Below are 71,190 nucleotides of genomic sequence, written 5' to 3'. Positions count from 1 at the left end.
AGCAACTTCATCATTTCATTTGTTATTTTTCATAATAGGCGAGCTTCTCCTACCCCTTCCTTTTCTTTCCTTTCTTCAAACTAAGAAAATGAGATAAGGGATGTGTAAAGGAACATTTCTACAATGACAGCGTTAAACAAAACATGGGAATGCCACGATCCAGTCTAAACCCAGCGATGTGTTTTCTTGGACAATGCCAAGTCCAGGAAAGGTACACAGCACAGAGCCAGTAGGAACAGGTGTGGAATTATTCAACATCTCTGGCAAAAAGCAGTGGGGATTAACAGAGATTTCTTTAATGAGATTAATTCTGAAATGCAAAGAGCAGTTTGGCATGTCCCCAAAGATACAAGGCATTTGTATCTATATAAGATTAAAGGAGCCTTTACACAAAGCAATTTTATTTTTCAACATCAGAGAGGATTCTTGGAGGGGCTGCTTGAAGCAGACACACTGTAACAAATGTAGGGAGTGCCAAAGCTTCTTTTATATAAAAGACAGCTTGCTCAGTCAGGGATTGTATCTGTAGCTTTCACTACCCAGGATATACAGAGCATTGTTTTCCAATTACAGGATTATGGAGAAAGGGAGACCAGGGGTTAGGAATCAGGTTGACAAACATCCCAGACAGGTGGTTACCCAATGATAACCTTGGATTTCCTGGGATGGGAGCTCAGTGCTTCCTGAGGCCGATTGTTGGACAGTTCTTATAAATATTATAAATAATGGCAACGATGCTGGTAATAACGATAAGAGAGATCACAGACACCGTTTCTACATGCGAGGCACTGTATTTAGCACATAACAAATTACACAGACTTCTGCTAAATCTCCCTCCCTTGGGCTTTCAACCAGCCTTTCCGGGTCTGCTCTCTGGAGCTGCTCACAACAGATTTGCTCCACAGCGAGCTACAAATATTTGAAGGTAACTTTTATATTCTGTACTCTGTGTGTGTGTGTGTGTGTGTGTGTGTGTGTGTGTGCGCACTTTGTTTTGGTTTGCTAAACTTAAGTTTATGTGGATCCATTTGAAATTCCATCTTGCTGGCTTTGCCTCACCCTTTCAGGCTGCTCAAATTTTGTGAATCTGATTCTATCATTCAGCGTATTAACCAGGCCTTAGCAAGTGTGCTACTGAAAATGATAAGCTTCCAAGTCTCCCTCCTATCTCCTTTCCCTTTCTTCTTTTCCTCTTTCTTGCCACAGTTATTGACTTTCTGTGTGCCAAATACCGTCAGGCCCTGGGACCACACGACTGCGCAAGGCACATGCATAGACCTCAAGAAGATGTTGCTTAAGCAGGGAGATGGGAAAAAAATTAAAATACAGTATAGTATGATTATGTCATGAATTAAAATGCAGGAGGAGAATGTCAATATAAGCTGGAGGAACATCTGTAAGGGGAGAAAATAGGGAACTAGGAGAAGGCCGGCATTATATCTGGCTTCTAAGGGGTGAGGCTGTGAGGCACAAAGGCAGTCCCCGCTTAATTGAATGCCAGCCAAAGGATGCTCTAGGGCCAGGAGGGCAGTGGGAAGGCTTTAGCCACCATAAAGACATGGAAAGAGAATTCTGTGTAGGGAGGGAGAAGGTAAGGAGGGCTCATTTATGAAAGGGGCTATGCTATTACTGCTCAGTGATATAACCATTTCTCCTCTCTCCCTCCCCTGGCGGGCCTCCCTAAAAAATCAAGTTTAGCTGAGCACCTGGGTGGCTCAGTTGGTTAAGTGTCTGACTTCAGCTCAGGTCGTGATCTCATGGCTTGTGGGTTCGAGCCCCTGGTTGGGCTCTGTGCTGACAGTGTGGAGCCTTCTTCGGATCCTCTGTCTCCCTCTCTCTCTGCCCCTCTTCAGCTAAGCTCATTTTCCCTTTCTCTCATTCTCTCTCAAATATAAACATTAAAAAATAAAATAAATGAAGTTTAGTTGTCTTGGCTAGCCAGTTGACATTGTCACATGGTGGACTGGAAAAGGAAGGAGCATTCTAGATTTCAATGAGAGACTGGTGGAGGGGGAACAATATGAGAGAGAAAGGGGGTCATTTGTGACATGCAAATACCCACTTTATCACTAGAAAGGCTGGTAAGACCAAGAGCAAAGAGACTTTTTGGTATGATTGCTCATGGGGTTTGTCCAAGCATAATGACTCCGGCAGTTAGATTGCCCTCACTAGACAGACTGGAATCCTCAGGAATCCGGGCAGAATGGCTGGTCTGCTCATGTTGCAGAGCCCTGGATGGTGCTGGGAGCCTACAGGTTCCCAAGTGTGAGGAATTTTGTAGGACAGAGAACAGGTGACCTTGGTAGACCATTAGCCCACGTTGGCCCCCTGGCTTGTTCAAAGACAGATCCCTCTGAGGCAGTGAGCCCCTCCTGAGGAAAGGAGTATCAGCAGCCAAGAGGCTACGAAGTCCTGGGAATTAGTGGTTTCTGGGCCGTTGTTAGGTGCTGACCCTCTCAGTGCTTTCCAGAATTCCTGCAACTCTGTAGACAGTTGGTTGCACAGGTGGATTTGGTTAGGCCTGATGAGCTCCACCTGTTGTCAATTCAGAAAATGATGACCCAGATGAGGCGTGCTGAAAGTGTTTATTTCCTTCGGGAGCGGCTGTAAAAAGGGTGAGGAGTGGGCCCCAGGGCCCTGAGCGCCTGGCTAGAGCTGCACACACGTAGCTGAGCTCGAAAAGCATGGCTCAAAGCTGTGAACCAACATAAAGCTGAAGTCTGTCACAAACACCAATGGAAACAGGACTGGGGGTCGTCGATGGATTTGGAGCTGAGAAGTAAGCTCGGGACCTAAGCATCCCTTTCTTCGACAAGGTGAAGGCATCCGTCAAAAAGGGCATGAATATTAGAAGTTTGGAGGGATTAGATATCAAAAATTAAACAAACTCTTTGTTATTAAGCCAGCACTTCCTATTTTTGGTGGGGCGGGAAGAACACAGGCATGTGTTTGTGGACTAAGAGATGTTGGGCAACACTAACCTGAAAAGGCCCGGTAAACCCCTAAGATCCCAAGAGAAGACTAGCAAATGCTAGGCTGAGGACGTGTGGCTGCCAAGGCCCTACTTAACAGTGTTTTCCAGAGCAGCTCCACCAGCAGGGAAGGGAAGCCCGGGCTTCAGCCATCTTAGGGTCCAAGAGAAGCCTTGAATTTTGGTGGACCGTTGTATGTGTTCCTTCCAATAAGAGACTGGAGAGAAATTTGGTTTTAGGACAGTCCAGCTTATTCAACACACACCTGTAGGGCTCATGTATTTCCTGTCAACCCTTGATGCGCCTAGAAGGAGGCCCCGTTAACAGTGTTACTTTACTGAACATTAAGGGTCACCTAGGGAGAAGGCCAGGCCTTTGGCCAGCGGTGGATTACCTCTTGTCAGAGTGGGCGCTGCAAGCGTGGGGGAGCTAGGACTGAGGGCTCTGTCCACTGGCCCGTGTTTCTGTCTCCTCTTGTTTTTCTACCTCAGTGTATTCATAGTCCTGCTTCGTTTTCTGGAGAACGCGGTGCCCGTTTCCGCCAGCTCTTCCAGAGTGGGATTTCTGTTTTGGGGTCCCAGATGGGTCTTGAATTTCCTAAAGCAATTTAAAGTCTGTTCATTCTTGGGGCGCCTGGGTGGCTTAGTCGGTTAAGCGTCCGACTTTCGCTTAGGTCATGATCTCGCGGTTCGTGGGGTCGAGCCCCGCGTCGGGCTCTGTGCTGACTGCCAGCTCGGAGCCTGGAGCCTGTTTCACAGTCTGTGTCTCCCTCTCTCTCTGACCCTCCCCTGCTCACGCTGTCTCTCTCTCTCTCTCTCTCTCCCAGAAGTAAATAAAACATTAAAAAAAAAAAAAAAAAGCCTGTTCATTCTTTAAAACCCGAGTCAATGTCAAGATGTGCTTCTAGAGGAACGTCTCCCCGGAGCTCTCTTGTGTCCTTTCCTTCCCACACGCACCATTTCCATTTGTTTGCGTGTCTGCCTCGGCCACTGGGTCGCTAGCCTCACACAACTCCTGGCACACGGCGGGACTTACACAGAAGTCTGTGCACTGAGTAGATGGTCCATAGGAAGAAAAGGCTCACAGGACTGGCTGCACATCTTGCTTCCGGTTTGGGATTTTCATGGAACTTTCCCTCCTGCCACGGAGACGCTACCAAGAGGTGGGCTCTGGGTGGGCTCAGACAGGATATCTCTGTTGAAGAGAATGGAATGGGTCGCAGAAGCTTGGGGGTGGCTGGGGGCGCTGCCAGCAGAAGCTGGGAGCTCCAGCTGTGCAAGGGGAGAAGCCTCAATCTGTGAAGGACCCGGGGTACTCCATGGTGCCTTGCAAATGCAGGTCATTTCTGTTGCTGCAGCCATTGTCCTCAGGAGCTGTGTATATAAGCCCTCTCTGCACTGGAAGGGTTCGTGGCTGAAGGCCCCGCCTTCCCTCTCGGGATCATCTGCTGGCCTGCTTTGGTGAGTTCCGAGGAGGATCTGGGTCCACATTAAAAACTGCCAGGGGACAAACACTGAAGTCGAAAAGTTCTTTTGACCCCCTCACCCCTAACCCAATCAGTGCCATTTTTAGCAGCGTAGACACCCCAGTGTACTCATTAAAACGTCATTTCCTAAGGCCCTTTTTATAAATAGAATTTCAAATGTATTCAGGTTTGAGCTTTCAAGGAGGGTGACCTTGAGCAGGGATCCGGCACAGAACACCTGTGGAAGGAACATCAGCCAATGGACACGCCTCACCACCTCCCTGAAGGTTAAGAACACCGTTTCTCCCCCGTTTGAGAGGTGGCGGAAGGGAACACAAGGACACCGCGTGATTGGCTTTGGGTCACAGGAACTGGTTTGTAGGCAAGGCTGGAATTTTCCATCTGGGGAATTCTTTTTCTGCTTATTTGGCTGGGCTATGCAGGCCCACGGGGAAGAAGTCACAGCGTCCACACCCACAGTTTTTCCTTCAATGCAGAGCCAGAGGCTCTCTGGAGTGGAAAGGACCCACTCCTCCTTTATTTGTAGGAGGATCATGAGCCAACACCGGCCTTCATAGAGGTTAGAGGAGCAAAGCAGGGAACAGAAAGGCTAACCGGGGGAGGGGCAGAGAACAGGGAGAGAAACCAAGAAGGCTGCTTGTTGATGCTTCTTTGTTTCCCAGACCCTCCACACTGTTCCCCACTCCCTCCTGCCCAGGAGGGACGGAGGAGGGAGTCTGGGCTGCTACAGCAGCACTAGGCGGCTAATGTGGGAAGTCTTACCAGAGTCAGACAGCGGCGCCCATCCAGCGATAAGACCCCGGCGCCCCGTGTTTGTGTGAGTGCTAGGTTACCATGGGAACAGCGCCCGAGTTCTCAGCACCTCCTGAGAGTTCCCAGCCTGTGTGCCCCCTCCGCTGCCCTTTCCCAGCCTCTCTGCTCCAGGGGAAGTGCTTGGGCCAAGTGGCAGTGGCTGCCCAGAAAGTTTTCTTCATTATTTGGTCCTGGGCCCTCTGCGTCAGGTGTTCCCCAAAGGAAACAGATGGACTGCAGAGTGTGGGTGTTTGCAGCCGGGTAGTGCCTGCCCTACTGCTTGCTGCTCCTGGGTAGAGGAGGGCCGGCAAAGACTGGGTGGAGTTTTGTTTTGCTTTGTGCTTTATCTAATAGTATGTAATATTTATAGCTTTGTTTCTCTGATTACAAAATTGTACAGTGACATTAGCTTTCTGGAATCCTGGAGCCCAGGGCTGAGTTTGGTGGGTGGCTGCTAAGATGGTGGGGGGTAAGGGGGGTGGTCTGAATCCCCCAAAGCTGACAGCCTTTAATTCAAGTCTGCCAATGGGTGCCGAGTGGTTTGGGGGGGTTGGTGATGGAGAGGGGGCAGGGTGTATTCCCGGGAGTCTCCCTGCGTAAACTCACTCCTGCTGGGTCCCAGGACAAAGACACCCCCCCCCGCCCAAGCAGCCCAGAGGACAGCGGCCTCTTTGCTCTCTCTAGGGTACGATTGTGGGGAGGATTTAGGGAGCAGGAAGCTACCCTGAGGGGACACAGTCCCTGAGAGGAAGTCATTGAAGGTCACATGTCCCGGACACTTGAGTGAATTTGCTGGGAGTTGCCGAGTGGCCCAGGTGGGGCAAGGAGGCCAGGCTGCAATCTATTTCTGGTCTGTTGTCACACACAGTTCAGAAGAATAGGTCCTGGATCTTTGAAATGTCAATAATTTTCTGTGATTTCTTTTCCCATTCTAAGTAAAGATTCACGTTTGCATCTACTTTTATATTTATAATTTTATATTAAATTCTTTTTTTGGAGAGTGTTCATCACATTGTGTAAATTCCAGGCATCCATAAAACCTGAAGAATCATGAGTGCCCTGTGAATGTCAGGTGTGTCACTGGGTTTTTTCATATTGTCTCTCAGTGGCTTGTGTCAGGCTCTTGGGAAGGGGGTGAGAAGGAGAGAAAAGAGAATTCCAGGGTGAGGACATGGGACACAGAGAAACTTGGGGGTTTTCAGTGGTTCTGCCTCTGCTTGATGGTCCCATAGGAGATAAGCAAGAGCAAGGTGACCAAATACTTATTTACGCCTCTCTTCCTCCCTGGTGGAGAAAGTTGGAGAAAAGCAGAGGAGAGGCCAAGTCCTTACCAGTAGTATGGGGTGACAGCTGGGGCCTCGGTGAGGTGGGGAGGAGTGTAGGAGAAACAGGAAGACAGAGGTGCTACCGGGTGCCAAGAGCTCTTTGCATCTTTGGTTCCGAAGGATCTCTTGAAGCACAAAGGAGGCTAGGTTATTATGGCAATTTTTGGTGAGGAGGACTAGTCAAAGACTACTTCTTTTAAAAAAGTACATTTTTTAAAACATTTATTTATGTTTTAGAGATCGAGCATGAGTAGGGGAGGGGTAGAGAGAGAGGGAGACACAGAATTCAAAGGAGGCTCCAGGCTCTGAGCTATCATCACAGAGGCCCGACTTGGGGCCCGAACCTACGAACTGTGACATCATGACTTGAGCCAAAGTTGGACACTCAATGGACTGAGCCGCCCAGACGCCCTGGTCAAAGGCTACTTTTGAGCTATACCTCTCAGTTATTCTAAGGGCCATGGTCAAGGGCTGGCAAGGGGGAACTTTTGTAGCCCCTTACAATGTCCATCAATCTCACATGAATCTAAGTAAAAAGCATAATTGGTTTTCAAACACAGCTTCAAGACCATTTCCTAGGCCACTACTTCCAGTAGTCCATGGCCCCTCAGGCCCTGTACAATTTCAGTGTCCATTCCTCAGGCTGAGGACTGTAATCTTGGAAGGCGGTGTGGTCTGGCCTTCCACAAGATGGCGCTCAGAGGTTTTGTTTTAATTTTTAAATATTGATTGATTCATTACTTTGTCAGTATCTTATGAATGCCTACTGTGTGCTGGCATTGTTCTAGGAGGTGTTGGGGGTATAGACTGAACAAGAAAAATGAAGTCTCTGGCTTCAAGGAATTTTAAAAGGCTGTGATTTTTATACTTTGAGAGGTAAAACTCAGCTGTTAGAGAGGTTTCCCATTTATGTTGCCGATATGTTGTTTTGGAAGTTCTGCTACATTTCTGACAGTTGCACAGTTTTTTCCCTCCAGACCAGTATGGGCTGGAGGGATTATGGGCACTTTTATTATCTGGCTGGGGAGAGGATTAACTTCTATCTGTCTGCCTAGCCATTGTCTGACATCCACCCTTTTGGCAGGAAAACACTACATCTCAACTTGGACAGTTCCAAATTGTCGCCAAGCACCAGCTTACCATTCTGAGGTCTCAGTTTGGGATTTGGCTGCCCATTTGCATAAACCCACAGCTCCTTTTAAAGAAAAATTTGGGGGGGTACCTGGGTGGTTCAGTCAGTTGAGCGCACAAATCTTGGTTTTGGTTCAGGTCATGATCTCACAGTTCCTGGGATTGAGCCCTGAGTTGGGCTTGGGATTCTCTCTCTGCCCCTTCCCTGCTCATCATGCATACTCTCTCAAAATAAATAAATAAGTATTAAAAAAAAGAAAAATTTGGGTAGGTCTTTCAGGTGTTATAGTGACCTGGCTCCAAGTAAAAGCAAGACCACCTTTGATCTGGGTGAAAATTTATCAGACTATCTTGTTTTCTTCTTCCTTCCTTTTCTTTTCTTTTCTTTTCTTTTCTTTTCTTTTCTTTTCTTCTTTTCTTTTCTTTTTTCTTTTCTTTTCTTTCTTCTTTCTTTCTTTCTTTCTTTTCTTTCTCTCTCTCTCTCTCTCTCTCTCTCTCTTTCCCTCTCTCTCTCTCTTTCTTTCCTTCCTTCCTTTCATAGCAAAATGTTAACCCTGCCACCAAACTGTCTACTCTGGAGAATAAATACAAAGAGCTCACTCTTGCCAAAGCCAAATCTGAAACATTGTTGAGAGAGACAGAGGTCTCTGTAAACTGCTCATTCCTCCAGCTTCAGTAAGCTCTATCTTCATTCTAAGTTAGAATCCCAAGGGCAAGATTTTTTAGCACATTTGCTACACTAATTTGGTTGTTTCCAGAAATTCCTTCACTTGGCTACGATTGAAGAGTATGACCTTGATTTTAATCACAGACTGAAACAAAATGGTCATAAGACAAGCATTTCTGTCGTTTGGCAAAAAATAATTGTGAAGATAAAGCCCTTGCTCGTTTTTACCACCCATATCCCTTATGTAAGGATTCGTGAGAACCCCACACTCCTATCTGACCCCCTGCCCGACTTGACATTTCTACTCAGGTGTCCAGTAGATGTGTCTCATTTAACGTGGCCCAAATCAGACTCCCGATCTCTCCCCACTGTCTGCTCCTCCTTCACTCAGCTCAGTAAACAGCAACTCCTCTGCTCAGGCCAAGCACCTCAGAACCGTCTTGGCACCTCTCTCTCTCTACCCCCCCACCCCCATCTCCCTGTCTCTCTGTCTCTCTGTCTCTCTCCTCACATGTAACCAGTTATCACATTCTATTGTCTTTACCTGTAACACACACCCAGAATCTGGTCACTTCTCACTACCTTCTCTTGTCTGGAAAACTTCACAGACTCTTTCACTGGTCTCTGTGCTTCTGCATGTTGTCCCCCTACATCTATACTTGACGTAGCATCCAGAATGATCCTTCAGAATCTGTTAGGTCGTGACACTTTTCTGCTCAAAATCATCCCGTGGCTTTATTACTGGAAGGGAAAATTCAAGATATTGTCCGTTGCAGCCTCACTTTTCTCATTGGCTCTCAGTACTGTCTGACATACTCTATTTTATTTATCGTCTGTCTTGCTCCACTGGAATGGAAGCTCACTGAGGGCAGGACTTTTGTCTGTCTGCTCTGTTTTGTTTACTTCTGTATCTCCCCACTGGGAACACTGCCTGGGACAGGGTTAAGTATTCAGTAAATATTTCTTGAATGGATGATTAGATTCTATGAAAATTAGTGTTGGAAGAAAAAGTATCTTTTTTGTCCAAGTTGTATTTCCTTAGACAATATGATTGATATTATGCATCGTAATTTACTTTTTGGTTTACTCCTAGGAAGCTCAAGGTCAAACACAGAAGGAATTATGCTGGAGGCCAAGCCGGCTCCAGCAGGTCCAGGGGTCCCTGAAGGATGGACGGTGTCGGCGAGAGAGAGAGTGAGAGAGCCCCGAGATTCTTTCTGATCACCAGGCAGGCATCTCTGTCTTGTCAGTTTTGGTGTCTTTATTTATAGGTTAAATGATAACATGACACCAGAAAAAGGAATTTTTACAATGGATAACTCTTTGTGATAAGATGCTTTGGAAAGTGTACAGAAGCAGGTTTTACAGAAATATTCTTGCAGAACTATTCCAATTATAGTGAGGTTAAGTGAATCTTATAACTAGAGAATTAGGGTATTCTTAGTAAAAGACAGGATACATATTTGTTCTAAGTTAATAACGCTAAGGTTAGGTCATAGGTTAAGTGTATAGATGGGCTAAGAGTCATTCTGTCTGGCTCTCAAATGAATGTTTCTGAGTTGGTTAATAAGTTGTTTGTGGAAACCTATTTGATGCTGAATGTGTGAACACCATGGAGGCCCTAAATGTGTCAGCCTTTTGTTTGTGGGTAATGTTTTAGCTCCTCTTATCTATCCTCATCCCAGCCACCTATAAGGGAGGGTGTTTGCAGAAAGTAGACTTTGGGGAAGGGACTGCCATACATCACCAATTAGAAGAAGGTGTAAGTATTAACTTAAGTTCTGCCCTTATCTGTACCTTAACTCTAAATTAGGCTCTTTGTCTCGGGGCCAGGCTCAGTTGTAATTCTTGTGTTCTTAACCCCCTAAGTCTTGGATCTGCAAGGCCCTTAGGAAAAGCCTTTTGACAATCATCCGTAGAGCTTTCATCTAAAATCTCTCTTGTAAAGGCAGGAATATGCTTTTCCTTGTGAGGTATCTGTGTTCAGAATATTGGTCTGATATGGAATATTGTGAGGCCTGTTCAATACCAGCACAACATGAGCCAGTAGTAGCAGGAGATACCAGTTTTCATTTCTCATGGCGGTAGCTGTGCAAACACTGCCATTTCCTTGCTGTGACTGCCATCCATAGAGGCCGGTGCGGCTCCCGGCAGAATTACAATTACTATTTCCCCCCTGGTCTCTAACTCAGTAACATCTCCTTCCATATGCTTTCTCATTGTCTTCAATTTTAACTTTTATCTGAACAACCTTGTGTATATCTATGCTTTCAGCTAGTGTTCATGGAACTTCAGGCTTCCATGAGATATTTGCCATACAAATGCATTTTATACGTTCTTCACCCTTTTTGGAAGTAAGTAGGATATGAATAATAAATTATTCATGGTCTCTGGTATGACTGAAAAGTAATGAGCTAGAGAGAAATAAGTGATGATTAGGAGAGGAGAGGACAGGCTGGTTGGGGAAGACACACGACCCATGTACCCTGGCAGGGGCGAGTGTATCATCTCCCATCCACACCAGACCCTTATGTCAGTGAGGGGGCAGATATGAATAATTTTGCCGGGACAACGGGCATGAACTGGGACTGCCTGGACAAACTCAGACAAGTGTTTACTTTAGCAATGGTTAAAATTTATTAAATAGTAAATATTTAATTTAGGTTCAAGTTCAGAAAAGTAAGCGTAAGGAAAATGGATTCCTTTGCTGGGACCCACAAAAGCCACTGGAGTGTCACCAGCAGCAAATGAAGACATGTTCCTGGATGTTAGGAAAGAGTTAAATAAGCGGGTTGACTTTTGTTGTTACCGCTCAACACTGACTTTGGCAGAGCAGTTCGAAACCCTGGAAAGGAAGGTAAGGGGGACAACCCGGACAGTCCCAAAAAGAGTAACCTCCTGGAGCCCAGAGAAATCCTGCTGCTGTCTGCCTGCGACCGAAGCAGGATGGAGGTGAACGGACCTCTCTCGTGCCTGGTGGGGAGACCCCTGCCTTCTGTCTTCTCTTCATCCCCAAAGCTGGGATTCCTGTCCTCTCCAGCCACCAGCTTCCAAGATCACTTATTCAAAGGCCAATTCCTTAGGTTGGAATAAGAGATTTTGCAGATAACCTCTACTGCTTTCTAGCACCTGCCTGGCACTCTACCACGGAGCCAAGTGAAGGTAGGCTGCTCATTTGCTTTTCAACAGACCATGCTGGTGGTTTGTCTCTCGTTTGTTCGAATTGTTCCAGGTGACTGCAGACAGACTCAGGGAGAATTCAATTTGACATCTTTCCAGATATTACAGTTTGACAGAATACAATTGCCAAGGGCAATATGGTGGGCAATTTGGAAGACTTTTCTTCTGGTTGTGTTATATCCTGCCTGGGAAACTTGAAACCTCTTCATAAACTAGAGGGTGAAGAGGGGTGTTCTAAGCTCCTTTTTTCTAGCAGGACGACCAGCTTGCATTTAGGATACTCCCCTGTTGTGTGTGCCTGTGCAGAGAGCCAACAACCTGTATTCCTGGTAGACTGTGGGGACAAGGCCTCAGTCAGATACACCATTGTGGGGGTCATTGGTCCAGAGCCCCTCGAACAGGACATACAAATGTCAATATCAAGAACACTAGTTCTTGTAGACATACTCATGGGATGCCAAGCTTGGCCATCGCCCCAGCCTACCAGCCTTCTGTTGCCACCCTGGATGGGACATGCCCCTTCTTTTTAAAAATGTTTTATTCATTTTTTAAAAAAATTTACATACAAGTTAGTTAGCATATAGTGCAACAATGATTTCAGGAGAAGATTCCTTAATGCCCCTCACCCATTTAGCCCATCCCCTCCTCCCACACCCCCTCCAGTAACCCCCTGTTCTCCATATTTACGAGTCTTTTATGTTATGTCCTCCTCCCTGGTTTTATATTATTTTTGCTTCCCTTCCCTTATGTTCATCTGTTTTGTATCTTAAAGTCCTCATGTCAGTGGAGTCTTATGATATTTGTCTTTCTCTGACTGACTAATTTCACTTAGCCTAATACCCTTTAGTTCCATCCATGTAGTTGCAAATGGCAAGATTTCATTCTTTTTGATAGCCGAGTAATACTCCATTGTATATATATTCCACATCTTTATTCATTCATCCATTGGTGGACATTTAGGCTCTTTCCATACTTTGGCTATTGTTGATAGTGTTGCTATAAACATCGGGGTGCATGTGCCCCTTCAAAACAGAATACCTGTATCTCTTGGATAAATACCTAGTAGTGCAATTGCTGGGTCATAGGGTAGTTCTATTTTTAATTTTTTGAGGAACCTGCATACTGTGTTCCAGAGTGGCTGCATCAGTTTGCATCCCCACCAACAGTGCAAATGTTGCACTCTTTTTCTGCATCCTCACCAGCATCTGTTGTTGCCTAAGTTGTTATTGTTAGCCATTCTGACAGGTGTGAGGTGGTATCTCATAGTGGTTTTGATTTGTATTTCCCTGATGATGAGTGACTTTTGAGCACCATTTCATGTGTCTGTTGGCCATCTGGGTGTCTTCTTTGGAGAACTGTCTGTTCATGTCTTTAGCCCATTTCTTCACTGGATTATTTGTTTTTTTGGGTGTTAAGTTTAATAAGTTCTTTATAGATTTTGTATACCAACCCTTTATCTGATATGTTGTTTGCAAATATATTCTACCATTCTGTCAGTTACCTTTTAGTTTTGCTGATTGTTTCCTTCACTGTGCAGAAGCTTTATATTTTGATGAGGTCCCAGTAGTTCATTTTTGCTTTTGTTTCCCTTGCCTCCAGGGATGTGTTGAGTAAGAAGCTGCTGCGGCTGAGGTCAGAGGTTCTTGCTTGCTTTCTCCTCGAGGATTTTGATGGCTTCCTGTCTTACATTTAGGTCTTTCATCCATTTTGAGTTTATTTTTGTGTATGGTGTAAGAAAGTGGTCCAGGTTCATTTTTCTGCATGTCGTTGTCCAGTTTTCCCAGCATCACTTGCTGAAGAGACTCTCTTTATTCCATTGGATATTCTTTCTTGTTTTGTCAAAGATGAGTTGGCCATATGTTTGTGGATCCATTTCTGGGTTCTTTATTCTGTTCCATGGATCTGAGTGTCTGTTCTTGTGCCAGTACCATACTGTCTTGATGATTACAGCTTTGTAATACAGCTTGAAGTCTGGGATTGTGATGCCTCATGCTTTGGTTTTCTTTTTCAAGATTGCTTTGGGTATTTGGGGTCTTTTCTGGTTCCATATGAATTTTAGGATTGTTTGTTCTAGCTCTGTGAAGAATGCTGGTGTTATTTTGATAGGGATTGCATTGAATATGTAGATTGCTTTGGGTAGTATTGACATTTTAACAATATTTGTTCTTCCTATTCAGGAAGCATAGAATATTTTTCAATGTTTTTGTGTCCTCTTCAATTTATTTCATAGGCTTTCTATAGTTTTCAGTGTATAGATTTTTCACCCCTTTGGTTAGATTTATTCCTAAGTATTTTATAGTTTTAGGGGACCATGCCCCTTCTAAGATATAGATGATGTCGTGGTTCCCAAGGAAAATCCTGAGGTGCCCCACTGCTGCATGGCCGTTAGTAGTGAGATTTCCTTACAGTTCTTCCTTGATCTCTTTGGAAAAATCTCCCTGGAAACTGCCAGGAGAAGCCTCTTTTTGCTGCACCTGTTTGTCGCAGGACTTCTGGTTCTCTATAATGATTTGTGTGTGTGGGGGGGGGGTAGACTTTGTACCATCTGCATTATCAACACAACTGATGTAACTGCATCCAGGGATTGAGAGAAATTTTCAAAGATATCATTCCCTGGCAAAGCAGAGAAAACAAAATATTGTTGTTTAGGAATCAAGACGTATTTGTAATTTCAAGCAAAGCTTTGGTATAAGGAAGGACAATGTAAATATGTATTCTCACTTTTGATCCAGAGTCAAGATCTTTATTTAATTTTATTTTTAATTTATTATTTGTTTAGAGACAGAGAGAGAGAGAAAGTGAGCACACAAGCTGGGGAAGGGCAGAGGGGGACGGGGGGTGGGGGTGGGAGAGAGAGCGCATCCCAAGCAGGCTCTGCACTGTCAGCACGAAGTCCCATGTGGGGCTCGAACTCACAAACTATGAGATCATGACCGGAGCTGAAACGAAGTGTCAGATGCTGAACTGACTGAGCCATCCAGGTACCCCAAGGAGATCTTTAGATGTAAAGTTCATATCTTTATATGTTGTGCTATCCTTGGATATAAGGTCTGTTGAGACTAAACCAGAGCTCTGTCAAATTGAGGACAGGTCCATTGGTGGGTGTGAGCATGGATCTGAGGGTGGTCTTCTCAAGGAAGGGATAAATAGAAGGCCCAGTGGAACCCAGCTGCTCCATTTGTCTGTGTGCACACTTGTTTCACCTAGGTAAGTAGTAAGCCACAGGGTAAGATAAAGAATCTTTGAATTATTATCTCAAAATGTGAACAATTTTTATAACCTGTTCTAGTGGATGATGAACTCATCAAGGTGAGAAACTTGCCTGCTTTGAGAGAGCTGGGCTGCGATTGGGTGCTGTGTTCCGGTGATTTATAGTCCCTTTTAATGCAGTTGGGATTGGGAGCGAAGGTCAGAGTGGGTCTTTGAGCAGATGTATGAGAGTGGATTTTAGATATAAATTATGCAGCACTTGAAGTTCAACACAGATACAAATTGAGCAGCTCCTTCATGGTGTTTGGGGAGTTATGACTGATTTGTGGTCTGCTTATGAATGGGAGTAGGTCACCCTTCACTTATGAAAGTATTTTTCACATTAGGATGCCCATAATTAATTAGGGGTTCATGTGGTGAGGTCATGAATGGAAATGCTTGGTGTTTTGACCCCCTAAATCTGTGTTCTTGCCCACAAGGCCTCAATGATAGATTTCTTTCATGGTTCACAAAGGAATTATGAGATCTTGCCTCTCAGTAGAGCAGGAAACACTTTCATGGAGCCATTAAATTGAAGCTTGTTCACATCATGGCTAGGAAGCTGATTTTCCATAAGACAAATCATGTAGTATATTTTATTTCAGTCCAGGATTTAACTTTGAGACTCCTTGATGATGATTTTATTTTCTAAATATTTTGGATAGAACTGGTTTGCTTTTCCATCAGAGGGTAAAAAAGAATTCTAAATAACTCAGAGTCTCCCCGGTCCAGCTAATCAAATAAAGGAAAATATGAAGCTGTACAAAAGCCAGAAGTAATTTACCTCCCAGTCTGGCAAATCCATGTCCACCTTCTGACAGTAGCCTGCCTGCCCGAAGCTTTGCTTTGAGTCATTTCTGAAATACTCAAGGAAGCCCCAGGAGCCAAGCTTACTATTTTTGCATCAGGTATTTGATGGTAAACATATATACTCTGAGTGCTGGGCTCCTGAGAAAGCCAAGGCTTTATTTTCAAATTCCAGGAGCCGGCTCTCTGCATCTCATTAAGAAGAAACCACCACAGAGGACTGTATCAACACTCACTTTCTGCTCGAAGCCTGTGGGATCCAGTGCTGTCACATCTTAGAGAATTTTTATTTCTAGGTCTCTGAGTGACAGTGCCCACCCGTTCTGTTCATGTGTTCCTGAGCTTTGTACTTAAGTGTCCTACAGTGGACTTCTGTGCAGAAGGGCACCGTTACCTAGTAATATGGACTTTTGTGATGTTTGGAGTCTGTTAAGAAGGTCTGTAGGGTCAGTGTGATGTAAAGCTTTTAAAGAATTTATTTAAGTTTATTTATTTATTTTGAGAGAGACAGAGAGAGTGTGAGCTGGGGAGGGGCAGAGGGAGAGAGAGAGGGAGGGAGAGAGAAAGACAGACAGAGAGAGAGAGAGAGAGGGAGAGAATCCCAAGTAGGCTCTGCAGAGTTAGTGCAGAGCCCGACATGGGGCTCCAGCTCACGAAACTGTGAGATCGTGACCCGAGCTGAAATCAAGAGTCAGATGCTTTACCGACTGAGCCACCCAGGTGCTCCTAAAGCTTTTAAATCAAAATCATGTCTTTCATGGGTTGTCCATGTTGTTTCTGAGGAGATGTTGCAGGGCTTTTCCACTCCACATCAGAGGGTTTTCTCTTTTTCTCTCTACAGCCCACCTCTTTCCCTGCCTCTTTCCTTTTCTGGTCCCCTAGTTCTTCTTCACTGGCTTCACAGTTCTTGAGAGCACTTTATCCTATCTCTTCTGCACAGTAGGAATGGGTCACCTCATTCCACACGTTCCATTCTCAACTTTGCTGAACAGCTAAATGAATACCACTGTTTACCTCCAAATTTCTTGTTCAAGCCACAATCAGGTCTCCTGTTACTTTCAGCCAAAGGCGTTTCTGACTTAATCAGAAGGAAGGTACTTAATAATGATGGAGACCAGTTGTCAAAAGCCAATAGAAAATATTATTATGAATAATAAAACATAAAACAATTTATATTAAAATCAAGCCAGAACTGCACAGAGATGTCTTCCTCCTGCCATTATTATTCAACAATTTTCTTGAAGGCTCTAGGGAATGCGATAAGGCTAATTTAAAAACAAAACCAAACCAAAAACCAGAAAAAAACAACAAAAAGAACCAGAGGTGACTGGGTGGCTCAGTTGGTTGAACATCTCACTTGGCTCAGGTCATGGTCTCATGGTTTGTGAGTTCCAGGCCCACATTGGGCTGCACTCTCTGTGCAGAGCCCACATCGAGTCCTCTGTCCCTGTCTCTCTCTGCCCATCCCACACTGGTGCTCTCTATCTCAAAAATGAACATAAAAAAACAATCACCATGAGACAAAAACATTAAAGCTAATACAATAAAAGAAGTCCTGAAAGTTCAGCTGTGCAGAGTTGTATTTTTGTATTTTATATTGTGTATACGGTGGAGTTGGGTTTTTGTGACTTTAATAAGATCATTTGTACGGCCAGCTGGGATTCTGGGGGTTAAGCTATGCTTTCTAAATTAATTAGTTCCTGGTTGTAGTTTGGTGCTACTTGATAAAACTTAGATATTTCAACTTGAATATCTGTATATCTGTGGGCTGGACTTTCCAGGATATTGGCAGTGATCCTGAAATTTCTCAGATATTTGGTTCCTGCTTCCTTGGGTAAATTGGTCCAAGAGAATAATGGGGATATGGGTACACACTACTCACCTTCCCTCTGCATTCTGCCTCATCCCACGTAAAAAGTTGTCTTCTTTCCATCTGAGCTCAACTGTTGATTGTCTTAGAGCAGAATTTGCACTATGACTGTAATATTGTTATTTTTTTAATCAGTGTAAACAATAAGAACAAAGAGATAAAACTTTTTTGCATATGATATGACTATTTTCTCTGAAAATCTACTAGAACAGATAATTTGTTAAAGTGTTTGGATACCAACCAAATGTACAAAATCAATAACTCTTCTCCATTTTAGCAATACCCAGGTAAAGCCTAAAACCTAAAAAAAAGCCTAAAAACATCATTAACAGTAGTTATGAAATTTATAACATGCCAATGAAGAGACATAAGATATGAAATACAAGAAAAAATGTTACTTGAACAAATGAAAAATCATTCTATATTCTTGGAAGGGAAGACATGATTGTTCTAAAAATGTCAATTCCCCCTAATTAATATAAATGCAATGCAATTGCAGTTAGAAATCCAGCAGTGCTGTGTTAATCTGTTTGCTTAGTTTTTAATTGGATAATGTGATCTTAAGTTTTATTTGGAAGAATAGTTGTATCTGAGGTTGCTAAAAATTTTGAAAACAATAGTAAGATGATGTTTCCTTGGTCAGATTTCAGAACACTCTCTAAAGCCATTGTAATAAAACCAATGTGACACAAGTAAGGTGACAGAGAAAGTGGTGTGGAGTAGAGAATCCAGAATGAACTCTACCTTGTGGGAAGAGCTTGGTTTATTTAATCAAAGATATTCGCCCAACTCGTTCATCATCTGCAAGAAAATCAGGTTGGTTTCCCTAGCTCTTATTATAGTATAGAACAAAATTATGTATGGATTAAAATGTTAATATAAAAAGAAAACAGTAAAAATTACAAAAGAAATCTGAGAAAATGCCAATCCAGTCCAGGATTTGGAGAAACATTTGTAATTAAGACTGAAAACCCAGTATCTATAAAAGAAAAGAAACAAGGGGCACCTGGGTGGCTCAGTTGGTTAAGCATCTGACTTTGGCTCAGGTCATGATGTCACGGTTCATGAGAAGTTAAAAGCAAGGAGTGTGGAGCCAGATTCTTACTACCCGCATGACCCTGGGCAAGTCACTTACATTGTTTCTGTGTCTTTGTTAACAGGAAGCTAGTGACATGTTCCTAGGATTAGTGTGGTGATTCAATTCTATCTTCGGAGGAAATAGAATATTAGAGGCATGTCATAATCTAAGTATTTTTTTAAAAGCTTTTATTCATTTATTTTGAGAGAGACAGAGACACTGCAAGTGGGGAAGGGGCAGAGAAACAGGGAGAGAGAGAATCCAAGCAGGCTCCATGCTACCAGCTGCAGAGCCCTTATGCAGGGCTCGAACTCCTGAACCCTGAGACCATGACAATGAGCCAAAACCAAGAGTCAGAAACTTAACTGACTGAGCCACCCAGGTGCCCCATAATCCAAGTATTTAATAAATCACTTCATATATGTATTACGTCCCACCTCACATCTCTTGGGCTCCTTTTGGGCACTTAGAGTCAGATCAGTGCTAAGAGACACCTCCCAAGAGCTCATGAGCCACTGGTTTCAGTTTTTCTTGAAGTGTTTGGAAGACTATTCATTCAATGGAGGCATGCTTCCAATGTAGTAATTGGCTGCTTTGAAATCTGGGAAAAGGAGGGGCCAGTCCCTGAGGACAGGCCAGGGGACAGAAATGACCACGAGCGGTGTCTTGTTAGCAGAAAGCTACACCAGAGGGGCCTTCAATCACCCAGGCAGTTCTCTTTGTTAGTGAGACTTGTGCTTTCCACACGAAGGTGCTGCTGGTCCATAACATTTATTCCGCCATTATCCACTCATAGAGCCCCGATGACAGTCCTTCATTAGTCCCCCGAGAGGGCTCTTCTTTGGCTCTGACCGCATCGCAGAGAACAGAAACCGGGCTGCTGACTGGGGAGGGCAGACACGTAATCACTCAGCTTATATTTGCACCGAGCGCGGAAAAGTGACACGTCTGCAGTATGTGTTCTTACAGAGATGATGAGCCATCTCAAACCAGCAATTTGGCTAAAAAGGAGTCTACACGACTCCAAGCAAATTTGTCACTTTATGTTCCCCTCCTCTTCCCTAAGTGTTAATGCAAGTTTGTAGTTGAATTTCAGATAGTCTGAAATCACATTTCCTGGCATTCATTGATGCTACGCTGAAAGCAGAATGCTAACTACAGTATATTTTTCTTTCGCACCCAAATGAATCTTGGAACTACATACGTATGTATGCATATATATATATATATATATTTTTTTTTTCAATTCTTTGTGCTTTGGCTCTGTAGTCTCTTGACCCAGACACCATCTCCCATTTCATTTAGTTCTAGGAGTTTTTGTTTAGCCATTGCTACTGCAGCAACATTACTGTGAGCTGTACCCAGATTTTTAAAATAGCAGGCAATTGTACTTTTTCCTGAACCAAGTAAATGATGTGTGATTTTAGGATTTGTCCTGGCATTTTTTTTTTAGGGTCAGAAAAGACTTGGAAGAAAATATCCAAAACAGAGGGGCTTGAGAAACAAAATGTCAGAAGATCTATTTAAAAATATTGTCTGAAAATCCCTTTGGCTGCAGAGTTCAGATTAGGGGAGGGATCGGAGTTGTCCCGAGGAGGAATTTGCTTGTGAATTCTGATGGAGCTGAAAACGCTGTAGAGAGGCAGTAGATAAGAGAAAGGAGGGCAGTCACAGTCAGGGGGCAGGTGAGAAAGTTATGGACTCGCATCCTGGTGTCTCTTCGAGATAGATAATACAGGCTTCTAGTAGAAGTCATCTTAAAAGGGTCATAAAGAGCCTTGACAGCTTGATGGATATGATCATCTTTTTTTTTTTTTTTTTTTTTTCAGTGTAAAGAATGGGATCCTACAAAAGCATCTCCTCACTAGGAAAAGGATTATCTGTGTGTAGACTAACTGAATGTATCCGGGCCCCGTGCCACCTGCTGCCGGCTGTCTGCACAATATGCCTGTTTACGATGAGGTACTATTTGGTGTTTCGAGGCTTCTTTTAATGGCAGTGGTGGTGATGTGTTGTTCTGAGCCTTCTTGGAATCCTTCTGCATTTTGAGATCTCTTTTATAGCGGTTATTGGAGCCGGTGGGAAGTATGCCCCCTAGCAGAAGGAAAACTCAGTCTGTGCGCCAGCTCGTGTGCAGCTCCAGTAAAAGACGAGGTGGGTGTCCAAGCCGCGACTGTTCCTTGAAAAGCCTACAGCTGTTCCTCGCTGCTGTCAATAATGGTAATTATAGTTATAGAGCGCTGTCCCCTGAGAAGCTCAAAGCACTTTATAGACGCTGTGGCATTGATCCTCATAACATGAGTGTAACAGGGAGAAGGAGCAAGCATTGTTATCATTTTATAGATGGGGAAACTTAACCGAGACAGGCAGAAATGACTTTCTGTTCATGTGGGGCAGGTAATGCTGCAGAGGTTTCATGAATTCTGATGTGTGTGCTAATCGCCCTGCTAAATCACCGCCTCGGATCAGCCTTCCTTAATAAGGATGTCAACTCAGGCATATCGCAAAGATGTTGTTCCATAATGAAAAGTCATTTAAAGATAATTTAGTTCTTCTTTTATTTGTATTTTCGCCAAAAAAGCTACAGAGTAGCTTATTGTAGAAGTTATTTCCAACTAAGGATAAAAGAACAAAGGTCAGGGGTGCCTGGATGGCTTAGTCGGTTAAGCGTCCGACTTTCGCTTGGGTCATGATCTCGCGGTTCGTGGGTTCGAGCCCCGCATGGGGCTCTGTGCTGACTGCCAGCTCAGAGCCTGGAGCCTATTTCAGAGTCTGTATCTCCCTCTCTCTCTGACCTTCCCCTGCTCACACTGTCTCTCTCTGTCCTAGAAATAAACAAAAAATATTTAAAAAAACAACAACAAAGGTCAAATATCATGTCATGAACAGGGAGGAGTGGTGGAGCATGGGTAAGATATGGTGGTGGAAAATATGTACTAAAGCCAGTTACAGGAATTGATTTAGCTTTGAGATTCCTGGCAGTCAAGGCTAAAGGGAAAACTAGATGTCTTATCAAGATCTCTATCCATTAAAATAAAATATACTGTGAGGCGAGAGGAGTTTAGGTACGTGAGCTCAGGTAGACCAGTTAGCCTAGGAATAAAGGTTTAATTTTGCATCTTCTGAAGGAGCATCCTATGACCACGTCACAGAGAGACTGGTTGCTCGTCCCCAAACACCACACATGCGTGCACACACCCCACCCACTTAGTTTTACATTCTAGTACTTAAAAGTTGAAGGTGATGTTCGGTTAAAATTAGCACTGAGGGCAGACTTAAAAGGTGCAATGGGAATAGAAAGCTGTAAGTGGTTGCTTGGTGACTGACAGGTGGAAGACAGTGGAGGGGACATTTTTGCCTGGTATCAGCCTCAGTCTTCCTGCACTATGTGATGAACTGTAGATTATCCTTATACCAGCTATTTCCATCTCTTTCTCCTTGACTTGCAGTATTGCTTGTATGTTTATAATCTTCAACTGTGAATGACCCCTGGGGACCGTTATCTTAACATTTACCTCATGGGCAAGCTCTGATCTCCAAATGAATACCAAATTCCAAAAAGCATTCTTTGTTCACAATTGCTTCAAAACAATCAGGTCTCCAAGCTCCCTACAAATTGGGGGCTCTTTAAACAGTGTTTGAAAAACAGGCATCTGGGCAGGTTTTTTTCTTGCTTATGCTTTTTACTCTAAACTGAGAATAACCTCAAGGGCTATGCTTTTAGAGGATTAGCTTTTTCAGTTCTAGAAAATGGATGAGGACGTCACCAATTGTCCTAAACTTAGGCATTGCCCAAGACAAAACGTTGGCATGCCAAAAGTATTGAGGGATCCAGAACATTCTCTCAAATACCATCCTCATGAGCAATACCCAGTTCAGCTAAATCCTGCCCAACTATGTTCTCCTCTGTGGTGTGTGTGCATGTGCATGTGCGTGCGTGCGTGCGTGTGTGTGGGTGTGTGTTGAGGAAATTCTGACATCTACACATGAGGCAGGAAAGAAAAGATTAGCAAATGTTGCTTAGATAAATAGTGCCTCTCACACCACTTGCCGGCATTTTTAACCAGGGATAAAATACAACTTGATTTCAGTGTTATTGATATTATTTCTGGCTCTTGAAGACCTATGAAATGAAAACTAAGCTTTAAAAGCTTTGCCTTTAATTGCTGCTGAGTTAAGTGGTTTTTTTTTTTTTTCTTACACCTTCATGCTGACACATAATTTAGAAAATCAATCAGGGAGATGAGGAATAAAAATATGGGTCTAAAGTACTCCTGGCGAATTACAAAATGCTGTAATAAACTCCGAATGTCCCAGAGCACCACTGAGGGCCTGGGGCTCTTGTGGGGATTACTGGACAGCTGGGTGTCACACAGCAAGGGTGAGAGCAGAGGAGGGGGGGGGGGGGGGGGGGGGGGGGGGGGGGCGGCAGAGGAGGCCTCTGTCTGCTCTGAGAAAGGTGTTCCTTGTTAGTGAAAATCAATCTTGCATAACATCTCTTCAAACACTGAGACTGTCAAATTATGGGGGAAGGCTGTAAGTAGTTTTAGAAATTGAAGGTGATATTTATGCCTTACATAAATGGACACTGTCAGTAAATACGGCCCAACTTCAAATCCATCCCTCGGCAATATTATAAAGGATGTAAATGTGTCTTGGGTCTCCTGCTCTCTCTGTTCCCTTTTTCTCCTAAGTGGCTTCTTTTTTCATTTACCAGGCTCCCAGTTTTCTCCATTCAGGAGGACATGCCTGTAAACAATCACACCTTTAGTGTGCATTTAAGCCTCCATTTTCCCTCCTTAAGGGGTGATATTGCTCCCAAGAGAACAAAATTTTCTTGGGTGGTGAAAAAAAAATCTTATTCTCTTTTTGTATATAGCACGGATAAACAAACAATGCACAAACAGATACACAGAATCTATCTGGCGTATTAACAATTTCATAGGTGGGAGCAAGTGGGAAAAATATGTCTAAGAATCCAGCGTAGTGGTGGGTACAGTAGTGAAATGAGGTTGGGAAACACTTCTGTAGATCGAAGGGCTTTGGCCCAAGTTAAACTAAGTTGCCACTTCCCAGCAGGTCAATTCTTTGGCAAGACTCTCTGCCAGTTCCTCTTCTGAGGGTAAAGAGGCTGAAGAAATTTACTGTTCCAGTAAATTCCAGGTTGACTGACTAGTGCCTGGTCAGTGCCTGGTCCCAGTCAACCATGAGTTGGGGGTAGGGAGAAAATTTGAATTGATAGTGCAGTGAGTCATTCCAGCTTGGGACATGAGAATTTTCAGAATTATGCAAGAGGCATTAGGGAAAAAAGAAGAAGAAAAGGGACAAAGAGGAGGAAGAGTAGATGAAAGAGGAGAAGGAAGAAGGAGGAGGAGGAGCAGTGGCTGTGAGTTACTGTCCTTTTCTGTGCAGATTATTTATCCCCGCTTCTTGGCTTTTCTTGGTTGAACACATCTGACTGATAATCTTTGCGCTAGGCTGGAACACTGCCTTGGGAACTGAACCGTGGGGAGGTAAATGCTTGTTTCGTGTGATGTCTCCTGCAGGAGTTCAATCCTGTCCTTCCCACTGCTGAGCCAAATCCAGCTCTGTGATCCTTCAGAGAATGCAAAGCTTTCCTTCCCTACCTTTGGCAATTTCTGACTTCTTAGGTCTTTTATGGGTTCTTAGTCCTTTCTTTTGGTACCTGATCTTGTGTCTGACATCAGTCAGGGACATATTGGCTGTCAGTGTGTTTTGCTAAGTCTTGCAGATAAATAACCAGGCAGCCATCAGGGCATCGGAGCAGCATAGTGTTGTTACAAGGATTAAATTAGCACCAAACTTTAAGAAGTAAAGGAAGAAGCACACAGGAAATTTCTAACCTATAACTCTAATTCTCTACCTGGTAAATTGCTGAAACAATCAATAGCACTGACAGTCTGGAAGCCCCCTTGGGAAGTAAAGGTGATAAATGGGTTGTAGTCCCATAATGGAGAGAATGGGGTCTGCAAATGGAGGCCCTTCTCAAGGGGGACATTGGGGGGGGGGGGCTGCCATGGTAACCTCAGCAGTGTGCGCCTTGTGTCTCACAAGTAGGTCTGGAATGTATCAGGCTATTTGGTTGAAACAAGCAAAAGGAAGGGCTCACTGTGGGGTTGTCCAAGGGTTTTCTGGGGTGGGTCACATGATCACAAATCTATATGTTTTTGGGCCACATGAATTTTTCATTGATTACAATAGTGAGAGTTGGGAGAGTCCCTGAAGGGCAAATGAGTGTCAGACTTGATTCAGACATGAATCACATGCATTTAGGGCCTTATTCATATCTCCACTTGGGTCATTAATCCTTTAGCGTCCCAAGGTTAAGGTATGCTTTTAGTAATGCTGGATATTAAGGGCTCAAGTTTGCGTGATTGATTACATTGAATTTGCTTTATACCAACTAATTAATCCATGCCGGCTGGTATGACACCTGGCAGTGGTCAGTCATACAAGGATAATGGAAAGATGGTCAGGCCCTGTGGCCCATGCATTCATGTGGATCAAACGATTTGGAGAAAAAAATTTTTTTTTCTCAGAACCTCAAGTAGGATGCCTTAGAGACTGGTGGGTTGCAATTAGTCATCCTCAGATCTTATTTGGCTGCCTGTGCCTTTGAGGCATGAGTAAGAGCTGAGTAAGAACTGGGGATCCCTTTGGGCACATTGTCTAGAAGTGGGAGCGGTAGAACAGTCCCACTGTCAGCGCATTCAAGGCCAGGAAACCTGGCTTCAAACTTCAGCTCTGCAAGAGACTCTTGGAATGACCTTGAACAAGTCATCTGGGTCTCTTTGACCTGAGTTTCCCCTCTGTTATATGCAGATAATTCTACCACTCTTAAAAATGAGATTTTGTGTTCATATGTGAATGATCTTGACGTATCACAGATATTGAGGAGATGCTTAGTCTGATTTTTACAGAGGTGTGTGCTTGGTCCTGGCTGGGGAGTCAGTGCCTTGATCCTCAGGATGATACGCGACACTGAAGGACTCAGAGAGAAGATCCATGTCTATGTTCTCGACTTAAACTGACTTAAGGAATCTCGCCGCTGAATGAGGTATCCTATTTTGTTCCTTGTCTTTCTAATGACTGTGCCAAGATGGTCACAAGTAGTATGTGTCATTTCTGCCCCCATTCTTTTGAGTGGAACTCAGTCACACAACCTCAGCCTAGCTCATGGGGGCTTTGGAATGCCATCCCTGGATGGGCAGTCACATCCCAACAACATCTTTGCTCCATGCAGGGACAGGAGCACACACAAGTAGTAAATGTAGAAGGTCCTAGCACATGGAGGGGACGGGGCGTGAGATGATAGGAATTAAGAGGACAGGAAAAATGTTGGTTAATCTACCAAAAACACTTTCTTGCCACACTAAGAAAACAGCTGTCTGTCTCTAGCACCTGGCCTCTTACCCACTCTCGTAAATGAATGCTTTTATTTATTTATTTATTTTTTTAAAAATTTTTTTTTAATGTTTTATTTTTATTTCTAGGAGGGAGAGAGAGAGAGAGAGACAGACAGCGTGAGCAGGGGAGGGTCAGAGAGAGAGGGAGTCCCAGACTGAAACAGGCTCCAGGCTCTGAGCTGGCAGTCAGCACAGAGCCCGACGCGGGGCTCGAACCCACGAACCGCGAGATTATGACCTAAGCGAAAGTCGGACGCTTAACCGACTAAGCCACCCAGGCGCCCCGTAAATGAATGCTTTTAAAGTCAACTCTCTGAGAGTATCTAAAAATACCACTTGACAACCATTTTGATTTCCCATTCATTGTAACCATTTCACTGCAATTTGGGACACATCTACTGGGTAGAGTAGGACATACCTGGAGAAAAGTGAAATTTGACCCTGACAGGATTGCTAAGATAGGCTTATTTTTATTTGCGCTTATTGTGTTAGGAAATTGACAAGAGACATTTCAGAGCCTGAGTGCAGGGTTACGTGGCAGATTAATGAACCGTCAGGGAACAGGACCCAGGAGCCTAATCCCAACCGTGGCCCTCAGGACCCATTTACGACATGGATAAACTCAAGCTATGCTTTCGAGCTCCAATTTCTGCTGTCCATGAAGTTTCTTTGTTATTCTGGGGACAATAGTAAATAAAGGTCCCCCTGCCGGCCAGCCAAGCATCTTTTAATGGTGGGCGTGTTTATGGTAAAACTGCCTTATGGAAAACAACTTACCATTTAATTGTGCTGTGTGACTGGAAATGATGAACAATTTCCTCCATTTAATTCCCTAGGAAAATGAGCAGCTGCTAGACCCAGAACCTGCAGTATCAGGCAAGTGTAAGGTCTGGAATGGGGTGAACACAGTTTCTGCTGCCTTCAGCCCATGTGTTCCTAACATTCCGTATTCCTGGACATAATAGTTTTCTTCATGTCCTCCCTTATTAAGAGTTGAGTTAAAATGGAATTTTCCTTAATGATGGTAGGTGAAAGCAGTTTCACAGAATCAATTTCAATTTTAAGAGCACCTTGAGGATTACCGGGAGTTTGTAAGTTTTATTAAATTGAATTGTATTGTATTAATAGGCATTTCTGAAGCCAAGATTCTAGAGATCAGAATGTCAAATTTTTTCCCTCTTGGCTTCACTTCAATGATGATAATGGAAAAAATGATCTTTAGCTGAGACTTCTGAACGACATGCCTTGCCGTGCCAATCCCTTTAGCCACTCAAGCCTGCTACCGTTTAAAGTTGAGGGTCTGTCTGGATTTGTATGAAGACTTTTCAAGGATTCAAATCTTTCTTTTTAGAGCTATTACTTGTATTTTCTACTCAGGGGGTAAAAGGACAATAATGTTGAAGTGCACAAAATTTATCCTTAGGCTCAGCTATCCTCGGGATTAGTACTTGAGGAGAGAGAATAACACGATTCTCTCTTTTTGACTGATAAGTGCTGTCCTAGCTAGGACTTCGTAATAGGATAAAATGCTGTCCCTTTATGGAAGATTCTTAAGGTGATTTGCCCCTGTTGGTTTGGACTCCTGGTGAGACGGCTCTGTGTGACCTGCTTCGAAATCTTCAAGGTCATTTGCGTGTCTTATAAAGTTAGGGATTCCAAACTTAACTGTGCATTGGAATCACTTAAAGAACTTTCCAAAAAAAGAAAATATGGAGTATTTAGGCTACACCCTGGACATGTTAACTCTGAATTTTGGGAGGTGGCACTGGGGAATTCATGTATTTTAAAAACTGTGCCTCAGGTAGATTTTGATACAGTTGGTTCCTTCCATTTGGGAATTGTGCTGGATATGTTTTTTGCTCCTTACATGATGTCCTTGTCCTTCTCTTTGCTCTGAGATGCTGGGTCCTTCAGGAGCTCTCTTGTTCTCTGGCTTCTTGGACTTGATGATGGGAACCCTCACCAGGAGGTAAGAGGGAGGAAGGTGGTGCAGTCCGGCATATGTTCTGCTGATTCCACGTGCCTCCCGGCTGCCTGAGGCATCTCCTTGGGCTCGCTGTGGCCCTTATACTCAAGACATTGCTTTCTTCTCCTTCTTTTTATGGTGTAAAATTGGCATATAACATTATATGTTTCGGGTATACGATGCTAAAATTCGCTATCTGTATACACAGTGAAGGGACCACCACCAAGTCTGGTCACCATCCATCACCTTACAGTTGACCCCCTTCCCTGCTGGTAATTTGTAATCAATCTCTTGCTGCAAAGCAGTTGAAGCCAGAAGTCCATAATGAACTAGAGGAGTTTATGGTGACAATTAATCTGATTCTAACAAGTGAGAAACAAAGTATAAAAATGCCAGGATTTTTGCAGTATTTGTACCAAGATAGAGAATGACCATAAAAATCTCTTCTGCTGCTGAGAGTTGTGCAGTTGGCTCTTAAAGAGCTGAGTGTTCCTGGGGCACCTGGGTGGCTCCATTGGTTAAGCTTCCAACTTCAGCTCAGGTCATGATCTCGCTGCTCGTGGGTTTGAGTCCCGTGTCGGGCTCTGTGCTGACAGCTCAGAGCCTGGAGCCCACTTCGGATTCTGTGTCTCTGTTTCTTTCTGCCCCTCCCCCCACTCATGCTCTATTTCTCTCTTTCAAAAATAAAGAATAAACATGTTTTTTTAAAGAGCCAAATGTTCTAAATTTGCTGATCGTTTCTTGGGGTGGCAAATGACTATTAACAGTGTGCTGGCTAGGAGCCATTTTTTATTAAATTTTTTTTAAAGTTTACTTATTTTGAGAAAGAGAGAGAGTGAGAGAGTGAGTGAGCACCAGTAGGGGAGGGGCAGAGAGAGAGGGAGAGAGAGAATCCCAACCAGGCTCCTCACTCTCAGTGCAGAGCCCTCATGAGGGGGTCAAACTGAAACTGTGAGATCATGACCTAACCTGGAATCAAGAGTGGGATGCTTAACTGCTTGAGCTACCCAGGTGCCCCTCTTGTTACTTCTTGAAAAAATATTTTAATTTATTTGGCACTCTTCAGAAATCACATGCTATCTGTTAGCATTCCATTATCATTAAGGAGCAACTGATGGGTAATTAATTGAAGGGATTACACACTTACCTAATTAGATAATTTTTCAATTTTGGTTAGAGTGGAATGTACAGAATCACATAAATCACTATTAGAGTTGAGCTAATAAACAAAACCTTTAGTTTTGCCCCCAGTTGGTCAGAAGGGGCCTCTTCATTTGGAAGTGTTCACTCCCATGGCTTCTGATGGCCTGCAATGACAAGGCCAATTATCATCTCTGATTGGGGCCAGAGACCACACAGTCACCTATTTTTTTTTAATTGTTGAAGTATAATTGACATACAGTGCTATATTAGTCTCAGATATGACGTTTGTCAACCTAAAGGAGAATTTCTTAGAGACTAGAAGTCTTCTCCATAGGACGTCTTTTAATTGATCCTCCCTCTTGGGTCAAGTGAACAAATAGATTAGTGTTAGGAAACAGTTGAACCTTGTTGGGGGGGGCCTTCTAGCAACTTCTGGATTCAGAAGAGAAGTTTGTAAGGATGGCACTCAGCTCTAAGACCTGCAAGTTTCGACATTACTTATGAGGACCAGTCCTACACACAGTCTCCTTTCTGACTTTAAGAAGGGTTTACTTATCCTGGTTATCTTTGGAACTTGGGAGTGCCAACTGTCCTATTTTCCAGCACATTCTACCTCTATTGGTTTCCTCAATATTGCCACACAGGTGAGTGATTCTTCTGTCAATAACAGCCATTCGGCTCAAACAGCTGCCCCTGATAGCTGCCATTTTATTTTTTCACTTCCTTCCCTCTTAGATTTTTCCACCTGTTGACTTTTATTTGTTGCCCAATAGATTCACTAGCAGCCTTTCTTGGACTGCCTAGCTGCTACCTTCTACTTCCTCAGAAGGTGAGGTCCCCCAGCTGTCCCTAAAGAGCTTGGCCCAAACCCTTGCTATACTCAGTCTGCTCCTTTAGCACCAAAGTAGACTACCCTCTGTCCTGTGTAGCAAAAATAACACATGGTCCCATCATGTCATGCAATTTTGAGATGACAGGCATCATGATAATTTGCTACATTCATCCAACTTTCCATCCTCTTCTTCAAAAATGGAGAGAGAAGGTCAGAATGTCCTCTGCCGTGCCCACCTTTGACTCCTGGACCAACAGCTGCAGTTTCTGTGACTCTCCGGGGAAGGGCCAGGGGCCCTGGGCTCACTGACGGACCCTCCTGCTTGCTCAATTTTTTCTGCGATTCATCATCAGACAGTTGCACATAAGGGAAGTCTGGAGAGTCTCAGATGCATGCTTGCCCTTTCCTTTGTCTCTGCTCTGTCTGTTTAGATTAGAAACCCATGAGGCATGTCTACCTCCATGCTCTCTGCAGCGCCCACCAATTGCAGACGCTCCTGGAATGTGGATGATTGATGACGGTGTTAATCTGAGTAATAACAGACATTTTGGGTTTAATTGCAGGGAAGCTTCTCAGCACTGGGCTGTGGCTGCATGAGTTCTGCAGAGGAGGAAGGAGCCCAGCTAATGGGCAACTAGGATGGTCCTGTTCGAAAGGCTCCTCCCTTAAAAACAGAAACGAATTAACCAATCAGGCAAATACAAAGCCTTCACATAAGCTGTGTTATCAATACTTTTTAACAGCAGCACCAGTGTGTTTCAGCTGCTTCAGATTTTAAGCCAAAGGGAGTGAGGTGATTTTGTAGGAGGGCTCTAAGGCAGTGACTATTTTCTGAGAACTTGCTAAGTGTCAGCTTCTTTATATATGTTATGTAAAATTACACATAATTTCCTCATTTTGGAGACAAGAAAAAAACTGAGCTCCTGAGAGGTGGGGTGACTTGTCCGAATCACATTCTGTATAGACTGAATGTTTCAGTCCCTCAAAAATTCAGATGTTGAAGCCCTAATTCCCAATGTGATATTATTTGGAGCTTTGGTCTTTGGGAGGTAATTAGGTTTAGTGAAGTCTTGAGGATGGGATTAGTGTCCTTATAAGAGGGGAGGAGAGACAAGGAACATACTCTTTCTTCTCTCTACTATATGAGGACATAGTGAGAAGGTCTGCAAGACAGGAAGCAGGTCTCATCAGGAACCAAATCTGCTAACACCTTGATCTTGGACTTCCCAGCCTCCAGAGCTGTGAGAAATAAGTATTTGTTGTTTAAACCACCCAGTGTGTGGCATTTTGTTGTGATAGACTGAGCTAAGACATACAGTTAGGAACTACTTCTTGGCCTTCAGATTTGTACACGGTCTGCTGAGGTCAGTGTCCTAATTTATTCTAATCAGTGTTCTTCCTTTGGGTTCAATAAAAAAGTCCTTTTTATGCTAATGTAGTAGGACAGTCCATGCATCCATTTGTTTTTGTCCCTTTCCTCAGCAACCCCTCTCGAAGGACAGGGAGGGAGTGCCTGTGATCAGGTAACAGTGGATAATGAGTCACTGTTAGGCTGTGAGAACCATCACTGTCAGCCACAGGTATGGTGGCTGCCCCTTCACCTGGAGCCAGGCCTCTGAGCAGAAAAAGGCAAAAGACTAAGGCACTAAGGCAGAGGTGAGGAAGGAGGGAGCCCACAAAGAGAAGGGTCCATGGACATCCATTAGATGAGGACTCCACAGGACCACTTGGCACTGAAATGGGAAGAGGGATGATTTACACCATCATCTGGACCCTGGGAGTGTTTGTGATCACCCAACAGCAAGATTTCCTTTCTAGGAATGAACGATACCTTCAGTGTCCTCTGAGATCATGGGTATAATTGGGGGGGGGGCACAGTAGAAAGCCAAGAGGAACTTAAGTGGAATGGGGTGTTTCTTTCTGCAGATACGGCCTCAGGATAGGGCTGGGGTAAGGATTTTACCACACTGGATGGACCTAGGTGTCAGATGGCCAAAAGGGTGGAGAAAGCAGGGTTACTGAGAGCAGGCAAAAATCAATGAAAATAACAACAAATATGAAAAATATATAATACATATAATAGTAATAAAACACATGAGGCTTACCAGTGGATTCCTTTGTCCATGAGGAGCCTTGCAGAGCAGAGCTGTGCTCCTTGGCCCTAGAGGTGTCTTTTGTGGGAGGGAAGAGCTCAGCTGAGCCTGTTGGAGATGGGCCAGGGTGATGGTCTTAGGGACCCCAGGACGGAGCTATAACCCAAGGTGGGAGGGCTTGAATACATTCCAGTGACTCTGATTAAGTAAAATAACACAGATAAAGTATCTGGCACCGTGCTGTCCTCATTCTGTGTTCAGTTAATGTTAGCCTCCTTTAGGGGTTGAATTGTATCCCCCTCCCCCCACCAAAAATATATGTTGAAATAAAACCCCCCAAGACCTCAGAATGTGGCCTTATTTGGAAATAGAGTTATTGCAGATGTGATAAATAAATATGAGGTTCTATTGGCATAGGGTGGCCCCTTAATCCAATATGACTGGAGTCTCCAGAGGAGTGGAGAACTATTACAGGTGCATGATGGGAGGGGGTCGTGCGATGGCAGACTGATGTGCTGCAGTGCAGGCTGAAGGAGGACAAGGATCATGGACCACCCTGAGAAGCCAGAAGAGAGGCGGAGTTCTTCCCTACAGATTTCAGAGGGAGCACAGTCCTGCCAATGATTTTGACTTCTGGCCAACAGAACTGTGAGACAATAAATTTCTGTTGTTTTAAGTCATTTGTTTCATGGTCGCCTTTGTTTGGGCAGCCCTAGAAACAAATACAGCTAATTCCCTCTTTGTTTTTTTTAAATATAACGTATTGTCAAATTGGCTTCCATACAAGACTCAGTGGTCATCCCAACAAGTGTCCCCCTCAATGCCCATCACCTATTTCCCCTCTCTCCCATCCCCCCATCAACCCTGTTTGTTCTCTGTATTTAAGAGTCTCTGGTGGTTTGCCTTCTTCCCTCTCTGTAACTATTTTTTTCCTCTTCCCTCTACCCATGGTCTTCTGTAAAGTTTCTCAAGATCCACATATGAGTGAAAACATATGATATCTGTCCTTCTCTGACTGATTTATTTCACTCAGAATAATACCTTCCAGTTTGATCCACATTGCTGCAAATGGCAGGATTTCATTCTTTCTCATTGCCAAGTAGTATTCCGTTGTATATATAAACATCTTCTTGATCCATTCATCAGTTGATGGACATTTAGGTTATTTCCACGATTTGGCTATTGTTAAAAGTGCTGCTCTAAACATTGGGGTACATGTGCCCCTATGTAGCTAATCCCCTCTTTGTGTAGACTTCCCAGACCAGCCCCAAAGGTGAGTGTGCAGGTGCCTCTATGAAGTGTGTGTCTAAGCGTAAACTAAATTGAGTTTTCCAATAGTAGGAGAATTAACCGCTAGAAACAGAAAAGAAGTGTTGATGAGGATGTGGAAAAATTGGAATGAGCTGTTGGTGGGACTGCAAAAGAATGGTGTGCAGCTATGAGAAACAGGATGGAGATTCCTCTAAAAATTGAAAATGAAACTATACGTAATCCAGCCATCCTACTTTCTGGGTATGGAGCCAAAAGAATTTAAAGCAGGATCTTCGAGAGATATTTGCATACCCATTACAGCATTATTCACAACAGCCAAGAGGCAGGAACAACCTGAATGTTCATCAGTAGATGAATGGATAAAGAGAATATGGCATATAAATACGGAGGAATATAACACAACCTTAAGAAAGGAGATCCTGTCACATGCTTCAACATGGAGGGAGCCATGTTGTGCTAAGTAAAATAAACCAGTCATGAAAAGACAAATACTATGTGATTCTTTGAGGCATCTAAAGCAGTCAAAATGATAGAAATGGAAAATAGAAAGGTGGTTGCCAGTGGCTGGGAGGAAATGGGAGGGGGGGATTAGAGTTTCAGTTTTGAAAGATGAAAACTTCATAGTGATGTGACTATAACACTACTGAGCTGTATACTTAAAAATGCCTAGATCAGGGGCGCCTGGGTGGCTTAGTCGGTTAAGCGTCCGGCTTTCGCTTAGGTCATGATCTCGCGGTTCGTGGGTTTGAGCCCCGCGTCGGGCTCTGTTCTGACTGCCAGCTCAGAGCCTGGAGCCCGTTTCGGAGTCTGTATCTCCCTCTCTCTCTGACCCTCCCCTGCTCACGCTGTCTCTCTCTCTCTCTCTCCTAGAAATAAATTAAAAAATATTTAAAAAAATGCCTAGATCATACATTTAATGTTAGATGTTTATGACCACAGTTAAAAAATGAAATGAAATTTAAAAAAGAATCACTTGGAGAAGTTCCCCCTTTAAAATGAAAACAATAACAAATATGAATAATTTATTACATGCATATATATGTGTGTATATATGCTTATATAAACCACATCAGGCTTACTAGCAGATTCCTTTGTCTGTGAAGAGCCTTGCAGGGCAGAACTCATGTTCCTTGGCCCTAGGAAGTGCCTCCTGTGGGGGAAGGGGCTCATCTGAACCTATTGTAGGTGAGCAATCAATTCTTTGATAATGTGATTGATTACCTTCTTGTTTTTTCCACACATGTATCTTTGAATTTTTGTACATTGGATTTTCTTAAAGCAAGGCTTGCTTGTAATTTGAGTGTGGAAGATTCCAGTGGGCAGTTATGGTGTCCCTGGATCTGCTGACCCTGGACCCTGCTCTCTTCCCCAAACATGGCATAATAGTGTGGAATTGGAGCTCTCTGCCTAATAAGAGGCATAAGAATCACAAGAAGGCTCCCACTAAAAGTCTGTAGAGGCAAATGACTTGATAGAACTGAGGCCAGGGGTCTGGGCTACCTCCTTCACGAAGCCTAGACGCCAACACTGTGATCTTGATGCAGTTTCTACACGTGATAAAATAAAAGCATATGTTTGGGTTTTGTCCCCAGTTTCTGGCACAGAGCTCCTAAAACCCTGGGAATTTCCTGAGTGATTGAAGTGCCTTTTATTATTCATAAGGCACCACTCTGAGACACACCTGACATTATGCTAATGAAGGGACTCTTGGTGGACCCTAGATGGCTTCAGGATGGGTGCTGGTTGCCTGAGGAATCAACCACACACAACCATGTGATTGGAGGGTTGGAACTTTCAGAGTCCCACCCCTCTACCTCTGGGAAAGGGAGGGCTTGGGATGGAAAATTTCAATCCCCAAAGAACAATGACTTAATCAACCATTGTCAGGTGATGAAACTTTCCTACAAACCCTTACACGATAGGGTTAGGAGAGATTCTGGGTTGGTGAACACACAGAGGAGCTGGGAGGGTGGTGTGCCCTGTGAGGGTATGGAAGCTCCGTGTCCTTCTCCCCCCATACCTTGCCCTAGGCATCTTCTATTTGGCTATTCCTGAGCTTTATCTTTTATAATAAAACAAATTTTAAATAAAGGGTTTTCCTGAGTTCTGTTAGCTATCCTGGCAGATTATTGAAGCTGAGGAGGGGTTTGTGGGAACCTCCAATTCGTAGCTGGTCATTCAGAAATACTGGGGATAAAAAAAAAGAAATACCGGGGGCCTGGGATTTGCACCTGGTGTCTGAAGTGGGGGCTGTCTTGTGGGACCGAGCCCTTCAACTTAGGCGACTAACACCCACTTTAGGCAGAACGTGTCAGAATTGAATTGAATATAGGACATCCAGTTGACTTCAGAGAACTGGCCAATTGGTTGGTGTCAGAAAATATCTCAGGCTACATATCTTCCCTCGGTCTGGAATGAGTTCAGTTGGGGTTTCTTCCTTCTTGAGTGAGACAACTCCAAGTAGAAGATGCTACCTTTAGAGAGAGGATAGGGCTCTTGGCCCAGCTGGGCAGTGGGGATGTAAATAGGATGACCAAACAGGGGGCTAATGTTTGGATGATTGTGTGTCACACTCACCTTGATCAGTAAGTTAGATACAACCAGGGTGAGCTGCTCCTGACTGTCAGATGCCTCCTTCCTGCCTGTGACACTCAGAGAGACCATGAGCCCTGAACAACACCATATTGTTTTGTGATGTCACCTCTGAAGTGTTCTGAGTGTTTTGGTGACCAACTCTTGCACAGGACCTATACCTGGCACCTAACATTGGTATGGCTTTTTACTTGAGGTAGAAGTAATCATCTTAGAAAAGGTAATAGGTGTGGGTATCTCGGCTCCTAAGACTTTTTGGCAGCCCTTTACCCCAATGTGTCTTAATTTCTTAAAATCACATCTTATCAGATACCATCTTCACATGCTTTCAGACTCAGATTTTTTTACTGTACCTAAGTGACAAAAGGGGATAAGTGAGTAGAAAGTCTCCTGTTTTTCAGGTGAGCAACTGAGGCTAAGAGGATGGGCCGTGAAGCAGAAATCTTATTTTCTCTTTTCCACAGCACTCGAGGCCAAATTTTACAAGAAAAAGAGATACCGGATCTGAAAGCCTAGAAATTCCCATCAATGTGGTTCTGCCTCAGGTAGGGATATCCACAGAAGGGTGTAACTTAGTTGTAGCCAGAATAACCCTCCTCTTTCCAAACTTTGGCAAGATATTGTAGGATGAGCAGTGTAGTCAGGGCCTCAGATTCAAGTTGCCAACCAGCTGTGTGCTGGGTGGTGGGGGGGGGGTTGCTTAGCCACTCTGGGTCTTGGGCTTGTCATCGCTCAAATGAGGAAGGTGGGTTTGGTGACCTGGTAAGACCTTCCAGTCCTCATCACACGTAACATTTCCATGACGATCTGAAACGAATCCCTCTTCTCAGACTTAGATGTTTTTGTGCTTTGCTGTTGTAGGACCACCCTGGAGCTCTGGGGTGGGGTGGGGGAGGGAGGGACTAGGATGGGGACCTGGAACCAAATTCATATGACCGAATCCATACGTAGAAAAGCTGGGATGTGGAGCAAAAGGTACAAGGTGATTTGGAGGTGCCAAGAGAATCAGGGCCTGCCGAGTACCAAAGCCAGAGCGTAAGGGGACTTAGGACGGAGGCCGGGGGATGCATGGAGTGCTGCCAGGCCGGGGGGTCTGCGGGCTCCTCCTGCTGAGCAGCCCTTTCCTTGGTGGGGTTCTCCTGACGGATTGTTTCTGCGGCTGCTATGTCACAAAGGAGGCAGCCTTGCTTCTCCAGAGTCACCTGAGGCCCTGTTGGGAGATGATGGCGGTCCAACCAGAGGGGCTGAAATGTAGGGTGGAGGAGTCCAGTGCAGAGGTAACTACCCGAAAGCTCCATATGGGGGTGTGCCGGAACAGGATCAATCACCTGTGGGCATCATACATATCTACATATGTCTATATAGATATGTATAAATCTATATCTATATAGATATGTATAATATAAATATACAGATGTGTGTATATAAATATATAGATATGTATATATAAATAATATATAGATAGATATGTATATATAAATAAATATCTCTGTAGATATGTATAAATATATATAAATATATATAGATATATACATATGTATATATAAATATAAATGAATATATAGATATATAGACATGTATATATACATAAAAATATAAATATCTCTATAGATATGTATAAACAAATATATAAATATGTATATATGTATATAATAAATATACATATATACCTATACCTATACAGATATGTATATATAAATATGTATGTATATATAAATATATGTATATATGAATATATAAACTAAATATATACATATTTGGTTATAATAACATACATATTTAGTATAGAATTACATATATAATATATAATCACATAATTATATATAGTAAAATTATATATATGTTTTCTAAAGCCATCTCAAGGACTTTAAGAAGAACAGGATTAGAAAGAAAACCTTCAACATTCTTTCAATAGGTAACAATCTAGGCAAGTATGTTCAGTAGGAGGGAGAAGCAGGACACAAAAACATTCTGACTAATTATTTGTTTTCAAGTTATCCTTATAACTTAAAATTTTTTTAACATGTATTCATTTTTGAGAGAGAGAAAGAGACAGAGGGTGAGTGGGGGAGGGGCAGAGAGAGAGGGAGACAAGAATCCAAAGCAGAGCCCTAGGCCCTGAGGTGTCATCACAGAGCCCGATGTAGGGCTCGAACTCACGAACTGTGAGATTATGACCTGAGCTGCTTCACCAACTGAGCCACCCAGGCGCACCCATCCTTATAACTTTGTAATGAGCAGCCACTGCATCAGTTTCAACTCAGGAAGCTTAGAATGTAAGTTACCTTTGTCCTGATCATTAGTCAGCAGGGTTTGCCCACAGGGCCCGGTTCCTGCAGCTCTAGGAGCGTGTTTCGGGTCTGATTCTTTCCACTGAAATGCCGTGTAGTTCTGCTGGCCACTACTCCCTGAGGGTGGGTTTGCTCCTTTGCTTTGTTCACGGCCCACATAAATCAGTCTCTGCATCACTAGGGACAGGAAGAGGGTGCCAGTATGGGGGTGGGGGAGGAGATGGGGGCAGGAATAGGATTTGAAATTGTGATCATGTGATGGGGAGGTTGGAAAAAGCCTTTGATCTACACCTGACAACCCTTTCTGCTTAGCTGCCAAAGAGGCCAGCATGAAGGAGCAGAGAAGGTGAACGGGACTGGGGAGGGGCTTAAGAAGGCTCCAGCCTGTTCTGGGGCCATTCTCTTCCTGCATGGCAGGACCTGGTGCTCCTGTTGGAGTCTTGGGGGGCACAGAGGGCATGAAATGTGTACACCACATGGGCAGACGTGGCCTCATGTGTACAGCTGCCAGGGAGGCACAGGTGGTACACCAGGTTTCAGACACCTGCCAGGATGCTCTAGACTAGCACTCTGGGGGAAGGATGTGCGTGTCTATAAATGTAGATTATATGGACTGGGCCCCCACCAGGGCTGAGAAGGTAGGCTGCTTGTTAGACCTCCCCAAGTGAGATGGTTCATGGCGTGGGGTGAAGGATTGATCTGGTTAACACGGAGAGGGAAGAATACCGACTGAGCACTGATTTTGGTCACGTGGCAGGCACTAGGCCATGCTAGTGTGAGGTTCAGGTTGCACAGGCATGGGAACTGGGTTCCCCAGCAGCCCCTTTAGTAACGGCAGAGCTAGTGTTAGGGGCTTGAGCCCAGGCCAGTGTCCGCTGTCTCCACTACATCACACGCTAGGCGTATGCCACCTGGCTGGGCCAGGCCACATCGTAGCTCCCTGTTTCTTCTCTTGCTTGTAGGAAATAGCACCTCCTCTCCCCGCATCCTAACTGCTTGCCTTAGCTCCCTGCATGTATTTGCCACATGCTGCTTTCTTCTGGAATCCAGTCCATCTGGTTTAGAAGGGAATTGCAACAGCAGCTCTGTGTCTCCAGAAAGTGCCTCTGGCTTCCCAATCACGTTGGGCATTCGGGATTCTCAATTACATTGCAAACACCTGTGCTTCACTATTTGTTATCACCCTTAGGTCTTTTCAGGTCTTATTGATTTCCAGTTTTTCTTCTCACATTAAATATTTGTGTTTTCTGATCTATTTCCCAACAGCGCATTAACTTGCCAGCCATCAATGTTATTTCCTGCCCAAGCCAGCTGACCTGGTCCCTTTTGCACGTAACGATTCCATTCTCACAGGCTTCCTTATTTCCCCAGTGAGTGCTATCAGTGCATCTCACGAAAGGGATGGTTTATGGCTGGACCATTAACGAAGGGTCTACACCGGATCAGAATGAGCTCCGACAGCACCCTCCAGTGCCCTGCTCAGGCCTCCTGTTTCCATTCTCCTTTGTTAGGACTTGTTCTTCAAGTACAAGGAGCTATGGACTCTGCTCACAATACCCCCATCTCTCCCCATTTGAGTAACTTTTAGGAGAAAGATTTCAGGAGATTGTTTGTTAAACAATTAGCTGAAATGATCACATATGTTGACATCTTGGTCCTTATTGCTGTTAACTGTATAATTCTCTCAAAATCCATCACACTGACCTGTGAATTATCCTCTTACCTGTTAGCATTTATCAAAACCAGATACGCTCTATCGTGGTCATAGGCAGCTGAGTTAATTTCACAATATGATGACACTCAGCCTTGTCCCTTCATCTGAAAATTGGTAGCATACCCGCCTCTTCCTTTCAGCATCCTAAGGATCCTCAGCTTCACATACCTGAAAAATACCTCAGATGGCTAATGTTCTTTGTTGTATCCCTCAATAATGTTGGGAAAGTAGGTGTTTAAAAAAACTTGGTCTACAGGTTTTGAGTCTACTGGGGCATTTGGACATCTCTTCTGGTCTGTGGTAGCCATATTTTTCCAGGAGCAGAGAGAACTCTAGAGCACGTCAGCTCCGCCTGCCTAGTTACTGTCCAGTCCTCCCCAAATTCTTCAGATAGAAGGCCACCAACCTCAGAAACTACACCCTGGAAAGTCCCACTCAGAGAGTCCTGTTCCTTAGAAATGCCATAGCATCAGCAAGAGACTCTGGTATTATCACCTTCCCTCTGTTCACTGCCCCCCCCCCCCCAACCTTCCCACTGGCTATTCTTCCTCCATGTTCTCCATTTGCTAGAGGCCAGTGATCTGACCAAGGCACTCAGTGGTTGGTGACTTCAGGCATTTTCCCTGCAAGACCACTTGCATTTGAAAAGGAGATGCTGGGGGCACCTGGGTGGCTCAGTTGGTTAAGAGTCCAACTTCGGCTCAGGTCAAGATCTCATGTGGGTTCGAGCCCTGCATTGGGCTTTGTGCCGACAGCTCAGAGCCGTGAGCCTTCTTTGGGTTCTGTGCCTCCTCTTCTCTCTACACCCCCTCCCTCCCTGAGGTCTCAGCTGTGAGCATGGTGCTCCTGAGGGCAGACTTTCTTGGTTGTCTTCCTAACAAGGTGATGATGAGCCCCATGGCCAACTGTATTCCCCTTCCTGAACCCATCTTCTTATGCATCCATCCTTTCCAGAAGAAGCCAAGCTTCTCCTCTTTCCCCTTCTGGGTCTGTGTCCATATGGGAGTGCATTTCCCATAGATTAGGGAAGAGACCATCTTTTCTTCCTGGGAAATGTGGGCCATGGCTGCTCCGGGGACTAGGATCATGCTGCCATAGGCTCTACCTCCCAGGCTTAGAAGAACCTTTCAGAGTTCTCCTGAAAGCTCAGACCTCTTGGCAGGCCTCAAGGACATTAAGGACAGATTAATTTAGTCCATGATACCCAACTAGTGATACCCCTGGCTGAGGAGATCTACTGAGAAGGGCCTGAGAAGTCCTAGGGTTTTGTAGCTCATGTGTTTGCCTTGCTCCTTGGAAAGCCCAAACTTTGGTAAAGAAATAGATTCAGCATTTGCTATAGTGCTTTAGGCCAGGAGCATTCAAGCCTCACCAGCGGAACTGGCCATCTGCTCTTTATGACTGCTTGCCTCCCACTTCCTTGGCCTTTCACACCAGGAAGCAGGCAGAGCAGCTACATTTAGGTTCATTGTAGAGGTGACATTGAGAGCAGCTAAGTGACTTTCTCAAGAGCACTCAAAGATGGGACTCTTGAGCCCAAAGCTAATGGGAATTGGGGGCTTCTACCCTCATTGGATGATACATTCAAGATGGTGACATGAAAAGCAGCATGCTTGCATGCAAGGGGCAGCCCCTTTTAAGGACTACACGGATTGACCTGGGGTTTTGCGGAATTCGGAGGAGGAAAACCCCACTGCTATAGATTTGCCGTCACATAGTAACAGCTGTGCAGTTTAAAAATAGGAATTGAAACGAAGATAGAACTTTACCAAATACACTAAATATATTAAGACAAATGAAATCGGCACTCTTGTAGGCCAAAGGTGACAACAATTTCATGTCATTTAGGTCTGATATCACGTTCTTACTTTTCAGTGCATTTTCGTTGATAAGTTCACTGGCAAGGGCTCATTATACCTCCACTGTATGTGAAGTGTGCTGTTCTAATTTCCAGGACTGGAAATTTTATTTTAGGCGTGTCAAAATAAAAGGGGGGAAGGATAGTTCACTGTCCTCAGAGAAGTGTAATTTACCTATCTGGGGAGAAATGGGACGGGGCAGAGAAGCACTGCAAAGTAATGATATCAACACACGCAAAATAAAATATCTGCGCACTGTGAAGAGCAAGAATGAGTGTGTGGTTTGGAGTCAGATATCCTCTTTTAAACCCTGGCTCTTCCCCCTTGCTGGTTATATGATTTTATGTAAAACGTGATAGTTCTTCTCTGTAAGTTATTACAGATGAATATGGAAATCAACTAGCGTATCTCACATAACAGTCATTCAGTAAGTGCTATTTCCTTTTCCTTGTTCTAGAAATCCTCTGCTAAGGAAATCTAAGCAACTTGTCTTCTGAATCTGTAGTAATCATCTTTGTAGCTCTATAAACAAAGAAAATGTCACACATTCTCCTTTCATTTCTGAACTCTACAACAAACTCCCTGAAAGATATAGGGCAGATGTTAGGTTGCTGTGGATGGTTGTATAGGTTGTGCACTGCAACAGCAGTTGTGAATGGCACCCTCTAACGCTGATCATTGTACAAACATGGGGTGGCTCTGAATTGTGTTAGCATCCACATTTTCTAGATATGGAAATGTAGGCACAGAAATGAAATGATTTTGTAAAGGTCATACACTCAAACAGTATAGAGCCAGGACTCTCTTTGAGTTTTGTGATGACCAGTCCCTCGATCCCCACATATTATAGTCTTCATTAATGCCTACTGCTCTTTGACTTCCCTCATTTGCACCAGGCAATAATTGGTACTGTTTTTTTAAATGTTTTTATTTATTCCTGAAGGAGAGAGAGAGAGAGAGAGAGCGCATGAGCAGGGGAGGGTCAGAGAGAGAGGGAGATACAAAATCTGAAACAGGTTCCAGGCTCTGAGCTAGCTGTCAGCACAGAGCCTGACCCAGGGCTCAAAACCAGGAACCATGAGATCATGACCTGAGCCTAAGTCGGACGCTTAACTGACTGAGCCACCCAGGCGACCCTATATAATTGGTACTATTGACTGAATTTTCAAATTGACTAGAAGTTCCCTGAAGGCAGTTGGGGTCTGAGACTATATGCCAAATTAATGTTAGTTGATTAATCAACATAAATGTGGATGAAGAATTGGTGCAAGAACATTCAGGGTAGAAATATATTTAGGGTGAGGTGACTTTGTTTTCATAAGGCCAAGAGTGAGCCTTTCTCTAACGACTAAATTCAGCCAGATCTGATTGGAATTGGGGAAAGAAAGAATTTGTCTTGACTTAACGTTTTCTCAAAGTTTAATCATGGTTCTTGGCATCTCTGAAATGCCTGCATATTTGGTATTTTTCCTTAAATCTTCTCATTTTCAGAGGAAGGTGTTGATTTATTTTAGCCTCACCTTAATACTATCCATAGGTTTGTGAGTTTGATAAAATAGGTATATTCTTCCAATAACCATTAAAATAAATACATGACTATTAAAAATTTTTAAATGTTTTTATGGACTATCTAAGACAGTAGACCATGAGGCAACACTAGACTTGACCTTCTTCTTGATCCTGTCTGGGAATAGGAGAGAAGATACAGGGCTTAGTCATGAGAGGAGGATTCGGTTTCCTGGGGAAGGAAGTCATGGGGACCTATTAGTCCATCAGCATTTTCTGGATTGGGTGCTTTGGGCATGTAACAGAGAAGGCACAGGCCCTCCGCATGGGAAAAGCTGGCCATTTAAAGGAGGGGACAAGGTGTGAAGGTTGGTAAAAAGGGCAGCTGGGGCTATAGTGGTGTCCACTTAAAACATGGATCCATCATTGGACCAGAGAAAGTTACACCAAGAGATACTGTCCGTGACCCCCATTATACAGATATGAAAACGAAGGTCAGAGGGTAAGATGGCATACAGGCATACATAAGGATGAGGGCCCAAATATCCAGACCGTTCATGGCTAGGGATCCACCACCTACATGCTAAGGTTCTATTTAGTGCATTTCTGCTGAGGGAGCAGTCAAAATTCCTTGGGGTACCAGGGCAGAATAAGCGTAGCTGACTATGATGATTTAACAACCATCATGGGTACTCTGAACAGTAATAAACCGGTGTTTTATACAGTGATTCCTTTTTGGACATTGGATGAAGAAGCATATCTCTGATTGAAACAAAACATTCATGACATAAAGACAACTGGGAGACTCTGAACACTGACTCTGTATTTGCTGATATTAAGTGATTAGTGTTAAATTTTATTTTGTTTTATTTAAAACATTTATTTATTTTTGAGAGAGCGCACAAACAAGGGGGGATGGACAGAGAAAGAGATTGAGAGAGAGAGGAACAGAGGGAGGGGGAGAGAGAATCCCAAACAGCCTCCTTACTGTCAGTGCAGAGCCTGATGTGTGGGGTTCCACCTCATGAACTGAGAGATCATGGCCTGAGCTGAAATCAGGAGTGAGACACTTAACTAACTGGGCCACCCAGGCGCCCCCAGTATTAAATTTTAAAGGGATAATAATGGTATTGATGCTTGTTAAAAAGATTCACATTCATGTATTTATGGGTAAAATAACAGGATGTCTACCCTTTGCTTTAAAATACATCAGTGGTGGGGGAGTGGTTGTGGAATTGGGTGGACGCACAGATAAAACAGGTGTGGCCTGGATTTATGAGACTGGGGGAGTGGTATATGGACGTTTATTGGGCTCTTCTCCTTTTGTATATGTTTGAAATTTTCCATAATATAAAGTTAATGTTAAGAAAAAACGATCTTCACCTGCCCTGACTACTGCAAGTCCTTGGCATACAGCATCCATGGCGATTTCCTATATGTGTGTTTCACACATACATGTTCAGGCAGCCAGATCTGGGTTTGTGACTTAGTGGGTGAACTGGCACTGTTTATTTAACTTAGAATCTTGAGTTTGCTCCTCCATCTGTAAAACAGCAATCATAACAACGCTTTATTAAGTCAGTATTGCGAGGGTTAAGTTAATTTGGTGGGTAGAATGCTCAGCTCAGAGCCTAACACAGAATTGGAGCTCAATGTTCGTTTTCTTCTCAAGGCTGGGATATGCACTGTTGACTAAAACCACAATTCCCATAGTAAAGTCTCCTAGAGCAGGATCCTGCTGAGATAGAGGCCACATTGGATGAAGAGGACCTCTCAAGATCCATTCCTTAGTGATTGCGGCTAATCGTCCTGGAAATCTAGGATCAAGGAGCTTACACTGACAGGGAAGTGGGCTGTGCTGCCCACAGTGAGGTTCACTCTGGTCTCAGCTTCAGCTGCAGGAGCCAATGTGCTTTCCCAACTGAGAAATATGAACACCACGGAGGCTGGATTTATTTAAAGTAAATAAGGTTCTGATTGCAGAATGTCCCACACCCTCACTCTCTAGAAGATTAAGCACATCCTTACAAAGTTAATGACATGTGCTTATTGCAAAGTTAATGGCATAGAACTGTGCCTTCTATTTATCTAGCTCTTTGGGTCTTAAAGAATTCTAGCCAACATTATACACCGTGCAAATTATACTTCTCTCTATACCCGAAGATATAATGCAGATAACCTGACTTGTTTTCTATCTTCTGTATCTGTAAAATTGTGAAAATAGCCCGAGAAATGAAGAATTGATGTTTGGAGAGCATTGCAATGTACTTAAGGTGAAATGCTTTTGGTGTAGAGGTAGCTATCATGATCTTACTTTTATTTAAATTCATTGCTGCAATTGTTACCTCTTCTCCAGGACACATTCCACCTGCTCACCACTTTTTGAATACACCTCAGAATTATGCCATTAGCAAAACCTACTTTTCATGATAACAATACCTGACATTTCTAAGGCACTCGGCAGTTTTAAAAACATGTATGCAATTGTTATCTCATCCACTCCTCACAATGGTGTGGTGAACCAAACAGGGCATGTGTTTTTATTTCCATTTTACAGGCACATTTAACTGACTTTATGTGTTGGAAGGTGTGTATAGGGTCAGGGAGTCTGACTCTGGATCTCAGTAAAAAAATCTGGATCTCAGAGAGGGTGAAAGTGATGTCCAACTTCATACCGCCCATCAGCAACAGAGCCAGGATGAGAATTCTTGCGATCTCCAGTCTTAACCCCTCAGCCTTTATCCCTGGTGTGACCCTCACCTGGGCAAACGGCACATCCTACCTGGCTCTGAGCTGTCCTGACTGCCTGCAGCCGGAATCCCTTGAGGAAGCTGGTTAGAAATGCAGCTTCCTAGACCGTATCCCGTACTGAGGGTGAATCAGTCTTACAAGTAGGGAGCTCAGAAATCTACACTGAAGACACACTCAGATGATTATTCTACTCTGGGAAGTGCAAGAGCTGCTGGCCTAGTGAATTTAAGCTCTGTAGCTCTGATCCCCTTTTTATATGGCGGTCCTGAGGTATATGGGCAACCATCATGAACTCCTTCTTATGAATTCTTTGGTGTCCTTGGCTGTCTTCATGACCACATATTGCACTCTCACTGCTCGGTGACAGGTCTGGGCTGGTGCCCTTCTTTTCCAAAATTACCAGCTGGACTCTGCTCTGAGCCTAACGCTGTGTCGATGGGTATTCAAGGGGCTTCTGGAAGGATAGACTCAGGGTGGCTAAGGGTGGAGGGTAAGGCTGAATGGGGCAAGGGAGAAGGCCCGGATGGTGGACAGCATCACCGATTTGGGCATCTGTTGGGGTGATTCATGCTGTCCCTTTGCCCATGCCCATTGTGGGTACATATCTGCAGCTGGGGTCGATTGAGAAGAGTGTGTGTTTCTCTAAGGTGACAATAGTGTGCCAGAGCCCACGCTTAATGCTTTTATACATCCCTTTTAATCCCAAGAATATCTCTCCGAGGAAATGAAGTAGATGTGTAGTTATCCCAGTTCGAAAACGTGGAAACTGAAACTGAACTTGCCATAGTCTTGTCACTGATCAAATAGTGGGGCCGGGAATCAAAATATTTGGTGGACTCCAAAGGGAATGCCCTTCAACCTTCACAACATGCACGGGAAAGTCATTGTTCATGGATTCTCTATTTGTGTATTTGCCCACTCGCTAAAATTTGTAACCAGCAAATCAATACCTGTGGCCCGTTGCTGGTCATTTACAGACATGCACAGAGCGACAAAAAAATGTAAGTCACCTGAGGCCCACGTTCTAGCTAAGGAGCCTTCTTGCTTCAGCTCTCACACTGTGAAAACAGTTTACGTAGTCTTGCATTGTTGCCATTTTTGTGCTTTTTTAAGGGGTGGGAGATGATTTCACAGTTCAAACGGCCCCCAAGCACACTGCAGAAGTGCTGTCTAGTGCTCCTTAATGAAAGAAGGTGTGATGCGCCTGGTGGAGAAAACATGGCTTAGATACCAGCTTTGTTCAGGCACGAGTGACGGCGCCGTGGTCTCACCGTTCCATGTTACCGAGTCAATCATGCGCACTAAGTAAGAGGTCTTTCAATGGAAATACACACACATGCAAGGTTATGTCTTGGCTGGTTGACAAACTGACTAGTGGCTGGCAGGAACCGGGCCCTATATTTCTACTGGGAACGATGGTTTGGTGTTTGCGAATTCAGGGGTCGCGGGCATTTTACAGACCTGAACGGCTGCAGGTAGGGGGTCGGTTGCATTTCCTCGCGAGGCCTAACGCACAAGCGTCCGCTGCGGCCGGGGCCGGACCCTCACACAGAGCGTCTTGCGGGGGTGCGGCCCGGGCTCGTCAGCTGCGCCACTAACCCTCCCCCCCCCCCCCCCGCCCCGCTCTCTCCCGCAGAGGGGCGCAGCCGAGCCGTTCCTGAGGCTGCACAGCCTGTACCCCGGGCCGCGCTGCGCCCGCCAGGCCGCGCTGCCCAGGCCGAGCCGCCGCGTGGTCAGCCAGCACTCGTACCCGCTGAACCGCTTCTCCTCCGTGCCCCTGGACCCCATGGAGCGCCCCACTTCCCAGGCGGACCTGGAGCTGGACTACAACCCTCCGCGGGTGCAGCTCAGCGACGAGATGTTCGTCTTCCAGGACGGCCGCTGGGTGAACGAAAACTGCCGCCTGCCGTCGCCGTACTTCTCGCCGCCGCCGTCCTTCCACCACAAGCTGCACCACAAGCGGCTGGCCAGGGAGGCCCTGCTGCAGGAGGAGAACAGGGCGCTGCGCGAGGAGAACAGGGCGCTGCGCGAGGAGAACAGGGCCCTCCGCAAGGAGAACAGGCTCCTGCAGGTCTTCTGGGAGGAGCGCAGGGCCTCGCTGGGCCGCGCGGAGAGCAGGCCCGCGTCGCCGCCGCTGCTGCGCCCCGACCGCGCGGCGCCCGAGGCGGGGACGGACGCCGCCTCGCAGGGGCGCCGCAGCGCGGAGAACAGCAGCCTGCGGCTCCTCCGGGAGGAGAACCGGGCCCTGCAGCAGCTGCTGGAGCAGCGCAAGGCCTACTGGGGCCCCGCGGAGGAGAAGGCGGGCCCCGGGGAGGACAGCGAGGCGGCGCCCTCCGCCCACGAGGAGCCCCGCGGCTCCGGGCTGCTGCCGGACCAGGGCGCAGGCCTCGCCTCCCCTTTCGAGGAGCCCAAGGGGCCCCCCGCCCCCCAGGACGACTCCAAGACGCTCCGCGCCCTGCGCCAGATGGTCAGCAACCTGTCCGGGTCGTCCGGCGACGAGGAGGGCAAGGCCGGCCCCGGCCTGCCCGACGGGAGCCAGTCCCTGGAGCTGCTGCGGGATTTGAACCAGGCGCTGCACGCGCTGCGCGAGGAGAACCAGCACCTGCAGGAGGAGAACCGGGCGCTGCACGCGCTGCGCCAGGAGCACCGCCTCTTCCAGGAGGAGAGCAAGGCCCTGTGCGAGAGCAACAAGCTGAAGCTGCAGCAGAAGCTGGTCATCGACACGGTGACCGAGGTCACCGCGCGGATGGAGATGCTCATCGAGGAGCTCTACGCCTTCGTGCCGGCCAAGAGCAAGGACCCCAAGAAGCCCAGCAGGGTCTGAGGCCTCCCCCGCAAGGAGCCCTGGGCGCCCAACACCGGCCAGAGAACGTCTCCCGCCTTCCATGGCCTCCTCTGCCTTCACCCCCCAGCTGGGCCTGTTGACGAGCAGGGCTACCATCCTCCTCAACTCAGAGAAGTAATAAAGGCACGGGAGGCCCGGCCGGTGGACATCAGTGCGCTGCTCTGGCTTCTTTGCTTTTTCTCTTTTTCCAGCCGTTTTGGGTTCACAGCAGAACTGAACAGAAAGCAGGAGAGGTCCTGTATATCCCTGCCCCCCCCCCCCGCCCCCCATGCATGCACAGCCCCCCCCTGATTATCAACATCTTCCACCAGGGCGGTGCGGCCTTGCAACCAATGAAGCTGCGCTGGCACATCGTTAGCACCCAAAGTTCACGGTTTAGATAATGGTTCGCGCTCAAGGTTGTGTATTCTGTGGGGTTGGACAACAGGGTAATGACATGGACCCACCATTTTGGGATCAGAGTGTTTTCCCCGCCCCCCACTCCCCAGTCCTCTCTGCTCTGCGGGTTCCCCCCTCCCTCAACCACAGGCCACCTCGATCTTTTCACTGTCTCCACAAGTTTTGCCTTTTGCAGACCTCGTAGGTTGGAAACGCACAACCTGTAGCCTTTTGCGGGTGTCTTCTTTCGCTTAGCAGTAGGCACTTAAGTTTCCTCCCGCCTTTTGACGGCGTGGTAGCTCATTTCTTTTTAGTGCTGAGTAATACTTCATTGTCTGGAGGGACCACCGTTTATTCATTCACCTACTGAAGGACGCCTGGGTTGCCTCCACGTTTTGGCCGTAATGAATCTATCTTCTTTTCTTCCTCCCAAATCTCGTCCTTCATTATTGTCTGTTTTTCACTTCCTGCCTCTTTTCCTTCTTTTTTCTTCTACTCCTGTCCTTTTTCCCATCTGCTTTTTTTTTTTCTCTCTCTCTCATCATCTTTAATTTCTAAACCTCTGGCGTGGAGGGCGGCCTCTGGGAGAAGAGGTCACTCTAGGCCAGGGCTGTTCAACTGAACTGCTATTGACATTTGGGGCTGGTAAGTCTTTTTTGTGGGGGGCTCTCCTGCACGTTGTAGGATGTTTATCAGCATCCCTGGTCTTTGTCCACCGGATGCCAGGAACAGCTACCCAGTCCCCAGCTTGACAACCAAGTGTGTCTCCAGATATTTCCACATGCCCCCAACCCCCAACATTGCTCTAAGTTTCTCAAAGTATATTCTTGGAGACTCTAGTCCTTGACGGACTCTGAGAAAATGAAGGTTCCTATGGGGAGAAATGCTGCTACGATCCTCTCTGGCAGATTCATAGGTACACTCCAACCTAAAGGATCTGAGAAGTCCTGCAATGAAGAAATCTGCTTAACTTTGTTGATCCTAGAATTGCTCAATTTTATCCGATCTTCAAATCTCTTTTTATGTTACCCTGCTGTTCTCCCAGTTTGGGAAGGAGTGCTCTGTGCCTTCCTCAACTCTAGGCTTACCTCCCTATCCCAGGGCCCTCTACTTACTCATAGTTCACATTTCCTAGCTGGATGTAAGTGGTGGGGAAGGTGGCTACGAGGCTTATGGGAGGGAGCTACAGAGGCTCAAAATGTAGTGTCCTGGGCTTTGATTCCCATTTCAAAGTTGGCCGTAGCATAGAACCAAGAGGTTGAAAGGAACCCTTGGGTGACCATGGAGGGAATTGGGTCAAGGTTCCCATACTTTGCTGTGTGGTGGTGTTGGGTGTGACTGGACAGTGGGAGTGATTCCAATCCACAGCAAAGTTGAGGAATCACGGTACTCCTTGAGTTAAGCTGACTGATTCTCAGTGTCATCTCCATTCATGAGTGACGGGTCTCCATGTTGAGATGTGTGAGGGAAAGAGGGAATTTACCCATTTTGCTGATGGGAAAGTGTTGGGACAGACGTGAGTTTCAGACTGGAATATCCTCACGCCTAGTCCGTCGTTCATGCTGGCTAGGTTTCTGAGCCTTGAGTAAGCTCCAGAAGGTGAGGGAAAGGCAGCTGCCCATCACTTTCCACCTGCTGTGATCCCCATTGTCCTCAGTACCTGTGTGGTGGGCATTCTGGTTTCTTCTACAGCTATAGAAACTGGAATGCCAAGAATTTTCCAGAGGCCAGCTGCCTAGTAAGAGCCAAGCTGGGACTTCGATATAGACTTAATGACTGCAGATCTCAAACTCCTGTTAAATCACAGCGTCAAGTAACCATGGCCTCTAAAAATTACGTTCAAAAATGGTTTCCATGTCTATATTCCAGGTTTGGGAAGTTGTCGAGTCTTATCCAAACAAAATAGCATCAAAGATTCAAATAAGGGAGAACAACAAGAGGAGTATTTTCTCTTACCAGTCAGTGATGACACATCTATCTATTCTATGCCCAGGGGCAGAGGGGACTGATGTGCGTGCAGAGGCTCGGTAGTTCATTCCCAGGTTGCCACCAAAATCTAATAGGAAGTTGTTGCTAATGGGCCTCTGGCCCTCTGCAGTTTTTTCCCTCCATCTGGTAAATGCATCTCACAAGGCATCATGTTATGCCATACTTTGTTTAAGGCAATGTGATAACCCCAGGGTGTAGGGTTTTTGTTTTTTTGTTTTTTCTTTTTTTTTTTTTTTTGATGAAACCAAATTGATTTCTGTGATTCTAGACAACTGGAAGACATAAGGCAGACTCTCCCCATGTTTGTGTCACAGATATTTAACTTGGATAAATCTTTGTAACAGCAGTGGGGGGCTTCCTTGCAAGCTGAGGGAGCTCTGAGGACTTAATACTATTTAACAATGTCAACTTTCTCTGTCAAGTCAAATCTAAATGGGTGAAAAATTAGTAAGACAAACCATAAAATGTCATTTTTATGGAGTGGGGAAAATTTACTTCAAAATAGTGTTTCATTGTATAGTGCAATCTGTCACAGATTAGCTAATATTCCGTGGGAGCTAATTTCTTACAGAACAGTGTGAATTTCATTCTTCAAGGAGCACTTCCTTTGAACATCTCCGCTCTTCTTTCAGCTCTATGTTGCCTCAAGTCCCTCAGTAACGGCTGAAGCTATTTTCTCTTTGCAGGGGAGATTTCGGTTACAAGTCTCTGAAGTTTGCCTCTGCAGAGCTAAGCAGTCTTCCTCTCCCATTTGGCCCTTGGCCTGGCTAACAGCTCTTGGCTGCTGGGGTCAACTGAACCCACCTACTGAACTGGCTGAATCCTGTCCATCGGTCTGAGTAGTGCCCAGTAGTTCAGTGTCAGTTCAAATAGAGAACATTCACAACCTCAAACACCTAGCTAGTTAATGGAAACTCAGGTTTCCCAGAATTAGTTCTGGGAAGGGATTCCAATAGGAAAATCACCGAGGCCAGGACAGCGGTTCTGAGTTTACCAGAGGGTGCCAACAAGAGGGATCAGAACCAAAGCAACTCTGAAGAAAATCTTGTTGGCTTTTGTATGCTCAGATTCTGTTCTTGAGCTCTTCCCTCTGGGACGGGCTTTTCGTAAAATGGAGCGACCTCAATCTGCATGTGGTGAATGCTTGCCGGAGTCCAGTGTGACACTGCGCAGCGTGGGAAGTGGCTGCCATGAGGGCACGCTGGGGCAAGGTGTCTGATGGAGGAAGGTAGAGACCCGATCTCTTCGATATCCGTCAGCTTATTGTGTTTGGAGTTGAACTTCTGATTCATCGGTTGGGAAATGGCTCTTGCTGAAAGGCCAGGTCATATTCGGACTGTTCTGGATATACCAATGGCAGCTGCTGGAATCCACGTGTTTTCCAGTGAATGGGATTTTGAGCTCGAGTTGTATGTGGTGCACAGCGTGTTTGTGTTTAGAGCAGTGCACCCCCTTCCTCATTCACATGCAAGTCTTCTCTAGCCTGAGCTCTTATCAGTTTCTCTGGGTAAATAGTGCTTTCCAAATTCTGTACCCTTTTTGTTCACTCAAACAATGGCCTTTGTAACCAAGAACAAAGTTAGGAACAGGTGACAGATTATTTTTAATGCTGTCAAGACAAGTGGCTGTTTAATTTTTGACATTTTCTCTCTGGAAGCCTGCCTTTATTCTTTGCAGGTTGGATGACTCAGAGTTCTCTATCAGAAATCCTCACGCCACGGCCAGACTAAGTCCAAACCTTTTTCAGAAATGGTTCAATTGTCACTTGGGAACACTGTGTGGAATAGAGTAGCATTGCTTGGTTGTGAGTTACGTTTTGTGGCCCAGTGATTGGGCTGTCCTGACCCTTTCCCTCATTTCCTTCCCTCATTCAATCCATCACCAGGCCCTATTGATCCTGTCTCACAAACAGCCCTTGAATCCTTCTACTTTTCTCTGTTCCCATGAGTGTGACCTTAGTCTTGGCCACCATCATCATCTGGGTGACTCTGCATTGATTGTCCAAGGTTATTTTTAGCTTATTTCCCATGGTGCAACCAAACTGATTTTTATTAAATGTGCTATGCTATCCCACTGTTTCCTTATTTAAAATTCATCTCTGGCTTTCCATGGTCTTTAGGATCAAATAAAACTTTACCCTGGGTCTCTGACTTGAGTGTAGATGCTGCTTTACATTCTTCTGGCCTTCTCAAGTCAATTACGCATCACTGTTTTTCAGGGTCCCCACTGGGCTCCTTCAGAAGTCAATATAATTTAACCAAATGGCCTCCTTGTCTCTTGGAGGTTACATCCAGAGAGGAGAGATTACTCCTGGGAAGGGCAGGCAGAGCTCTAGGGAAGCTGTAGTTGGACTAGTGAGGAAGAATGCGGACACCTGTGCTGTCAGGTGGTTCAAATGGATCTTCCCATGTCACGATTAGGCTGTTGGGTGCAGGGCCCAGTAACTTCCCACCTTGCCTTGTCTTTAGGGAAGGTCATCGATTCTGAGCAACCCTGCACCGGCAGTGTAGAATTCAGAGTCAGAGTTCTGGGTGCATATCTAAGCTCCACCACTTACCCTTTGGGCTTTTCCACTTAACCTTTCTGCATCGTGGTCTCCTCTTCTAGTGAAAGCAAATGGCACCTGCTCATCTTAGTTAGCTGTGGATGCATAGTAAGCCCAGTCCAAAACGTAGTGGCCTCTGAACCATTTATTTATTTGGGCTGGATTCACCCGGGCAGTTCTGGTCATGGCTGGGCTGCTCCACCTGTGGTCAGCTGACAAGCTGTTAGGTGGCTCTGCTTCTAGTGGTTGGCTGACGGCTCTCCTTCGTGTGGTCTCTCATCCTCCAGCTGGTTACCCCAAGCTTAGTCTCATGGCAGAGGCAAGGGCCCCAGGGAGAGAAAGAACAGTATGCAAGGCCTCTTGAAATCTGGGCTGGAGCTGGTCTGTCCTTACTTCTAATAAGAAAAGCAAATCATGAGGCCAGTCCACATTCAAGGGGTGTGAAATGCGTCTCACCTCTTCATGGACATAGGGAAGCCACTGAGTAGGACCGTCAGTGCACTTAATCCATCATACTACTTTATAGGTTGTTGTAGGGCTTAGGTGAGAAAATATACAGAACATGCTTAGAACTGAGGCTAGTCATTGTAAACACTCAAGAAGTTTTACCCACTTTTATCAGGATAATTGTTTTTATCTGTATCTTTGAGAAAAAGGATAGAAATTAGAACAGTTTATAGAAAACGACTTCAAAGATCTGTGAGAGTTTTATAGTTTGTTTAGCTAGAATAATTTTTTTCTGTGGTACTGGAAGACTGGCTAAATCAGCACCTGAGCTTCTCATTATGCTTCTGGATGCAGATTTATTGTAAGGACTGAATAAATTAATGTATGCAAAGTGATTAACTCAGCATCTGGAATGCAATAACCACTAACTAATGGTAGCTATGATTATTATCTTACCGGACAGGGTCAATGATTTGGAAAAAAAAAATCTGCTTTTCTTCCAAACCCCACTTTATTGCTAAAATAAATGAAGATTGGCTTAAAATGATTGCTGAGAACTCAGATCTAACAGGTGGTCAATGTAGGAAGCAGAAGTAGAACAGAACTTTATGACGGAGATTTCTCACTCACATACACATAGAACGAGCCCCTATACCTTCATTATGCAGCTTCCCTAGATCAATCTGTGGCCAGTCTTCAGTTCCTTTCTTTTGGTAATTTTTAAAAGCAAATCCCAGATACTTCAGGATGTATCACTGATAGACATTTTGTTTCATTTTAAGAAGATGTAACCACCGTATTATTGTCATAGCTCTATCCAAACTAACCCAATTCTTAAATATCATCTAATGCCCAGTTCATAACAAAATTTCTCCCATTGTCTATCGGGTTCAAACTAGATCCACATATTATGTAAGAAACCTAAGTTTGTTTCACAGGAGGAGAATTTTGTGCAGTGTTTGGGGCATCCACAGTTGGGTACTGTTATTCCAAGTCCGGCCTGCCAAGGACACGCAACCCGCCTGATGCACTCAGAGAAGGTGGATGAATGTGGTTTCCTGAACCTTTTTTGCATCTTCCAGGAAATGCTTATGCTATCGTTTGGTGTATTTAAAGCCACATTGATTTAGAACTGTTCAGAAGGTACTCCTGAGAGCATGGGATGGACCAAGATTGCCCAAGGGTTCATTAACCTCAGGCTCGTTTGAAAGAATTGAAACCCACATTGTTACCCTGACTTCTGAAATTTTGGTAAGAAAAGAAGCAAGGAAGCTGCTCAAGCTGAGGAAGGCCCCCCGCAGTGTGCATAGATCCTGCAGATGACAAGTGGCCCCAAGCTAGGGAGAACTTAATGTCAGGCTGTCACAGAAAACCAGACTCACTTCTTGACACCTTTGAATTGTATCTGTTTAAGGGTGTTGGCTCTGGTAGTCAGAGCTGGGGAAAGGAAGAGAGGATTCCAAAAACCCTTAGTGAGTGTGTGTCTGAAGTAGAAAATCTTAACACAAACACTCTAGGTCTCTATGTGTGGTGTGATTAATGGGGAAAGATCTTAATCTTTTGGACAAAATAGATTTATGTATTTATACATTCATTCGATACCTACGCTAGAAACCAGAGAGCCATGTTGATTCCAATCTCTTTTTTCCTACATGTAATAAATCACCAAATTTGGCTAGTTTTACCTCCTCAAAGTTTCCTGAACTTGTCTCTCTCTCTTTATCTATACATCCATTGACCTACTTCTCTTATCAGCTCTTGCCTAATCTATTGTAGTCTAATCCTAAATAAGTGAATTTTCCATACTGTGGTCAGAGCAAGCCATTTAAACCACAATGTGGACTATGTTATAGCTCTCCTTCAACGTTTTTAACGGCTCTTTATTTCTTTTGTGGATTTTACCTACCAGAATGCTGGATTGGATTATAGGTGTGCAGAAATACTGATCCCTTTAGCTCAAAATGTGGCCCAGTTGGGAGCAGCCTCACTTATTTCCTCCCATATCCACTCAGGTATGATTTACTATGTGTGCCACGATGGGAGATGGCTTATGGAATGAAATCCAAGCTACTCAGACCTCTCTCCTCTCACCGGCTCCACCTCGTGTGACTCCCGGCCCTGTGGGATAGCAATATGGAGCTGTCTTCAGCCTTCTAAAACAAAATTTTTTTTAATGAGAGAGAGACAGAGTGCAAGCAGGGGAGGGGCAGAGAGAGAAGGAGACACAGAATCCAAAGCAGGCCCCAGGCTCTGAGCCATCAGCACAGAGCCCGAAGAGGGGCTCGATACGACTGTGAGATCATGACCCGAGCCAAAGTCAGATGCTCGACCGACAGCCACCCAGGTGCCTCCTGTCTTCAGCCTTCTAGATATTATTAATGCTCATGAAGGTCTCTGTATCTGGAACATGTTTTTGACCCCTTTTATGTCTTGTAATTCTTATGTATCCTCCAAGACTCAATTCAAGAATCATTTGTTTCAGGAAGTGTTCCTAACCTTTAAGGTTAGGCCAAGGGTCCCTCTTCTGTGTCTTCCCTATTCCTAACCCGTGGGGTATTCTTCTACCAGATCAACTCACCATATTACAAAGACATAGTTTGATCTTGTATCTTTCCCTCTTCCCGATCTTACGGTTCCTTGAGAACAAGGTTAATCATCTAGAAATTCCTACTGTCTGGTACAGTGCCTAGCACATAGTAGGTGCTCAGTAGATGAGAAAGACAAGAGGGACTGTGTGGAGGACAGCTGTGATACTCCTCTGCTAGCAATTTAGCTATCAACCCAGTGCTTTCATGCCCTTTGCTAATGGGGTCTGATTTGAACTGTCCACCAGCACTCAAGAGGTCCAAAATATCAGCAGACTGAAGTCAGTATCATTGAAAACATATGGCTGAACACTTTTCTCTTAGCAGTCATATTGTGTTTAACAGTAGCAGATGAGAAACATGGCATTCCAAGCAGGGAGACAGAGAAGTGAGAATTGCTGCATTAGAAATGGAACCTTCCGACACCAACATGCCTGTGGTTTGTATTGCCACCTCTGCAGCCCTGAGAATTTCGTGTTATTTTAGTTGTTAGAGTTTGTAGGCTACTGCCTGGTAGAAAATAACCATTTCCAAGATTATATATATGTAAAGAGACTGGTACAAAATCAAGATTAGAGAGTGATGCCATCATTTGTAAGGAGCAAAAGTTTGTAAAAATCTCACATCTTGACCTTGAAAACACACACACACACACACACACACACACACACACACACACACGTAAGTTTGGAGGACATGCTCCCTTTAGAGCTCAGATTTGTTGGAGCCCAACAGGGGCAGAAATGTTCACCCACGACTCTGTGTTTAGAGGTTGCCAAGATAGAGATGCCCTCCTTTGGCAACCATGGTAGGTCACAATGGTCTCTTTGCTTCACTGGTCATCACCGCAGTGGTTTTGATAATGGGCCCTGTCGGTAGGGAAGAGTTAGCTTTGACTTGATGTGTGTTGCATTCTATGGGAAGGTGAATCAGAGAGCTTGTCTGTACACCATCTGCTACGTACAACAGAGCCTTACGGTGTTAGCGAGGGAAGACGTGATCATCACAGCCTAACTCATTTGTCTGATTTCTGGGGCTTCAGGGGTTTGCTAATGTTCAAAGTAGCTAGATTTTCTTCAACATTGACAAATTTCCGTATCCAAGAACTGAAACGCTACAATACGCTGAAAAAACCCACGAATCTGAGCAAGTGGCAGTGGCCCTATGAAAAAAATATTAGGGGTATGAGAGAAAACACGACCCCAAATCTTATTCTAACCCCCACGACCAAAGTTCCGCCTTCTCCATGACTGTATGCCTGATAAAGACTACTCAGTAACCGTGACTGACATCTTTCAACATGGAACAGTTTTAATGATATGTGTAGGCATAGCTGTATGAAGTTATCATTCATCATAAAGGGCTAGAGTATAGCTAGCTAGCTAGAGTACAGTGTATATAATATATATAATAACATATATTGTCTATACCTACACATAGCATATGCACTTAATTTTTATATATGTATATATGATTTCAAGAAAAGTGAAAAAAATACCTTAAAAAGATCCAAAACAGAAGAGGAACTCATCAAAACATACGTCATGAATGAGGAAGACATGCTAATGGGCCATAAGCCAATGGGTTATTCAATAATTTACCAAACATTTTCTGAAAGTCTAACTGTGTTCCAGGCTTTGTTACAGACACTGGGGGTTGTCATTGAGGTTCAGGGCAGACATGGAGTTTACATTCCAGTAGGGGAGACAAACAATAAACAAGTAATCATATCACAAGATGATCTAAATGCTATGAAGAAATAGGAAATCAGCTGCTGGACTAGATGATGGGTATGGTAGTTTTAGGCAGGATTGTCAGGAGAAGCCTCTGTGAGACTTCTGAAATAAGGTCTGAGATGTTCAGTTCTCTAGTTCTATTCCCCTGTTATTTTAAAAAAAAAGTATTTATTTAGAACATGGGAGAGGGGCAGAGAAAGAGGGAGAGATAGAGCCTGAGCCATCAGCACAGAACCTGATGTGGGGCTCAGTTCCATGAACTGTGGGATCATGACCTGAATTGAGATCAAGGGTTGGGTGCTTAACCCACTGAGCCATCCAGGTGCCCCTATTCCCCTGTTATTATAAAGTACCCTCACCAATGTGATGGGAAGGTGGGGAGGAGGGAGAACATTTTGTAGTCTCAGTCTTCTGGTGAGCCTATGACTTTGACCTTCAGAGGGGCTCCTTAGATTTCATTCAACTTAGGTGGGACAGGATGACCAGAGGGGGCTAAATTTGGCTACTTCCCTTCCCCAAGGTGGGATGGGCTCTGATAAAACCCCCAGCAGGCTAGGCTCTGGTGAAATGATTTCTACTTAGAGTAGGCCTCATTAAGGAGAAGAATAGAGTGCTCTGATATCTTTCAAAATGGCTCCTGTTTCCCCTCCCACTGTAGGACGTATGAGGAGATTTTTCTCTGATCTTTAATATAAGAATCTGGTAGAACTCCTCCAGGGAAAATTTCCCAAACTGTGAGGGTCCTCCATGACTGGATCCCTCTCAGAGTTGTCCACACAAGTATCCAGTAATTCCTCAATTACTGTTCCAATTTCCTACCCTAGCAACTGGACTGGTTCTCACAGAAGTTTCTGCCCCAGTAAGTTGTTGTTCTCTGTATCCTCCTTTCTGTCTCTCCAGTTTTAGGGGTGGTGGTTTTTCCTGTGACCCCAATTCCTTAAGTGATCTAAGTAGAGTCATTGATTTCCAGTTTTTAAAGACTTTTTCTTGTGAGGATGGAAGGGAACAATAACTTTAGCAGGCCTCTTTGAGATATCTGAGCTGAGTTGAATGAAGAGAAAGAGCTGCCATATGAGGGGTTGGGGGGAAGACTTTGCCAGGCAAAGTGCTACAGGGAGTAGCATGTTCAAAGGCAGCCTGATGTGGAGGCCAGAGTGGTTGAGGCAGAAGGTGAGAGGACATGGGTTCAAGACAGGCAGGGTCTAGATTGTGGACGGGCTGGAATGCCATGATGGTGGGCAGTGGGGGGCAGGGCAGGAGGGGTGGGCTGTTGGGGGAAGACAGGAAGGTTTTACGTCTTAAATGGAAATAACTTATTTACCTTGGAGATAAAAGACAAAATTAAAAGATACATTCATGATAACTTTCCACATGCTATAGAGATAGAGAATTTACAATAGAAATTCCCCACATGTCATTGTGTTTTCATATGTGTCTCTTAGGATACTGCCATGTGATCGAGCAAGCACGCTAGAAGGGGACTCTTATTTGCTGATGGGTATTGCTCATTCCCTAAAGCAGCTTGTGCAAAGCCTGGGTAAAATCTAATTTGTGAGGGAATGAAGCATATTCCCTGGCTAGGCCTTATCTGCAAGAGCGGCTGGGACCCAGGGCTGGGTGGGTGGAATGTGTCTCGTCCTGACTCTTCCCACAGATGGCACATTGTGGCCATAGGTAGTTGGTTATGAACCCACATTATGGCTTCATTCAAACAACCACATTGTTGCCCTCAGAAGAAACTGCCCTGTTGTGTGGGTGAGGGGGACAGAGGGAGATGGAGCTGTGGGCTAAACAGGGAGCCCACCCACAGTCTGCACCTGCCTTTGGTCTCTAGAAGTCAGATCTTGGAGACCACAGAAATCATTGTTACAGTAATTTGGTTGTCCTGCAGGGAGAGGGTGTTTTCCTAACCTTGACGAGGTACTCCTAGGAAAGTTGAACACATTAAAAAATCTGGGTTTGTACAAAGAAGGAGACAAGCAATTGCCAGGTAAATTGGATTTGCACAAAGATCAAGTGCAGATTTTCAGATGAGAGAACTGTTTTACCTCAGAGAGTAGTTTTCTTTTCCTTTCTGAGTTATTTGAATATGGTCCTGGTGATGCATTTTACTTCTCTGTTTGTATCCCGCAGACTGATTTAGCTTTAATCATTCTGAGTGACAAGTCTTCCATCATCTACCTATAGAAATCATTCTGCAGACTAATTTTAGTTCTTGCAGTCACGTATTTGTCTAAGTATTATTCCTTTTCTCATTTTAATTCCATTATTTCTTTATTCTGTCGTGTTCCTTTGTTATGTTAAACCTTCCTGTAATATTTTAGGAAATTATGTTCACTCTTAAGCATGTCCTGGTGCTATAGATTCTTTTGCTCTGAGCTTTCCTCCTGACCCACCATCCCAATCTACGGTTTTGTGAATGTAGGCTTTGCTCTCTCTGTTCTTTCCAGTAGAACCACGTGGAGCTGGGGGATGGGGGTGGGTGGGAAGTGGGCCACAGAGAATGCCTGGCTGCCACCTGACAGACAGTCAGCTTTCCATGATCATGACTAGACTCTGAAGGCTCCAGGGAAGAATTCTTCCTTGCTTCTTTCAGCTTCTGGTGGCTCCTTGCATTTATTGGCTTCTGGCTGCACCACTCCATTCTCTGCCTCCATATTTATACAGCTTCTCCTCTGTATTTGTGTCTTTTGTTTCTTATAAGGACACTAAACATTGGATTTTGGGTCCATTTGAGTAATCCAGGATGATCTCATTCTGAGATCCTAACTTAATTATATCTACAAAGACCTTTTTTTCCAAATAAGGTCACCTTCACAATTTCTGGGGGTTATACATGGACATAACATTTGGAGAGCTGTCGTTGTCGAGACATGACAGCAGTCTCGTCTCTTCCAACTTGCTGTCTGGGCCTGAAATCGCCACTATTTGGAAACACAACTGAAATTTGAGCACTAGACCTCTAGCAGGCCCCTACTGAAGAGTAAAATAAAATAAAAGTAAAGTATCTCTGAGAAAGGTCATTTGAACATTTAGTGCCCATTAATACAGTATAGGGAGCAGGATCCTGGGAGGAAGGGTACAGATAAGGCCAATATTAGTAAAGCAGTAAGAGGCAAAGATGGGCTGGAACATGGGGTGTTATGGAGCAAAGACTGGATTATGTTCAGTTGAAGACGTTGTGCCCCTGGAGACTGAACCCATGAAAGAACACCCCCATAGGAAGGCAAAGGCAGAGTTTGACCATTCCTAATTTTGCATCATATTTATGCTGGATTCGCCTGCCTGCACTGACCATCTGACCAGGGAAACTGACCACCTTCCTGCTCCCATCTATTGGTTCCTGAATCTTCCCAGAGCAAGTGTGAAGCCTGCAGTGGAGTTGAATTGAGTTTTAAAGCATGAACAAGACGTTAATAGCCATTTATCCCATCATGAAACATAGGTCCCTGAGTTGAGGGTCCTATGCCTAATGAATGGAAGAGTCTAGAGACTCCTAACCACATCCAGTTATCTCTAATGATCTCAGTGAATTTTAGGAATAGGTTTCATGTATACACATCATTCTATCATAATTAGACTTTCTTTAGACAAACACCTGACATCACAGAATCCCACACTGCTTGCTCCTCGGGGGGCATGGCTTTGACCTCTCTATATATTTTGACTACAGCTTACAAGCCTATTTTGTAATGGATACAGGAATGAAAGAACAAGTAAATAATTTAAACTAACCTTCCCTTACAGGATTTTATGTTTTCTCCCACTGTAAGAAACCAGGTTAGCAAACACAGCCCTGAGGAATGGAAGTCTCATTTAAGCCTCTTCTTACTGATTAGTGGGAACCTTAGGTCTACTAAGAGAATTGTCCATGAAGTTTGATCCATGAGACTATGTAGAGCATAGTGTGCAAGTTGTGTTCTGGAGCCTGAGAGACCAAGTTCACATTCTGGTTATTCCATTTAATTCACTGGGGGACCTGGGGGCTAATAACTTCTCTAGGACTCAGTTTTCTCATCTGTAAAAGGGCAGGGGAATAATAGTTCCTATCTCTTCAGACTGTCAAGAGAATTAAACACAGCAAACTTAGAGAGTTTGAGTTTCCAGGAAGTGTTCATTGTTATGACTTCTCTGAGAATCAATGCTTTTCACAGAGTTGGTCAAGATCAGATTGGTTGGAAAGAAGGATTTATGTCAATGCACAGCCCTCTGGGCTGCGGTAGGGATAAGGAGATAACAGTTCTTTATTAAGGATCCAGTTTTGCCAATCTGGCTCTCTGCCTGAATAATTACTCCCTGCACCCCTCCAGGCTCTGAACCTGTCTTGCCTATGATTTGTTCTCCATGGAGATCAGCTTCATGTGCACACATATTACAGTGAAATTCATCATTAGAAAGATTTCCTTCAGGCTCCCCAAGCACATTGTGTGGCAAGTCGGTAATTATGTGCATTGTTTAGAGTGTGAGGTATTATAAAAGTAGAAGTGTCATAAACTTTTTAGAAGTGAGGGTTAGTGTGGAGCTTACCCATGACTGTAATGGTATCCAAATGCAAATTGAACATCTTTCTTTTTGATCCCAAACGATGGCAAGAAGCTAACATGGATCTTTGATCCCATGATGGTGTCTAGAGAAATTATGAGGACTCCAGGATGGGATAATAGATTCTCATCAAGACTTCTAGCTTTAGGAAATTGTTTAATCTCTATTCTCAGTGGCTGCAGCTTTGAGGCAGCTGTGACTGAAAGGTCCCAAGTGCTATTGAAAACAGCTCATCAGTTCAGAACAAAGCTGATTATGTAAATTGTGCATTAAGATGCAGCTCCAATTTAATTTTACTCTGTAAATAAATATCCCATTAACATCCATCTGTTAAAAGTCAGGTAAGACATACTCTAAGACTATATGGCTAGAGTCCCAGTGAATGCTCCATAAATATGGGCAGGGGGAGAGGGGGGAGGGATTAGGACATACAAATTCACTATGTAGAACTTTCATTTTTTTCTTTAAATTGCAAGCCAGCTATAAAATCAATTTAGAGCAAGAAGAGACTCTGATTGGTCAAGAAAGACACTGCATCTATTTCTGGTCCTGCTCTTTGAGGGCACACGAAAGCTTTCTCTGATTGCTGTCACAGAGATCAATAATAATTATGGCTCACCAATTCCCTCCCAAAATAAAAACATTTCAGCTGATGAGAAGCGAACACTAAATTAGCACCGTCTTTTTTTTTTTTTTTTGCTGCAGGGCAATTTACCCAGCCAGAAATGCCACTTGTGAGAGTTGTCTTTGCTGAATGGGCGCAGCTGGCCTCTTAGACTCGGGAGTGGTGGAAAATCCCGCTCAGCCTCTGGAGGGAACCGGAACCGGAACCGGAACCGGAACTGGCCGTGGGGTTGCAGGGAGCGAGATAGGCTGCCTTCAGAGGGCTGCCTTCTTAAATTAGTTCAGGCCGATAACTACTCATGGCCCCCGAGCTCTAGGAAGAGCTTTTGATACTTCTACGGTATCCTGTTAATATCAGGTGCTCCCAGTGGCATGTTTGGTTATTATTTACCACGATTTTGGTGGAGATGGATTGCCAATCAGCCGCCCTGAGGTAAGAACCTGTTGTATTTTTGGGGGTGCTGCTTGGTGGTGGTGATGGTGTGGGAGGAGACAAGGGGTGAGATAAGCAAGAGGTTGGGGACAGTCCAGGAATAACCCATCATGGGTTACACGCTTTAATCTCCAACGTATTGTTTTCTAAACGGTTGGTTACTTTTCCTATAAAAATGGCCATCATCTGCAGCTAAGGGCATCTCTGGAAGGGTGTGAAGCAGAGGCCCTTCAACCAAGGCTACTAGGCCCAAGGCCACCAGCATATGTAGTGCTTTGTACATACTGCAGAAAGAACCTCTGAGCCGGAAAGTTTCAAAAAGGTGCCCCTTCTTCCTAGCCCATGAAGCTGAGTCAAGGCCCAGATTCAGGAGAAGAAAGTGTATCTCCCCTATCCCTATCTCTCTAAAATATGCCCCTTTCCCCCCAAGGGTGAGGCCGGTGCATCTGCCCGGCCTTTTGTACCACGGGGATGGGACCAAGGCTAGACCCTCCCCTTTTCTTCTTACTGTTTCTGAGGTGGGCGTGATCCTGGAGCTAGGCAGCCTTCTTACAACCCTGAGGCAACTGCACGTTACCTGCTTTGAAAGGTGAAGGGAAAGACAAGTGGACCCTGGGTGCTTAATGACATTGTTAAATTGCTTTGCTAGCACTGGACTAACTACTCCCGAACGTTCTTGTTATATGAGAAAGATAAATTCCTGTTTTAAACTACTGTTAATTAAATGTTCTGTTGTAGCCAAAATACCCATAATGGAGGAAGGGAATGGGGGAGCTAGCAGATAGGTGAATGGTTGAGAAGTCTGGATTTCTGATTCTTGGTCAACTCATATTCAGAGATATCACTCCCACATCCTTTATAAGGGGGCTTCTGATCCCCCTTCCTCAGTGTTTGTTGAAGACCGAATGGCTAGATCCACCCTTGTATTGTGCCCTTTTGCAGAATTCCATTCAGCTCTTCATCCTAGGATTTTTTTTTTCTGCACTATCACTATGAGTCTTGAATTAATTAATTAAGGATGCAGACTGAATGAGGCATTATGGTGACTGTCAGCCCTAGAAGTAAAATATCAGAAGTGGTTCCATGGGCAGGAGTGAGGTGAAAACCGGTCCGCACGCATGGAAACTATATAGCCAAGCTAAAAACTCCAGCATCAACTATTTCTGCAGGCCATGTTCCTTATGAGACCTGCGGTCTGCAGTGTCACCGAGGCAAGAGCATCGTGGCTTCTTCTCATCCACAGAAATAAGCAGGTGTGTGTGCGTGTGTGCGTGCGTGTGCGTGTGTGTATGCACAAGAATGATTATAGGCAAGATCATGACACAAGCAACATTTATTTCTCTATGCTCCCTTCCTGCTATATGTCTTGTCTCATCTTCACCCAGACTGGCTCCTGGTGTCTTCATCCTTGTTGGTATCAGTTAGAATAGACTAGATCATGCTGTGGTAATGAACAAACCCAATCTCAGTTGCGTGGACTAGTAACAGGTCTTTTCTTGCTTGTGCCACAAGAAATGATAGCGGGAGGGCTCTCTCCACATCATTGGCATTCTTACCCCTGGCCATCAGAAGTAGCCTTATCTGGCACATTCCCAATTGCTATAGCAGAGGGAAAAAAAGCTCTAGGGCAGCAATGTGTGATAGAAATATAACCCAAGCCACATATGTAAGTTCAGATTTTCAAGTAGCCACATTAAAAGGGCAAAATGAAGGTGACTAAGGTGAAGTTAATTTTCATAATGAATTTTATGTAACCAATGTTATAACTTTAACCTGTAATTCATACAAGATATATGAGTACATTTTTATATGTTTTTGTTTGTTTGTTTGTTTTTGGATACTGGCTTTGTAATCCAGTGTATTTTACACTTAAAGCACACTCAGTTTGGAGCAGCTACATTTCAAGAGCTCAGTGGCCACATGTTGTGATTGGCTGCCATCTTGGGCAGCCCAGCTCTGCCGTTTCCTATCAACAATTACATGCTTGATCTAGAAGTGACTAACACATCTCTTTTCTGCTTATGACTCATTGATAAAACTGGTCAAGTGGCTCTGTATAACCATGGGGAGCAGCAAGAGCAATCCTTCCTTGAGCCTTAACATGGGGAGGTGGGACTATTTGATAAAAGACAACTATGACCAGAAAGCTCTCCTTACTGCCCTTGACCAGAACAGCCCACCGGCTGGTGGCTTTCTGGGATGAAAGTCTTCTGGGCCAGCCTTCTGTTTTGACTTGACTCCATTCTTTGCTTGGCCAAAGAATTGGAGGCAGATATGCGAAATATTGCAGGATATGACCCAGAAGTTGTGCCATATTATTTTTAGAAATAGAAATTCTTGGGGCATCTGGGTGGCCCGGTCAGTTGAGTGTCTAACTTTGGCTCATATCATGGTCTCACAGTTTGTGAGTTCGAGCCCTGCGTCGGGCTCTGTGCTGACAGCTCAGAGCCTGGAGCCTGCTTTGGATTCTGTGTCTTGCTTGTTCTCTGTCTCTCCCTCTCTCTCAAAAATAACTAAACATTAAAAATGTTTTTAAAAAAGAAATAAGACATTCTTGGAAGTGTGAGGTAGTATACGAACAAATTAAGATAACTGGGAAAGCCAGAGGCTGAGGTTAAGGAAGCAAAGGAAGGTATTCATGGAGCAGAAGAAATTTTTTGTTCATTTTTTACATTTGCCAATATCTTTAGCTTCCTTTCTGGCTGCCTCGTTGCTGGAGTCCCTGAGCTTCCCTCATCTCCCAGGCCACCACAGCTAGGAGGCCAGGAGCAGAATGACTGTCTGTTACACTCTATAGAATATAACGGGATATTGGTTATTAATGTTTTTTATACTGGAGGCTCTTGGAGGTCCTGAGCACAACTTATTTTTCCTTGAATCTCTGGTACTGCCTGGTTTATAGCAGATATTCAGTAAATATCTGAATGAATGAATTTTATATGAACTTTCACAAAACCATTTCCTACACTGTTTATATTGTTAATGGCACTGTGACTGAGAGTCAGAACTGTCCCATATGACAGCTGTACAGCTGTTCTTGAAGAGCACTGAGTAGTCCTTGACATACCTCTTGGTAAGAACCCTTCAAGTAGTCAGTAGGACATGTACCTTGTGAAATAATCTATGATGTGTGGATTTATATTGTTTTAAAATAAGCATTTTATTATTATTTGGGTATGGTGAGGCCAATAGATCAGTTCACCACCATTGAAAAGATAGCTTATTACTCACAGTTCCCAAGAGGCGGGTGGCCCGCTATGCCATTAGGGCCACACAGGACAGCACCAATGACAGTCAGGAGACAGGGGTAGTGGAGGGAAAATGTAGGCAAGCTTCTTTAGTATGGTTTCTGTAGGAAATGCAAAGGAAGGCAGGGTAAAAAGGCTTAGGATTGAATGTTTTCAGTGAATTCTGAGCTATGAGTGCCATCCTTAGTTGTCTGGGGTGATTAGAACAGGGGATTGATTCAGTATTTGAGAATCTGATAGAGGAGGTGGTAGAGGTATGGGCTTTGGATTGGCTGGTTTGCATATATGAGGCACAGTTGCAGGCAAATCATTTCCAATCTCTGAGAATTGGCTAGCCATGGGAGGGACAGTCCCTCCAGGGTCAGCAAGTCCCCAGACATCAAAGCAACACAAACAGAGAAAATAAAAAGCCATTATTGGTACACACATAAATGGCTCTACTGAATTCAAAGGTGCCATGTCAAGTCTCTCAGCGCCTAATAGAAAGCTGCAGCTTATATGCTCGTTACTTGTAAGTGTTCAAAAGTGGTTTTTTTTTTTTTTTTTTTAATCACTTGTCTGGGGGTTTGAAGGCAAAAGTGTAAGTGCAGAAGTTAGAGACCTGAGTTGTACTTGCGGTCCTAAGTGGACTCTCTGGCATCCCAGGAGGACCCTTGGAGAAGACGTTTCTGAATTTTTAGATTAAAAACAATAGAGCTGTGTACACCCAAAAGGGATAAATGTTACAGGGTGGCTCCATTGGTTGAGCGTCTGACTTCGGCTCAGGTCATGGTCTTGTGGTTCATGAGTTTGAGTCCCACATCAGGCTTGCTGCTGTCAGCATGGAGCCTGCTTTGGATCTTCTGTGTCCCCCTCTTTCTGTGCCTCCCCAGCTCAAACTTTCTCTCTCAAAAATAAATAAACATTAACAAAATGTAGGTAAACAGAACTGTCCTAAATTTTCCAGGGATGAAAAAAGGATTAATTTATTTTCTCCCTTTTTCATTCTAACCCATAGAACAGACTCACAGTTGGGTGAGGGATTATAAGTGGAGGAGTTGAGTGGGATGGAGGAGGCAGGGATGATGATCCGCCAGAACTTTTCAGCATGGATCAGGCTGCCAGTGCTCCACATTTCAAGTGCCATATGATGGGTCCCTAGCACCTCAGAGAGCAATTGGAGGGCTAGCAAGGGAAGATTGGTGTTCTTGAAGCGTGTGGTGTTTGTGAGCACACTCAGCTCTGGGAGTTCCTCCAAAGTGTGTTAGATGCTTTGGTGACAGATACTTGGAGAGTCAAGTGGGACTGAGTGTCACCTGAAAAATGTCAGTGCACCATTTGATGTGCCTTGAGCTTCCCTATAATCCTTAAACCCATGGTCATTTGATAGAATGGGGCACTGAGTCTGATTAGAAGTTAAAAGTAGTCTCTATTTCAAAAGGCCTGAAAGTCTCAATATGTCCTGTAGAATTGGGGACCTTGAATACTAGGCAGCAAGGAGAACATCTTAAAATGATGGTGTCTGGGGCCAAGAATGATAGCCATTTATAGCCAACAGCCAGTTGCTAATATTGGCTTTGTGAATCACTGAGCACCCAGACAGATGCAAGTGTGCAGCTCTTGGCGGCCCAGTGCTTTACAGGGAACTCCTGCTGAGGCATTGTCATCTGCGTGATTATAGCGAAAATGCTAGCCAGTTCTTTGGGGCTGGAAAAAATATATTTAAAATCTTTATTTTTATTTAAAAATATGTTTTACGGTCAGGAAAAAGCTTGTATGTGCTTACTCAGATTTACCTGTCTAATAAAGAGATATTCATTGATAGCTGGAAAAATGGATTAATGATAATACTAACAATGAATGGATAATGTTAGTAACTGATTCTTATGATGTGTCAGGCATTGGTCCACGTTACTTATGCTGATTTGTTAATTCTTTATAACAACCCTATGAGATGGATAGTGTATTATATCCTTTTCCCAAATGAGAACAACAGAGATTAAGCAGTTTTCCTGTAGGTCATGCAGCTAGTAAATGCTGGAGCTGGGACTGGAACTCATGTGGTCTAGCCCCAAGTTCATGCTCACAACCCCAGCAGCATTTTAAGGTGGGGAGCACAGTTGCGAGGACAGCACTCTCTGCCTTAGCACGTTACTTACTTTTTCGACTATATTGATGTCTATTGAGCATTTCTATTGGGAGCTGTGCACATATCCAGTGCTGCCAGTCATACCTTCTAGAATCATGAGAGGGTCATTAACCTCATATAAGCTTCCACAGGGCTTTGGATCTTCATGTTACAGATCTAGAAATCGAGGTCTCATGGAGCGCCAAACATCTGAGCAATCGTAACTTTTAGTGGCCTGGAATCTGTAGTTTATCTTCTTACAATTTCAAAGCTCCCAGTTTTGTTCCTCTTTCCTGGCTCAAAGTCTTGGTTGCTGAATCAGTTAGGATGGGCTAGAGTACCTTTTATAAAAAAACATAATAGATTAAATAATGTAACTTTTATAACAAACGTTTTTCACACATGATGCATGCCCATAGGTCATGTTACCTGCCTATCCCAGGTTACCAAGCAGTCTCTACTCATCAAAGTCATTGAAAGACCCAGGATGACAGAGCAGCCACCATCTTAAATTCAGTAGTGGCTATGCCCTGGAACGTCTGCACCTGCAATTAGAGGTTCTGCCTGGAAGAAACACATAATTCATGGGCCCAAACTGGTCTCACGGCCTCACCCAACCGCAGGAGACCTCGAAGTACAGCCCTTACGTGTGCCCAAAGAGGGGAGAACAACCCATAGTTGGCAGACAGCGTTAATGACCTCCACATGGCTCAGGCAGAACAACTATGAGAAAGAGGATTTTGGAAAGCTCCCAAGGCACTAATCAGAATCTGCAGAGATCTTGGTAGCATAGCGAACTGGGATCAGTGCCAAGCGTCACTGAGTCTGACTTAAATGCATTAGATTAGAAAGCACTCAATTTAGCTGGTTGTTTTCCTGACTGCAGTGACTGCTCCATCCATTTTGCTCCACTTCCCTCTTTCTTTCATCCCCCATCCACCTGGCAGTTCCCAAGATTATAATAGTGATGCTATTAAATTGGCATGAGGCACGGCTTCAGGGCATCTTTTATTCGCCATGCTTTAAAAGGTTGAATGAAACTGTGATTACAAAGAGTAAAGAATAAGAATATATTTGTAAACATTTTATGTACCATCCACTGATTTTGTGTTTGCAAGAGGGAGGCTCTTTGGGGATTCATCCCCTACCTTTCATGCAATAGAGTTTTTGGTGTGTGTAAGATGCAGCTTTTTACCATGTTGGGACCTGTCATCAAATCTGACTCTGATTGACCCAGAGCAGAGGAGATATGAGACATGTCACTATTTCTCAGTTTGACAGATTACAGGGAAAAGGCTGAGCTGCAAACATGGTTGATCTTGGTGTGTTTTCCACCAGGAAACAGGAAGGGGAATGGATTTTGAAGTCCTACAGACGTAGGTTCAGATTTTAGCAGTACCACTTATTAGCCTGTGATCTTGGGCAGAGCCATTTCTTCATCCTTTGTAAACTTTCAAAACTTAGTGCCAACAAGTGCTTAAGAAGTTTGTGTCTTTAGACAGCCATAAAGTAAGGAAAGCACTAGGCTGCATGACCTGGTCTCCTATTCTGACATGTTAGGAACTGTAGTAGGATTATTATGGCAGTGAACCTCCCAGGCTCTTCTTGGGTGCCATGCATGGAGCCCAGAAGACACATGTTTACATGAACTTGTCACCCGCTCCCCTTCAAAGAACCATAGTTAAATATTTCAGTGTGTGTTCCACAC

General features: G+C 44.5%; 2 protein-coding genes and 1 long non-coding RNA gene across 7 annotated transcripts in view; 1 reads left to right on the top strand and 2 right to left on the bottom strand.

Moving 5' to 3' along the window:
• Positions 1 to 5,259, bottom strand: part of ERICH6B (glutamate rich 6B) — a 62,651-nt gene extending 57,392 nt beyond the window's left edge. The window contains exon 1 of the mRNA XM_039254361.1: positions 5,221 to 5,259. The gene's annotated coding sequence lies outside the window, so the exon portion shown is untranslated. The remainder of the gene's footprint in view (positions 1 to 5,220) is intronic.
• A 21,904-nt stretch (positions 5,260 to 27,163) lies between these two features.
• On the top strand, positions 27,164 to 48,999 carry CBY2 (chibby family member 2). Of its 4 annotated transcripts, none has more exons than XM_039254359.1 (4): positions 27,164 to 27,953; positions 36,347 to 36,427; positions 37,058 to 37,159; positions 47,640 to 48,999. In XM_039254359.1, the coding sequence occupies exons 3-4, from the start codon at positions 37,103 to 37,105 to the stop codon at positions 48,825 to 48,827; spliced, it is 1,245 nt and encodes a 414-aa protein (XP_039110290.1). In that variant the 5' UTR covers positions 27,164 to 27,953; positions 36,347 to 36,427; positions 37,058 to 37,102; the 3' UTR covers positions 48,828 to 48,999. The 4 variants fall into 4 exon arrangements, with proteins under 4 accessions (XP_039110290.1, XP_039110286.1, XP_039110287.1 ...); XM_039254355.1 differs by lacking the exon at positions 27,164 to 27,953 and adding an exon at positions 35,875 to 36,059; XM_039254357.1 differs by lacking the exon at positions 27,164 to 27,953 and adding an exon at positions 35,992 to 36,102.
• On the bottom strand, positions 30,167 to 35,928 carry LOC120246730. 2 transcript variants are annotated; one of them, XR_005532120.1, is made up of 3 exons: positions 35,868 to 35,928; positions 32,031 to 32,216; positions 30,167 to 30,589 (listed from the first exon to the last, which is right to left on the bottom strand). It is a non-coding gene; the product is annotated as an uncharacterized LOC120246730 (long non-coding RNA). The 2 variants fall into 2 exon arrangements; XR_005532121.1 differs by lacking the exon at positions 30,167 to 30,589 and adding an exon at positions 31,081 to 31,164.
• Positions 49,000 to 71,190: the final 22,191 nt, after the last annotated feature.

This window comes from Hyaena hyaena, unplaced genomic scaffold (genome assembly GCF_003009895.1).
Source record: "Hyaena hyaena isolate Hyena2069 unplaced genomic scaffold, ASM300989v1 scaffold_483, whole genome shotgun sequence".
Classification (NCBI taxonomy): domain Eukaryota; kingdom Metazoa; phylum Chordata; class Mammalia; order Carnivora; family Hyaenidae; genus Hyaena; species Hyaena hyaena.
Note: the sequence above shows the minus strand (reverse complement) of the source record. Positions and strands in the feature narration are given on the sequence as shown.

Excerpts from the sequence above, each read along its gene's own strand:
- CBY2 (XM_039254355.1), top strand. The coding sequence starts at position 35,985 with ATGTCACCTCTGAAGTGTTCTGAGTGTTTTGGTGACCAACTCTTGCAC. Across the intron at positions 36,060-36,346 it reads ATACCTGGCACCTAACATTG|CACTCGAGGCCAAATTTTAC; the intron begins GTATGGCTTTTT and ends TCTTTTCCACAG. Across the intron at positions 37,160-47,639 it reads TGGAGGAGTCCAGTGCAGAG|AGGGGCGCAGCCGAGCCGTT; the intron begins GTAACTACCCGA and ends TCTCTCCCGCAG.